Source organism: Zeugodacus cucurbitae, chromosome Y (genome assembly GCF_028554725.1).
Source record: "Zeugodacus cucurbitae isolate PBARC_wt_2022May chromosome Y, idZeuCucr1.2, whole genome shotgun sequence".
NCBI lineage: Eukaryota > Metazoa > Arthropoda > Insecta > Diptera > Tephritidae > Zeugodacus > Zeugodacus cucurbitae.
This window is the reverse complement of record NC_071673.1, coordinates 1,200,971-1,273,059: the sequence shown is the minus strand read 5'-3', so window position 1 is coordinate 1,273,059 and position 72,089 is coordinate 1,200,971. Positions and strand designations below refer to the sequence as shown.

Genomic DNA, 72,089 nt, shown 5'->3' with positions numbered 1-72,089 from the left:
GCATATTTACTTAAAATCATTTATTTTACATTTTCTCAAATTTATGTTTGAAGTTCACCTTCCTGTAAATTCCCTTCCGATACTATATAACTTATACATTCACAAATAGAACAACATAGCATAAGTACTCACAATAACTAATTATGCAGTTTCTCAGACTTATATTTATAATTATTGTTCACTTTCTTGTAGAACCATATATTCAACTTATTCTAAAATTAATAACTTTAGATTTGTATATATATTATGTTTAAGGTTCAATTTCTTGTAAATTATACATTGCCAAATAGAACAATAGCATATTTACTTAAAATCTTCAATTTCACATTTTCTCAGGTTTATGATTGAAGTTCACCTTTCTGTATATGCTCAATATCACTAATTATGCATTTTCTTAGATTTATGTATTAAGTTCAATTTTTTCACTTTCGATACTATTACTTATACATTCACAAATAGAACAACATAGCATACGTACTCACAATAACTAATTATGCAGTTTCTCAGATTTATATTTATGATTATTGTTCACTTTCTTGTAGAACCATATATTCAACTTATTCTAAAATTAACAACTTTAGATTTGTATACATATTATGTTTAAGGTTCATTTTCTTGTAAATTATACATTGCCAAATAGAACAATAGCATATTTATTTAAAATCTTCAATTTCACATTTTCTCAGGTTTATGATTGAAGTTCATCTTTCTGTATATGCTCAATATCACTAATTATGCATTTTCTTAGATTTATGTGTTAAGTTCACATTCTTGTCATCAAAATCATTAATTTTCCAGTTTATCAGATTTATGTATAAAGTTCACATTCCTGTTAAATAAATATCGACAAATAGAACCTTATATCATATCTATTGACATTGACAAATAGAACAATAGCATATTTACTTAAAATCATTTATTTTACATTTTCTCAAATTTATGTTTGAAGTTCACCTTCCTGTAAATTCACTTTCGATACTATATAACTTATACATTCACAAATAGAACAACATAGCATACGTACTCACAATAACTAATTATGCAGTTTCTCAAATTTATATTTATGATTATTGTTCACTTTCTTTTAGAACCATATATTCAATTTATTCTAAAATTAATAACTTTAGATTTATATATATATTAAGTTTAAGGTTCCCTTTCTTGTAAATTATACATTGTCAAATAGAACAATAGCATATTTAAATAAAATCTTCAATTTCACATTTACTCAGGTTTATGTTGGAAGTTCACCTTCCTGTCATCAATTAATTATGCATTTTCTTAGATTTATGTATTAAGTTCACATTCTTGTCATCAAAATCATTAATTTTTTAGTTTATCAGATTTATGTATAAAGTTCACAATCTGTTAAATAAATATCGACAAATAGAACCTTATATCACATCTATTGACATTGACAAATAGAACAATAGCATATTTACTTAAAATCATTTAGTTTACATTTTCTCAAATTTATGTTTGAAGTTCACCTTCCTGTAAATTCACTTTCGATACTATATAACTTATACATTCACAAATAGAAGAACATAGCATAAGTACTCACAATAACTAATTATGCAGTTTCTCAGACTTATATTTATAATTATTGTTCACTTTCTTGTAGAACCATATATTCAACTTATTCTAAAATTAATAACTTTAGATTTGTATATATATTATGTTTAAGGTTCACTTTCTTGTAAATTATACATTGCCAAACAGAACAATAGCATATTTACTTAAAATCTTCAATTTCACATTTTCTCAGGTTTATGATTGAAGTTCACCTTTCTGTATATGCTCAATATCACTAATTATGCATTTTCTTAGATTTATGTATTAAGTTCATTTTATTCACTTTCGATACTATAACTTATGCATTCACAAATAGAACAACATAGCATAAGTACTCACAATAACTAATTATGCAGTTTCTCAGACTTATATTTATAATTATTGTTCACTTTCTTGTAGAACCATATATTCAACTTATTCTAAAATTAATAACTTTAGATTTGTATATATATTATGTTTAAGGTTCACTTTCTTGTATATTATACATTGCCAAATAGAACAATAGCATATTTACTTAAAATCTTCAATACATACAGATATTAATATTATGTTTAAGATTCACTTTCTTGTAAATTATACATTGAGAAATAGAATAATAGCATATTTACCTAAAATCTTCAATTTCACATTTCTTCAAGTTCTCCTTCCTGTAAATTCATATTTAATGCAATATATATATTCAATTAACTTATACATTCACAAATAGCATACAAACTCACAACAACTAATTATGCAGTTTCTCAGATTTATATTTATGATTATTGTTCACTTTCTTGTAGAACCATATATAAAATTTCACTTCCTTGTAAATTATACAATGACAAATACAACAATATAGCAAAATTATTAATTTCATTAAGTATTTCTTGTAAAATGAATATTGACAAACAGAACCATCTATTAAAATTATATAAAATCAAACATTTTACATCTCTTGATGTTTATGTTAAAGTTCACTTTCTTCTAAATTATACATTGACTAATTAAACAATATAAGAAATTTACTTTAAATCATAAATTATATATATACTTAGATTTATATATAAAGTACACATTCTTGTAAAATAAATATCGACAAATATAACCATATATCAAATTTATTTAATATCAATAACATTGTACACATTCTTGTAAATTATACATTGCCAAATAGAACAATAGCATATTTACTTAAAATCTTCAATTTCAAATTTTCTCAGGTTTATGTTTGTTTATGTTTATGTAATTATTATTTTTCTCATATTGGAGTTAACCTTCTTGTATATAGGTATCATATTTATAAAAATCAATAGTTTTATATCTGCTCAGGTTTATATTTAAAAGACACTTTCTTGTATATTTTACATTGACAAATATAAAAATATAGCATATTTACTCATAATAATTATAATACAATAATAAAGCAAATGTATTATCAGATTTATATTTAGAGTTCAACTTCTTCAAAATATAGCATACTTACTCAAAATAACAAACATCAAAAACGTTATTTCATCGAAATCATTAATTTTCCAGTTTATCAGATTTATGTATAAAGTTCACATTCCTGTTAAATAAATATCGACAAATAGAACCTTATATCATATCTATTGACATTGACAAATAGAACAATAGCATATTTACTTAAAATCATTTATTTTACATTTTCTCAAATTTATGTTTGAAGTTCACCTTCCTGTAAATTCACTTTCGATACTATATAACTTATACATTCACAAATAGAACAACATAGCATACGTACTCACAATAACTAATTATGCAGTTTCTCAGATTTATATTTATGATTATTGTTCACTTTCTTTTAGAACCATATATTCAATTTATTCTAAAATTAATAACTTTAGATTTGTATATATATTAAGTTTAAGGTTCCCTTTCTTGTAAATTATACATTGTCAAATAGAACAATAGCATATTTAATTAAAATCTTCAATTTCACATTTACTCAGGTTTATGTTGGAAGTTCACCTTCCTGTCATCAATTAATTATGCATTTTCTTAGATTTATGTATTAAGTTCACATTCTTGTCATCAAAATCATTAATTTTTTAGTTTATCTGATTTATGTATAAAGTTCACATTCTGTTAAATAAATATCGATAAATAGAACCTTATATCACTTCTATTGACATTGACAAATAGAACAATAGCATATTTACTTAAAATCATTTATTTTACATTTTCTCAAATTTATGTTTGAAGTTCACCTTCCTATAAATTCCCTTCCGATACTATATAACTTATACATTCACAAATAGAACAACATAGCATAAGTACTCACAATAACTAATTATGCAGTTTCTCAGACTTATATTTATAATTATTGTTCACTTTCTTGTAGAACCATATATTCAACTTATTCTAAAATTAATAACTTTAGATTTGTATATATATTATGTTTAAGGTTCACTTTCTTGTAAATTATACATTGCCAAATAGAACAATAGCATATTTACTTAAAATCTTCAATTTCACATTTTCTCAGGTTTATGATTGAAGTTCACCTTTCTGTATATGCTCAATATCACTAATTACGCATTTTCTTAGATTTATGTATTAAGTTCAATTTATTCACTTTCGATACTATTACTTATACATTCACAAATAGAACAACATAGCATACGTACTCACAATAACTAATTATGCAGTTTCTCAGATTTATATTTATGATTATTGTTCACTTTCTTGTAGAACCATATATTCAACTTATTCTAAAATTAACAACTTTAGATTTGTATACATATTATGTTTAAGGTTCATTTTCTTGTAAATTATACATTGCCAAATAGAACAATAGCATATTTATTTCAAATCTTCAATTTCACATTTTCTCAGGTTTATGATTGAAGTTCACCTTTCTGTATATGCTCAATATCACTAATTATGCATTTTCTTAGATTTATGTGTTAAGTTCACATTCTTGTCATCAAAATCATTAATTTTCCAGTTTATCAGATTTATGTATAAAGTTCACATTCCTGTTAAATAAATATCGACAAATAGAACCTTATATCATATCTATTGACATTGACAAATAGAACAATAGCATATTTACTTAAAATCATTTATTTTACATTTTCTCAAATTTATGTTTGAAGTTCACCTTCCTGTAAATTCCCTTTCGATACTATATAACTTATACATTCACAAATAGAACAACATAGCATACGTACTCACAATAACTAATTATGCAGTTTCTCAGATTTATATTTATGATTATTGTTCACTTTCTTTTAGAACCATATATTCAATTTATTCTAAAATTAATAACTTTAGATTTATATATATATTAAGTTTAAGGTTCCCTTTCTTGTAAATTATACATTGCCAAATAGAACAATAGCATATTTATTTAAAATCTTCAATTTCACATTTTCTCAGGTTTATGATTGAAGTTCATCTTTCTGTATATGCTCAATATCACTAATTATGCATTTTCTTAGATTTATGTGTTAAGTTCACATTCTTGTCATCAAAATCATTAATTTTCCAGTTTATCAGATTTATGTATAAAGTTCACATTCCTGTTAAATAAATATCGACAAATAGAACCTTATATCATATCTATTGACATTGACAAATAGAACAATAGCATATTTACTTAAAATCATTTATTTTACATTTTCTCAAATTTATGTTTGAAGTTCACCTTCCTGTAAATTCACTTTCGATACTATATAACTTATACATTCACAAATAGAACAACATAGCATACGTACTCACAATAACTAATTATGCAGTTTCTCAAATTTATATTTATGATTATTGTTCACTTTCTTTTAGAACCATATATTCAATTTATTCTAAAATTAATAACTTTAGATTTATATATATATTAAGTTTAAGGTTCCCTTTCTTGTAAATTATACATTGTCAAATAGAACAATAGCATATTTAAATAAAATCTTCAATTTCACATTTACTCAGGTTTATGTTGGAAGTTCACCTTCCTGTCATCAATTAATTATGCATTTTCTTAGATTTATGTATTAAGTTCACATTCTTGTCATCAAAATCATTAATTTTTTAGTTTATCAGATTTATGTATAAAGTTCACATTCTGTTAAATAAATATCGACAAATAGAACCTTATATCACATCTATTGACATTGACAAATAGAACAATAGCATATTTACTTAAAATCATTTATTTTACATTTTCTCAAATTTATGTTTGAAGTTCACCTTCCTGTAAATTCCCTTTCGATACTATATAACTTATACATTCACAAATAGAACAACATAGCATACGTACTCACAATAACTAATTATGCAGTTTCTCAGATTTATATTTATGATTATTGTCCACTTTCTTTTAGAACCATATATTCAATTTATTCTAAAATTAATAACTTTAGATTTGTATATATATTAAGTTTAAGGTTCCCTTTCTTGTAAATTATACATTGCCAAATACAACAATAGCATATTTAATTAAAATCTTCAATTTCACATTTACTCAGGTTTATGTTGGAAGTTCACCTTCCTGTCATCAATTAATTATGCATTTTCTTAGATTTGTGTATTAAGTTCACATTCTTGTCATCAAAATCATTAATTTTTTAGTTTATCTGATTTATGTATAAAGTTCACATTCTGTTAAATAAATATCGACAAATAGAACCTTATATCACATCTATTGACATTGACAAATAGAACAATAGCATATTTACTTAAAATCATTTATTTTACATTTTCTCAAATTTATGTTGGAAGTTCACCTTCCTGTAAATTCACTTTCGATACTATATAACTTATACATTCACATATAGAACAACATAGCATAAGTACTCACAATAACTAATTATGCAGTTTCTCAGACTTATATTTATAATTATTGTTCACTTTCTTGTAGAACCATATATTCAACTTATTCTAAAATTAATAACTTTAGATTTGTATATATATTATGTTTAAGGTTCACTTTCTTGTAAATTATACATTGCCAAATAGAACAATAGCATATTTACTTAAAATCTTCAATTTCACATTTCCTCAGGTTTATGATTGAAGTTCACCTTTCTGTATATGCTCAATATCACTAATTATGCATTTTCTTAGATTTATGTATTAAGTTCAATTTATTCACTTTCGATACTATTACTTATACATTCACAAATAGAACAACATAGCATACGTACTCACAATAACTAATTATGCAGTTTCTCAGATTTATATTTATGATTATTGTTCACTTTCTTGTAGAACCATATATTCAACTTATTCTAAAATTAACAACTTTAGATTTGTATACATATTATGTTTAAGGTTCATTTTCTTGTAAATTATACATTGCCAAATAGAACAATAGCATATTTATTTAAAATCTTCAATTTCACATTTTCTCAGGTTTATGATTGAAGTTCACCTTTCTGTATATGCTCAATATCACTAATTATGCATTTTCTTAGATTTATGTGTTAAGTTCACATTCTTGTCATCAAAATCATTAATTTTCCAGTTTATCAGATTTATGTATAAAGTTCACATTCCTGTTAAATAAATATCGACAAATAGAACCTTATATCATATCTATTGACATTGACAAATAGAACAATAGCATATTTACTTAAAATCATTTATTTTACATTTTCTCAAATTTATGTTTGAAGTTCACCTTCCTGTAAATTCACTTTCGATACTATATAACTTATACATTCACAAATAGAACAACATAGCATACGTACTCACAATAACTAATTATGCAGTTTCTCAGATTTATATTTATGATTATTGTTCACTTTCTTTTAGAACCATATATTCAATTTATTCTAAAATTAATAACTTTAGATTTATATATATATTAAGTTTAAGGTTCCCTTTCTTGTAAATTATACATTGTCAAATAGAACAATACCATATTTAAATAAAATCTTTAATTTCACATTTACTCAGGTTTATGTTGGAAGTTCACCTTCCTGTCATCAATTAATTATGCATTTTCTTAGATTTATGTATTAAGTTCACATTCTTGTCATCAAAATCATTAATTTTTTAGTTTATCAGATTTATGTATAAAGTTCACAATCTGTTAAATAAATATCGACAAATAGAACCTTATATCACATCTATTGACATTGACAAATAGAACAATAGCATATTTACTTAAAATCATTTAGTTTACATTTTCTCAAATTTATGTTTGAAGTTCACCTTCCTGTAAATTCACTTTCGATACTATATAACTTATACATTCACAAATAGAAGAACATAGCATAAGTACTCACAATAACTAATTATGCAGTTTCTCAGACTTATATTTATAATTATTGTTCACTTTCTTGTAGAACCATATATTCAACTTATTCTAAAATTAATAACTTTAGATTTGTATATATATTATGTTTAAGGTTCACTTTCTTGTAAATTATACATTGCCAAACAGAACAATAGCATATTTACTTAAAATCTTCAATTTCACATTTTCTCAGGTTTATGATTGAAGTTCACCTTTCTGTATATGCTCAATATCACCAATTACGCATTTTCTTAGATTTATGTATTAAGTTCAATTTATTCACTTTCGATACTATTACTTATACATTCACAAATAGAACAACATAGCATACGTACTCACAATAACTAATTATGCAGTTTCTCAGATTTATATTTATGATTATTGTTCACTTTCTTGTAGAACCATATATTCAACTTATTCTAAAATTAACAACTTTAGATTTGTATACATATTATGTTTAAGGTTCATTTTCTTGTAAATTATACATTGCCAAATAGAACAATAGCATATTTATTTAAAATCTTCAATTTCACATTTTCTCAGGTTTATGATTGAAGTTCACCTTTCTGTATATGCTCAATATCACTAATTATGCATTTTCTTAGATTTATGTGTTAAGTTCACATTCTTGTCATCAAAATCATTAATTTTCCAGTTTATCAGATTTATGTATAAAGTTCACATTCCTGTTAAATAAATATCGACAAATAGAACCTTATATCATATCTATTGACATTGACAAATAGAACAATAGCATATTTACTTAAAATCATTTATTTTACATTTTCTCAAATTTATGTTTGAAGTTCACCTTCCTGTAAATTCCCTTTCGATACTATATAACTTATACATTCACAAATAGAACAACATAGCATACGTACTCACAATAACTAATTATGCAGTTTCTCAGATTTATATTTATGATTATTGTTCACTTTCTTTTAGAACCATATATTCAATTTATTCTAAAATTAATAACTTTAGATTTGTATATATATTAAGTTTAAGGTTCCCTTTCTTGTAAATTATACATTGCCAAATACAACAATAGCATATTTAATTAAAATCTTCAATTTCACATTTACTCAGGTTTATGTTGGAAGTTCACCTTCCTGTCATCAATTAATTATGCATTTTCTTAGATTTATGTATTAAGTTCACATTCTTGTCATCAAAATCATTAATTTTTTAGTTTATCAGATTTATGTATAAAGTTCACATTCTGTTAAATAAATATCGACAAATAGAACCTTATATCACATCTATTGACATTGACAAATAGAACAATAGCATATTTACTTAAAATCATTTATTTTACATTTTCTCAAATTTATGTTTGAAGTCCACCTTCCTGTAAATTCCCTTCCGATACTATATAACTTATACATTCACAAATAGAACAACATAGCATAAGTACTCACAATAACTAATTATGCAGTTTCTCAGACTTATATTTATAATTATTGTTCACTTTCTTGTAGAACCATATATTCAACTTATTCTAAAATTAATAACTTTAGATTTGTATATATATTATGTTTAAGGTTCACTTTCTTGTATATTATACATTGCCAAATAGAACAATAGCATATTTACTTAAAATCTTCAATACATACATGTTTAAGATTCACTTTCTTGTAAATTATACATTGAGAAATAGAATAATAGCATATTTACCTAAAATCTTCAATTTCACATTTCTTCAAGTTCTCCTTCCTGTAAATTCATATTTAATGCAATATATATATATTAAGTTAACTTATACATTCACAAATAGCATACAAACTCACAACAACTAATTATGCAGTTTCTCAGATTTATATTTATAATTATTGTTCACTTTCTTGTAGAACCATATATTCAACTTATTCTAAAATTAATAACTTTAGATTTGTATATATATTATGTTTAAGGTTCACTTTCTTGTATATTATACATTGCCAAATTGAACAATAGCATATTTACTTAAAATCTTCAATACATACAGATATTAATATTATGTTTAAGATTCACTTTCTTGTAAATTATACATTGGGAAATAGAATAATAGCATATTTACCTAAAATCTTCAATTTCACATTTCTTCAAGTTCTCCTTCCTGTAAATTCATATTTAATGCAATATATATATATTCAATTAACTTATACATTCACAAATAGCATACAAACTCACAACAACTAATTATGCAGTTTCTCAGATTTATATTTATGATTATTGTTCACTTTCTTGTAGAACCATATATAAAATTTCACTTCCTTGTAAATTATACAATGACAAATACAACAATATAGCAAAATTATTAATTTCATTAAGTATTTCTTGTAAAATGAATATTGACAAACAGAACCATCTATTAAAATTATATAAAATCAAACATTTTACATCTCTTGATGTTTATGTTAAAGTTCACTTTCTTCTAAATTATACATTGACAAATTAAACAATATAAGAAATTTACTTTAAATCATAAATTATATATATACTTAGATTTATATATAAAGTACACATTCTTGTAAAATAAATATCGACAAATATAACCATATATCAAATTTATTTAATATCAATAACATTGTACACATTCTTGTAAATTATACATTGCCAAATAGAACAATAGCATATTTACTTAAAATCTTCAATTTCAAATTTTCTCAGGTTTATGTTTGTTTATGTTTATGTAATTATTATTTTTCTCATATTGGAGTTAACCTTCTTGTATATAGGTATCATATTTATAAAAATCAATAATTTTATATCTGCTCAGGTTTATATTTAAAAGACACTTTCTTGTATATTTTACATTGACAAATATAAAAATATAGCATATTTACTCAAAATAATTATAATAGAATAATAAAGCAAATGTATTATCAGATTTATATTTAGAGTTCAACTTCTTCAAAATATAGCATACTTACTCAAAATAACAAACATCAAAAACGTTATTTCATCGAAATCATTAATTTTCCAGTTTATCAGATTTATGTATAAAGTTCACATTCCTGTTAAATAAATATCGACAAATAGAACCTTATATCATATCTATTGACATTGACAAATAGAACAATAGCATATTTACTTAAAATCATTTATTTTACATTTTCTCAAATTTATGTTTGAAGTTCACCTTCCTGTAAATTCACTTTCGATACTATATAACTTATACATTCACAAATAGAACAACATAGAATACGTACTCACAATAACTAATTATGCAGTTTCTCAGATTTATATTTATGATTATTGTTCACTTTCTTTTAGAACCATATATTCAATTTATTCTAAAATTAATAACTTTAGATTTGTATATATATTAAGTTTAAGGTTCCCTTTCTTGTAAATTATACATTGTCAAATAGAACAATAGCATATTTAATTAAAATCTTCAATTTCACATTTACTCAGGTTTATGTTGGAAGTTCACCTTCCTGTCATCAATTAATTATGCATTTTCTTAGATTTATGTATTAAGTTCACATTCTTGTCATCAAAATCATTAATTTTTTAGTTTATCTGATTTATGTATAAAGTTCACATTCTGTTAAATAAATATCGACAAATAGAACCTTATATCACATCTATTGACATTGACAAATAGAACAATAGCATATTTACTTAAAATCATTTATTTTACATTTTCTCAAATTTATGTTTGAAGTTCACCTTCCTGTAAATTCCCTTCCGATACTATATAACTTATACATTCACAAATAGAACAACATAGCATACGTACTCACAATAACTAATTATGCAGTTTCTCAGATTTATATTTATGATTATTGTTCACTTTCTTGTAGAACCATATATTCAACTTATTCTAAAATTAACAACTTTAGATTTGTATACATATTATGTTTAAGGTTCATTTTCTTGTAAATTATACATTGCCAAATAGAACAATAGCATATTTATTTAAAATCTTCAATTTCACATTTTCTCAGGTTTATGATTGAAGTTCACCTTTCTGTATATGCTCAATATCACTAATTATGCATTTTCTTAGATTTATGTGTTAAGTTCACATTCTTGTCATCAAAATCATTAATTTTCCAGTTTATCAGATTTATGTATAAAGTTCACATTCCTGTTAAATAAATATCGACAAATAGAACCTTATATCATATCTATTGACATTGACAAATAGAACAATAGCATATTTACTTAAAATCATTTATTTTACATTTTCTCAAATTTATGTTTGAAGTTCACCTTCCTGTAAATTCCCTTTCGATACTATATAACTTATACATTCACAAATAGAACAACATAGCATACGTACTCACAATAACTAATTATGCAGTTTCTCAGATTTATATTTATGATTATTGTTCACTTTCTTTTAGAACCATATATTCAATTTATTCTAAAATTAATAACTTTAGATTTGTATATATATTAAGTTTAAGGTTCCCTTTCTTGTAAATTATACATTGCCAAATAGAACAATAGCATATTTAATTAAAATCTTCAATTTCACATTTACTCAGGTTTATGTTGGAAGTTCACCTTCCTGTCATCAATTAATTATGCATTTTCTTAGATTTATGTATTAAGTTCACATTCTTGTCATCAAAATCATTAATTTTTTAGTTTATCTGATTTATGTATAAAGTTCACATTCTGTTAAATAAATATCGACAAATAGAACCTTATATCACATCTATTGACATTGACAAATAGAACAATAGCATATTTACTTAAAATCATTTATTTTACATTTTCTCAAATTTATGTTTGAAGTTCACCTTCCTGTAAATTCCCTTCCGATACTATATAACTTATACATTCACAAATAGAAAACATAGCATACGTACTCACAATAACTAATTATGCAGTTTCTCAGATTTATATTTATGATTATTGTTCACTTTCTTGTAGAACCATATATTCAACTTATTCTAAAATTAACAACTTTAGATTTGTATACATATTATGTTTAAGGTTCATTTTCTTGTAAATTATACATTGCCAAATAGAACAATAGCATATTTATTTAAAATCTTCAATTTCACATTTTCTCAGGTTTATGATTGAAGTTCACCTTTCTGTATATGCTCAATATCACTAATTATGCATTTTCTTAGATTTATGTGTTAAGTTCACATTCTTGTCATCAAAATCATTAATTTTCCAGTTTATCAGATTTATGTATAAAGTTCACATTCCTGTTAAATAAATATCGACAAATAGAACCTTATATCATATCTATTGACATTGACAAATAGAACAATAGCATATTTACTTAAAATCATTTATTTTACATTTTCTCAAATTTATGTTTGAAGTTCACCTTCCTGTAAATTCCCTTTCGATACTATATAACTTATACATTCACAAATAGAACAACATAGCATACGTACTCACAATAACTAATTATGCAGTTTCTCAGATTTATATTTATGATTATTGTTCACTTTCTTTTAGAACCATATATTCAATTTATTCTAAAATTAATAACTTTAGATTTGTATATATATTAAGTTTAAGGTTCCCTTTCTTGTAAATTATACATTGCCAAATAGAACAATAGCATATTTAATTAAAATCTTCAATTTCACATTTACTCAGGTTTATGTTGGAAGTTCACCTTCCTGTCATCAATTAATTATGCATTTTCTTAGATTTATGTATTAAGTTCACATTCTTGTCATCAAAATCATTAATTTTTTAGTTTATCAGATTTATGTATAAAGTTCACATTCTGTTAAATAAATATCGACAAATAGAACCTTATATCACATCTATTGACATTGACAAATAGAACAATAGCATATTTACTTAAAATCATTTATTTTACATTTTCTCAAATTTATGTTTGAAGTTCACCTTCCTGTAAATTCCCTTCCGATACTATATAACTTATACATTCACAAATAGAACAACATAGCATACGTACTCACAATAACTAATTATGCAGTTTCTCAGATTTATATTTATGATTATTGTTCACTTTCTTGTAGAACCATATATTCAACTTATTCTAAAATTAACAACTTTAGATTTGTATACATATTATGTTTAAGGTTCATTTTCTTGTAAATTATACATTGCCAAATAGAACAATAGCATATTTATTTAAAATCTTCAATTTCACATTTTCTCAGGTTTATGATTGAAGTTCACCTTTCTGTATATGCTCAATATCACTAATTATGCATTTTCTTAGATTTATGTGTTAAGTTCACATTCTTGTCATCAAAATCATTAATTTTCCAGTTTATCAGATTTATGTATAAAGTTCACATTCCTGTTAAATAAATATCGACAAATAGAACCTTATATCATATCTATTGACATTGACAAATAGAACAATAGCATATTTACTTAAAATCATTTATTTTACATTTTCTCAAATTTATGTTTGAAGTTCACCTTCCTGTAAATTCCCTTTCGATACTATATAACTTATACATTCACAAATAGAACAACATAGCATACGTACTCACAATAACTAATTATGCAGTTTCTCAGATTTATATTTATGATTATTGTTCACTTTCTTTTAGAACCATATATTCAATTTATTCTAAAATTAATAACTTTAGATTTGTATATATATTAAGTTTAAGGTTCCCTTTCTTGTAAATTATACATTGCCAAATACAACAATAGCATATTTAATTAAAATCTTCAATTTCACATTTACTCAGGTTTATGTTGGAAGTTCACCTTCCTGTCATCAATTAATTATGCATTTTCTTAGATTTATGTATTAAGTTCACATTCTTGTCATCAAAATCATTAATTTTTTAGTTTATCAGATTTATGTATAAAGTTCACATTCTGTTAAATAAATATCGACAAATAGAACCTTATATCACATCTATTGACATTGACAAATAGAACAATAGCATATTTACTTAAAATCATTTATTTTACATTTTCTCAAATTTATGTTTGAAGTCCACCTTCCTGTAAATTCCCTTCCGATACTATATAACTTATACATTCACAAATAGAACAACATAGCATAAGTACTCACAATAACTAATTATGCAGTTTCTCAGACTTATATTTATAATTATTGTTCACTTTCTTGTAGAACCATATATTCAACTTATTCTAAAATTAATAACTTTAGATTTGTATATATATTATGTTTAAGGTTCACTTTCTTGTATATTATACATTGCCAAATAGAACAATAGCATATTTACTTAAAATCTTCAATACATACATGTTTAAGATTCACTTTCTTGTAAATTATACATTGAGAAATAGAATAATAGCATATTTACCTAAAATCTTCAATTTCACATTTCTTCAAGTTCTCCTTCCTGTAAATTCATATTTAATGCAATATATATATATTAAGTTAACTTATACATTCACAAATAGCATACAAACTCACAACAACTAATTATGCAGTTTCTCAGATTTATATTTATAATTATTGTTCACTTTCTTGTAGAACCATATATTCAACTTATTCTAAAATTAATAACTTTAGATTTGTATATATATTATGTTTAAGGTTCACTTTCTTGTATATTATACATTGCCAAATTGAACAATAGCATATTTACTTAAAATCTTCAATACATACAGATATTAATATTATGTTTAAGCTTCACTTTCTTGTAAATTATACATTGGGAAATAGAATAATAGCATATTTACCTAAAATCTTCAATTTCACATTTCTTCAAGTTCTCCTTCCTGTAAATTCATATTTAATGCAATATATATATATTCAATTAACTTATACATTCACAAATAGCATACAAACTCACAACAACTAATTATGCAGTTTCTCAGATTTATATTTATGATTATTGTTCACTTTCTTGTAGAACCATATATAAAATTTCACTTCCTTGTAAATTATACAATGACAAATACAACAATATAGCAAAATTATTAATTTCATTAAGTATTTCTTGTAAAATGAATATTGACAAACAGAACCATCTATTAAAATTATATAAAATCAAACATTTTACATCTCTTGATGTTTATGTTAAAGTTCACTTTCTTCTAAATTATACATTGACAAATTAAACAATATAAGAAATTTACTTTAAATCATAAATTATATATATACTTAGATTTATATATAAAGTACACATTCTTGTAAAATAAATATCGACTAATATAACCATATATCAAATTTATTTAATATCAATAACATTGTACACATTCTTGTAAATTATACATTGCCAAATAGAACAATAGCATATTTACTTAAAATCTTCAATTTCAAATTTTCTCAGGTTTATGTTTGTTTATGTTTATGTAATTATTATTTTTCTCATATTGGAGTTAACCTTCTTGTATATAGGTATCATATTTATAAAAATCAATAATTTTATATCTGCTCAGGTTTATATTTAAAAGACACTTTCTTGTATATTTTACATTGACAAATATAAAAATATAGCATATTTACTCAAAATAATTATAATAGAATAATAAAGCAAATGTATTATCAGATTTATATTTAGAGTTCAACTTCTTCAAAATATAGCATACTTACTCAAAATAACAAACATCAAAAACGTTATTTCATCGAAATCATTAATTTTCCAGTTTATCAGATTTATGTATAAAGTTCACATTCCTGTTAAATAAATATCGACAAATAGAACCTTATATCATATCTATTGACATTGACAAATAGAACAATAGCATATTTACTTAAAATCATTTATTTTACATTTTCTCAAATTTATGTTTGAAGTTCACCTTCCTGTAAATTCACTTTCGATACTATATAACTTATACATTCACAAATAGAACAACATAGAATACGTACTCACAATAACTAATTATGCAGTTTCTCAGATTTATATTTATGATTATTGTTCACTTTCTTTTAGAACCATATATTCAACTTATTCTAAAATTAACAACTTTAGATTTGTATACATATTATGTTTAAGGTTCATTTTCTTGTAAATTATACATTGCCAAATAGAACAATAGCATATTTATTTAAAATCTTCAATTTCACATTTTCTCAGGTTTATGATTGAAGTTCACCTTTCTGTATATGCTCAATATCACTAATTATGCATTTTCTTAGATTTATGTGTTAAGTTCACATTCTTGTCATCAAAATCATTAATTTTCCAGTTTATCAGATTTATGTATAAAGTTCACATTCCTGTTAAATAAATATCGACAAATAGAACCTTATATCATATCTATTGACATTGACAAATAGAACAATAGCATATTTACTTAAAATCATTTATTTTACATTTTCTCAAATTTATGTTTGAAGTTCACCTTCCTGTAAATTCCCTTTCGATACTATATAACTTATACATTCACAAATAGAACAACATAGCATACGTACTCACAATAACTAATTATGCAGTTTCTCAGATTTATATTTATGATTATTGTTCACTTTCTTTTAGAACCATATATTCAATTTATTCTAAAATTAATAACTTTAGATTTGTATATATATTAAGTTTAAGGTTCCCTTTCTTGTAAATTATACATTGCCAAATAGAACAATAGCATATTTAATTAAAATCTTCAATTTCACATTTACTCAGGTTTATGTTGGAAGTTCACCTTCCTGTCATCAATTAATTATGCATTTTCTTAGATTTATGTATTAAGTTCACATTCTTGTCATCAAAATCATTAATTTTTTAGTTTATCAGATTTATGTATAAAGTTCACATTCTGTTAAATAAATATCGACAAATAGAACCTTATATCACATCTATTGACATTGACAAATAGAACAATAGCATATTTACTTAAAATCATTTATTTTACATTTTCTCAAATTTATGTTTGAAGTTCACCTTCCTGTAAATTCCCTTCCGATACTATATAACTTATACATTCACAAATAGAACAACATAGCATAAGTACTCACAATAACTAATTATGCAGTTGCTCAGACTTATATTTATAATTATTGTTCACTTTCTTGTAGAACCATATATTCAACTTATTCTAAAATTAATAACTTTAGATTTGTATATATATTATGTTTAAGGTTCACTTTCTTGTATATTATACATTGCCAAATAGAACAATAGCATATTTACTTAAAATCTTCAATACATACATGTTTAAGATTCACTTTCTTGTAAATTATACATTGAGAAATAGAATAATAGCATATTTACCTAAAATCTTCAATTTCACATTTCTTCAAGTTCTCCTTCCTGTAAATTCATATTTAATGCAATATATATATATTAAGTTAACTTATACATTCACAAATAGCATACAAACTCACAACAACTAATTATGCAGTTTCTCAGATTTATATTTATAATTATTGTTCACTTTCTTGTAGAACCATATATTCAACTTATTCTAAAATTAATAACTTTAGATTTGTATATATATTATGTTTAAGGTTCACTTTCTTGTATATTATACATTGCCAAATAGAACAATAGCATATTTACTTAAAATCTTCAATACATACAGATATTAATATTATGTTTAAGATTCACTTTCTTGTAAATTATACATTGGGAAATAGAATAATAGCATATTTACCTAAAATCTTCAATTTCACATTTCTTCAAGTTCTCCTTCCTGTAAATTCATATTTAATGCAATATATATATATTCAATTAACTTATACATTCACAAATAGCATACAAACTCACAACAACTAATTATGCAGTTTCTCAGATTTATATTTATGATTATTGTTCACTTTCTTGTAGAACCATATATAAAATTTCACTTCCTTGTAAATTATACAATGACAAATACAACAATATAGCAAAATTATTAATTTCATTAAGTATTTCTTGTAAAATGAATATTGACAAACAGAACCATCTATTAAAATTATATAAAATCAAACATTTTACATCTCTTGATGTTTATGTTAAAGTTCACTTTCTTCTAAATTATACATTGACAAATTAAACAATATAAGAAATTTACTTTAAATCATAAATTATATATATACTTAGATTTATATATAAAGTACACATTCTTGTAAAATAAATATCGACAAATATAACCATATATCAAATTTATTTAATATCAATAACATTGTACACATTCTTGTAAATTATACATTGCCAAATAGAACAATAGCATATTTACTTAAAATCTTCAATTTCAAATTTTCTCAGGTTTATGTTTGTTTATGTTTATGTAATTATTATTTTTCTCATATTGGAGTTAACCTTCTTGTATATAGGTATCATATTTATAAAAATCAATAATTTTATATCTGCTCAGGTTTATATTTAAAAGACACTTTCTTGTATATTTTACATTGACAAATATAAAAATATAGCATATTTACTCAAAATAATTATAATAGAATAATAAAGCAAATGTATTATCAGATTTATATTTAGAGTTCAACTTCTTCAAAATATAGCATACTTACTCAAAATAACAAACATCAAAAACGTTATTTCATCGAAATCATTAATTTTCCAGTTTATCAGATTTATGTATAAAGTTCACATTCCTGTTAAATAAATATCGACAAATAGAACCTTATATCATATCTATTGACATTGACAAATAGAACAATAGCATATTTACTTAAAATCATTTATTTTACATTTTCTCAAATTTATGTTTGAAGTTCACCTTCCTGTAAATTCACTTTCGATACTATATAACTTATACATTCACAAATAGAACAACATAGAATACGTACTCACAATAACTAATTATGCAGTTTCTCAGATTTATATTTATGATTATTGTTCACTTTCTTTTAGAACCATATATTCAATTTATTCTAAAATTAATACCTTTAGATTTGTATATATATTAAGTTTAAGGTTCCCTTTCTTGTAAATTATACATTGTCAAATAGAAAATAGCATATTTAATTAAAATCTTCAATTTCACATTTACTCAGGTTTATGTTGGAAGTTCACCTTCCTGTCATCAATTAATTATGCATTTTCTTAGATTTATGTATTAAGTTCACATTCTTGTCATCAAAATCATTAATTTTTTAGTTTATCTGATTTATGTATAAAGTTCACATTCTGTTAAATAAATATCGACAAATAGAACTTTATATCACATCTATTGACATTGACAAATAGAACAATAGCATATTTACTTAAAATCATTTATTTTACATTTTCTCAAATTTATGTTTGAAGTTCACCTTCCTGTAAATTCCCTTCCGATACTATATAACTTATACATTCACAAATAGAACAACATAGCATACGTACTCACAATAACTAATTATGCAGTTTCTCAGATTTATATTTATGATTATTGTTCACTTTCTTGTAGAACCATATATTCAACTTATTCTAAAATTAACAACTTTAGATTTGTATACATATTATGTTTAAGGTTCATTTTCTTGTAAATTATACATTGCCAAATAGAACAATAGCATATTTATTTAAAATCTTCAATTTCACATTTTCTCAGGTTTATGATTGAAGTTCACCTTTCTGTATATGCTCAATATCACTAATTATGCATTTTCTTAGATTTATGTGTTAAGTTCACATTCTTGTCATCAAAATCATTAATTTTCCAGTTTATCAGATTTATGTATAAAGTTCACATTCCTGTTAAATAAATATCGACAAATAGAACCTTATATCATATCTATTGACATTGACAAATAGAACAATAGCATATTTACTTAAAATCATTTATTTTACATTTTCTCATATATTCAACTTATTCTAAAATTAATAACTTTAGATTTGTATATATATTACGTTTAAGGTTCACTTTCTTGTATATTATACATTGCCAAATAGAACAATAGCATATTTACTTAAAATCTTCAATACATACAGATATTAATATTATTTTTAAGATTCACTTTCTTGTAAATTATACGTTGAGAAATAGAATAATAGCATATTTACCTAAAATCTTCAATTTCACATTTCTTCAAGTTCTCCTTCCTGTAAATTCATATTTAATGCAATATATATATATTAAGTTAACTTATACATTCACAAATAGCATACAAACTCACAACAACTAATTATGCAGTTTCTCAGATTTATATTTATAATTATTGTTCACTTTCTTGTAGAACCATATATTCAACTTATTCTAAAATTAATAACTTTAGATTTGTATATATATTATGTTTAAGGTTCACTTTCTTGTATATTATACATTGCCAAATAGAACAATAGCATATTTACTTAAAATCTTCAATACATACAGATATTAATATTATGTTTAAGATTCACTTTCTTGTAAATTATACATTGAGAAATAGAATAATAGCATATTTACCTAAAATCTTCAATTTCACATTTCTTCAAGTTCTCCTTCCTGTAAATTCATATTTAATGCAATATATATATATTCAATTAACTTATACATTCACAAATAGCATACAAACTCACAACAACTAATTATGCAGTTTCTCAGATTTATATTTATGATTATTGTTCACTTTCTTGTAGAACCATATATAAAATTTCACTTCATTGTAAATTATACAATGACAAATACAACAATATAGCAAAATTATTAATTTCATTAAGTATTTCTTGTAAAATGAATATTGACAAACAGAACCATCTATTAAAATTATATAAAATCAAACATTTTACATCTCTTGATGTTTATGTTAAAGTTCACTTTCTTCTAAATTATACATTGACAAATTAAACAATATAAGAAATTTACTTTAAATCATAAATTATATATATACTTAGATTTATATATAAAGTACACATTCTTGTAAAATAAATATCGACAAATATAACCATATATCAAATTTATTTAATATCAATAACATTGTACACATTCTTTTAAATTATACATTGCCAAATAGAACAATAGCATATTTACTTAAAATCTTCAATTTCAAATTTTCTCAGGTTTATGTTTGTTTATGTTTATGTAATTATTATTTTTCTCATATTGGAGTTAACCTTCTTGTATATAGGTATCATATTTATAAAAATCAATAATTTTATATCTGCTCAGGTTTATATTTAAAAGACACTTTCTTGTATATTTTACATTGACAAATATAAAAATATAGCATATATACTCAAAATAATTATAATACAATAATAAAGCAAATGTATTATCAGATTTATATTTAGAGTTCAACTTCTTCAAAATATAGCATACTTACTCAAAATAACAAACATCAAAAACGTTATTTATCGAAATCATTAATTTTCCAGTTTATCAGATTTATGTATAAAGTTCACATTCCTGTTAAATAAATATCGACAAATAGAACCTTATATCATATCTATTGACATTGACAAATTGAACAATAGCATATTTACTTAAAATCATTTATTTTACATTTTCTCAAATTTATGTTTGAAGTTCACCTTCCTGTAAATTCACTTTCGATACTATATAACTTATACATTCACAAATAGAACAACATAGCATACGTACTCACAATAACTAATTATGCAGTTTCTCAGATTTATATTTATGATTATTGTTCACTTTCTTTTAGAACCATATATTCAATTTATTCTAAAATTAATAACTTTAGATTTGTATATATATTAAGTTTAAGGTTCCCTTTCTTGTAAATTATACATTGTCAAATAGAACAATAGCATATTTAATTAAAATCTTCAATTTCACATTTACTCAGGTTTATGTTGGAAGTTCACCTTCCTGTCATCAATTAATTATGCATTTTCTTAGATTTATGTATTAAGTTCACATTCTTGTCATCAAAATCATTAATTTTTTAGTTTATCTGATTTATGTATAAAGTTCACATTCTGTTAAATAAATATCGACAAATAGAACCTTATATCACATCTATTGACATTGACAAATAGAACAATAGCATATTTACTTAAAATCATTTATTTTACATTTTCTCAAATTTATGTTTGAAGTTCACCTTCCTGTAAATTCCCTTCCGATACTATATAACTTATACATTCACATATAGAACAACATAGTATAAGTACTCACAATAACTAATTATGCAGTTTCTCAGACTTATATTTATAATTATTGTTCACTTTCTTGTAGAACCATATATTCAACTTATTCTAAAATTAATAACTTTAGATTTGTATATATATTATGTTTAAGGTTCACTTTCTTGTAAATTATACATTGCCAAATAGAACAATAGCATATTTACTTAAAATCTTCAATTTCACATTTTCTCAGGTTTATGATTGAAGTTCACCTTTCTGTATATGCTCAATATCACTAATTATGCATTTTCTTAGATTTATGTATTAAGTTCAATTTATTCACTTTCGATACTATTACTTATACATTCACAAATAGAACAACATAGCATACGTACTCACAATAACTAATTATGCAGTTTCTCAGATTTATATTTATGATTATTGTTCACTTTCTTGTAGAACCATATATTCAACTTATTCTAAAATTAACAACTTTAGATTTGTATACATATTATGTTTAAGGTTCATTTTCTTGTAAATTATACATTGCCAAATAGAACAATAGCATATTTATTTAAAATCTTCAATTTCACATTTTCTCAGGTTTATGATTGAAGTTCACCTTTCTGTATATGCTCAATATCACTAATTATGCATTTTCTTAGATTTATGTATTAAGTTCATATTCTTGTCATCAAAATCATTAATTTTTTAGTTTATCAGATTTATGTATAAAGTTCACATTCTGTTAAATAAATATCGACAAATAGAACCTTATATCACATCTATTGACATTGACAAATAGAACAATAGCATATTTACTTAAAATCATTTATTTTACATTTTCTCAAATTTATGTTTGAAGTTCACCTTCCTGTAAATTCCCTTCCGATACTATATAACTTATACATTCACAAATAGAACAACATAGCATAAGTACTCACAATAACTAATTATGCAGTTTCTCAGACTTATATTTATAATTATTGTTCACTTTCTTGTAGAACCATATATTCAACTTATTCTAAAATTAATAACTTTAGATTTGTATATATATTATGTTTAAGGTTCACTTTCTTGTATATTATACATTGCCAAATAGAACAATAGCATATTTACTTAAAATCTTCAATACATACAGATATTAATATTATTTTTAAGATTCACTTTCTTGTAAATTATACATTGAGAAATAGAATAATAGCATATTTACCTAAAATCTTCAATTTCACATTTCTTCAAGTTCTCCTTCCTGTAAATTCATATTTAATGCAATATATATATATTAAGTTAACTTATACATTCACAAATAGCATACAAACTCACAACAACTAATTATGCAGTTTCTCAGATTTATATTTATAATTATTGTTCACTTTCTTGTAGAACCATATATTCAACTTATTCTAAAATTAATAACTTTAGATTTGTATATATATTATGTTTAAGGTTCACTTTCTTGTATATTATACATTGCCAAATAGAACAATAGCATATTTACTTAAAATCTTCAATACATACAGATATTAATATTATGTTTAAGATTCACTTTCTTGTAAATTATACATTGAGAAATAAAATAATAGCATATTTACCTAAAATCTTCAATTTCACATTTCTTCAAGTTCTCCTTCCTGTAAATTCATATTTAATGCAATATATATATATTCAATTAACTTATACATTCACAAATAGCATACAAACTCACAACAACTAATTATGCAGTTTCTCAGATTTATATTTATGATTATTGTTCACTTTCTTGTAGAACCATATATAAAATTTCACTTCATTGTAAATTATACAATGACAAATACAACAATATAGCAAAATTATTAATTTCATTAAGTATTTCTTGTAAAATGAATATTGACAAACAGAACCATCTATTAAAATTATATAAAATCAAACATTTTACATCTCTTGATGTTTATGTTAAAGTTCACTTTCTTCTAAATTATACATTGACAAATTAAACAATATAAGAAATTTACTTTAAATCATAAATTATATATATACTTAGATTTATATATAAAGTACACATTCTTGTAAAATAAATATCGACAAATATAACCATATATCAAATTTATTTAATATCAATAACATTGTACACATTCTTGTAAATTATACATTGCCAAATAGAACAATAGCATATTTACTTAAAATCTTCAATTTCAAATTTTCTCAGGTTTATGTTTGTTTATGTTTATGTAATTATTATTTTTCTCATATTGGAGTTAACCTTCTTGTATATAGGTATCATATTTATAAAAATCAATAATTTTATATCTGCTCAGGTTTATATTTAAAAGACACTTTCTTGTATATTTTACATTGACAAATATAAAAATATAGCATATATACTCAAAATAATTATAATACAATAATAAAGCAAATGTATTATCAAATTTATATTTAGAGTTCAACTTCTTCAAAATATAGCATACTTACTCAAAATAACAAACATCAAAAACGTTATTTCATCGAAATCATTAATTTTCCAGTTTATCAGATTTATGTATAAAGTACACATTCCTGTTAAATAAATATCGACAAATAGAACCTTATATCATATCTATTGACATTGACAAATTGAACAATAGCATATTTACTTAAAATCATTTATTTTACATTTTCTCAAATTTATGTTTGAAGTTCACCTTCCTGTAAATTCACTTTCGATACTATATAACTTATACATTCACAAATAGAACAACATAGCATACGTACTCACAATAACTAATTATGCAGTTTCTCAGATTTATATTTATGATTATTGTTCACTTTCTTTTAGAACCATATATTCAATTTATTCTAAAATTAATAACTTTAGATTTGTATATATATTAAGTTTAAGGTTCCCTTTCTTGTAAATTATACATTGTCAAATAGAACAATAGCATATTTAATTAAAATCTTCAATTTCACATTTACTCAGGTTTATGTTGGAAGTTCACCTTCCTGTCATCAACTAATTATGCATTTTCTTAGATTTATGTATTAAGTTCACATTCTTGTCATCAAAATCATTAATTTTTTAGTTTATCTGATTTATGTATAAAGTTCACATTCTGTTAAATAAATATCGACAAATAGAACCTTATATCACATCTATTGACATTGACAAATAGAACAATAGCATATTTACTTAAAATCATTTATTTTACATTATCTCAAATTTATGTTTGAAGTTCACCTTCCTGTAAATTCCCTTCCGATACTATATAACTTATACATTCACATATAGAACAACATAGCATAAGTACTCACAATAACTAATTATGCAGTTTCTCAGACTTATATTTATAATTATTGTTCACTTTCTTGTAGAACCATATATTCAACTTATTCTAAAATTAATAACTTTAGATTTGTATATATATTATGTTTAAGGTTCACTTTCTTGTAAATTATACATTGCCAAATAGAACAATAGCATATTTACTTAAAATCTTCAATTTCACATTTTCTCAGGTTTATGATTGAAGTTCACCTTTCTGTATATGCTCAATATCACTAATTATGCATTTTCTTAGATTTATGTATTAAGTTCAATTTATTCACTTTCGATACTATTACTTATACATTCACAAATAGAACAACATAGCATACGTACTCACAATAACTAATTATGCAGTTTCTCAGATTTATATTTATGATTATTGTTCACTTTCTTGTAGAACCATATATTCAACTTATTCTAAAATTAACAACTTTAGATTTGTATACATATTATGTTTAAGGTTCATTTTCTTGTAAATTATACATTGCCAAATAGAACAATAGCATATTTATTTAAAATCTTCAATTTCACATTTTCTCAGGTTTATGATTGAAGTTCACCTTTCTGTATATGCTCAATATCACTAATTATGCATTTTCTTAGATTTATGTATTAAGTTCATATTCTTGTCATCAAAATCATTAATTTTTTAGTTTATCAGATTTATGTATAAAGTTCACATTCTGTTAAATAAATATCGACAAATAGAACCTTATATCACATCTATTGACATTGACAAATAGAACAATAGCATATTTACTTAAAATCATTTATTTTACATTTTCTCAAATTTATGTTTGAAGTTCACCTTCCTGTAAATTCCCTTCCGATACTATATAACTTATACATTCACAAATAGAACAACATAGCATAAGTACTCACAATAACTAATTATGCAGTTTCTCAGACTTATATTTATAATTATTGTTCACTTTCTTGTAGAACCATATATTCAACTTATTCTAAAATTAATAACTTTAGATTTGTATATATATTATGTTTAAGGTTCACTTTCTTGTATATTATACATTGCCAAATAGAACAATAGCATATTTACTTAAAATCTTCAATACATACAGATATTAATATTATGTTTAAGATTCACTTTCTTGTAAATTATACATTGAGAAATAGAATAATAGCATATTTACCTAAAATCTTCAATTTCACATTTCTTCAAGTTCTCCTTCCTGTAAATTCATATTTAATGCAATATATATATATTCAATTAAATTATACATTCACAAATAGCATACAAACTCACAACAACTAATTATGCAGTTTCTCAGATTTATATTTATGATTATTGTTCACTTTCTTGTAGAACCATATATAAAATTTCACTTCCTTGTAAATTATACAATGACAAATACATCAATATAGCAAAATTATTAATTTCATTAAGTATTTCTTGTAAAATGAATATTGACAAACAGAACCATCTATTAAAATTATATAAAATCAAACATTTTACATCTCTTGATGTTTATGTTAAAGTTCACTTTCTTCTAAATTATACATTGACAAATTAAACAATATAAGAAATTTACTTTAAATCATAAATTATATATATACTTAGATTTATATATAAAGTACACATTCTTGTAAAATAAATATCGACAAATATAACCATATATCAAATTTATTTAATATCAATAACATTGTACACATTCTTGTAAATTATACATTGCCAAATAGAACAATAGCATATTTACTTAAAATCTTCAATTTCAAATTTTCTCAGGTTTATGTTTGTTTATGTTTATGTAATTATTATTTTTCTCATATTTGAGTTAACCTTCTTGTATATAGGTATCATATTTATAAAAATCAATAATTTTATATCTGCTCAGGTTTTTATTTAAAAGACACTTTCTTGTATATTTTACATTGACAAATATAAAAATATAGCATATTTACTCAAAATAATTAAAATACAATAATAAAGCAAATTATTATCAGATTTATATTTAGAGTTCAACTTCTTCAAAATATAGCATACTTACTCAAAATAACAAACATCAAAAACGTTATTTCATCGAAATCATTAATTTTCCAGTTTATCAGATTTATGTATAAAGTTCACATTCCTGTTAAATAAATATCGACAAATAGAACCTTATATCATATCTATTGACATTGACAAATAGAACAATAGCATATTTACTTAAAATCATTTATTTTACATTTTCTCAAATTTATGTTTGAAGTTCACCTTCCTGTAAATTCCCTTCCGATACTATATAACTTATACATTCACAAATAGAACAACATAGCATAAGTACTCACAATAACTAATTATGCAGTTTCTCAGATTTATATTTATGATTATTGTTCACTTTCTTTTAGAACCATATATTCAATTTATTCTAAAATTAATAACTTTAGATTTGTATATATATTAAGTTTAAGGTTCCCTTTCTTGTAAATTATACATTGCCAAATAGAACAATAGCATATTTAATTAAAATCTTCAATTTCACATTTACTCAGGTTTATGTTGGAAGTTCACCTTCCTGTCATCAATTAATTATGCATTTTCTTAGATTTATGTATTAAGTTCACATTCTTGTCATCAAAATCATTAATTTTTTAGTTTATCAGATTTATGTATAAAGTTCACATTCTGTTAAATAAATATCGACAAATAGAACCTTATATCATATCTATTGACATTGACAAATAGAACAATAGCATATTTACTTAAAATCATTTATTTTACATTTTCTCAAATTTATGTTTGAAGTTCACCTTCCTGTAAATTCCCTTCCGATACTATATAACTTATACATTCACAAATAGAACAATATAGCATACATACTCACAATAACTAATTATGCAGTTTCTGTGATTTATATTTATGATTATTGTTCACTTTCTTATAGAACCATACATACAATTTATTCAAAAATTAATAACTTTACATCTGTATATATATTATGTTTAAGGTTCACTTTCTTGTAAATTTTACATTAACAAATAGAACAATGTCAAATTTAGTTAAAATCTTTAATATTACATTCTCTCAGGTAAGTTTTAAGTAGTCCTTCATGTAAATTCACTTTCAATACAATATATATATGTATTCATTTAATTTATGCATTCACAAATAGAAAAATATAGCATACATTCCCAGACGATGGAACGATGAGCTGTACGAGTTATACGACGACATTCACATAGTTCAGCGAATAAAAAGACAGCGGCTACGCTGGCTAGGTCATGTTGTCCGAATGGACGAAAACACTCCAGCCCTGAAAGTGTTCGATGCAGTACCCGCCGGAGGAAGCCGAGGAAGGGGAAGGCCTCCACTCCGTTGGAGGGACCAGGTGGAGAGCGACCTGGTTACACTTGGGATCTCCAACTGGCGCCGAACTGCGAAGGAGAGAGACAGGTGGCGCACTATCGTCGATTCGGCTATAACCGGCTAAACGGTTGCAACGCCAATCACATACATACATACCCATAATAACTAATTATGCAGTTTCTAATATTTAATTTATTATAATTAGTGCATTTAGATCTCTACATGTTTATGATTATTGTTTACTTTCTTGTAGAACCATATTTAAAATTTATCCAAAAATTAATTACTTTACATCCCATACATATTATGTTCACATTCCTGTTAAATAAATATCGACAAATAGAATCTTATATCATATCTATTCAAACTTATTACCTAATAATAACTAATTATGAATTTTCTTATATTTAATTAATTAAAATTAGTGCATTTAGATCTCTACATGTTTATGATTATTGTTTACTTTCTTGTAGAACCATATTTAAAATTTATCCAAAAATTAATTACTTTACATCTCCATACATATTATGTTCACATTCCTGTTAAATAAATATCGACAAATAGAATCTTATACCACATCTCTTCAAAATTATTACCAAATAAAAACTAATTATGCAATTTCTTATATTTAATTAATTAAAATTATTGCATTTAGATTTCTACATGTTTATGATTATTGTTTACTTTCTTGTAGAACCATATATAAAATTGATTCAAAAATTAATAAGTTTACATCTGTATATATATTATGTTCACTGTTAAATAAATATCGACAAATAGAAACTTATGTATAATCCATTGACATTGACAAATAGAGCAACATTATATTTACTTAAAATCTTTTATTTTACATTTTCTCAGATTTTTGTGTGAAGTTCACCTTCCTGTAAATTCACTTCCGATACTATATAGCTTATACATTCACAAATAGAACAACATACCATGAGTACTCACAATAACTAATTATGCAGTTTCTCAGACTTATATTTAAGATTATTGTTCACTTTCTTGTAGAACCATATATTCAACTTATTCTAAAATCAATAACTTTAGATTTGTATACATATTATGTTTAAGGTTCGTTTTCTTGTAAATTATACATTGCCAAATAGAACAATAGCATATTTATTTAAAATCTTCAATTTCACATTTTCTCAGGTTTATGTTTGAAGTTCACCTTCCTGTATATGCTCAATATCATTAATTATGCATGTTCTTAGATTTATGTATAAAGTTCACGTTCTTGTAAAATAAATATCGACAAACAGAACCATGTATTAGAATTAAATAAAATCAAACATTTTACTTAACTTATAAACTTATATTATGTCATCGAAATCATTAATTATCCAGTTTCTCAGATGTATGTATAGAGTCCACATTCCTGTTAAATAAATATCGACATATAGAAGCTTATATAACATATATTGACATTGACAATTAGAACAATAGCATATTTACTTAAAATCTTTTAATTTACATTTCCTCAGATTTATGTTTGATGTTCACTTTCCTGTAAATTCACTTTCGATACAATATATATATATATATTCAATTAACTTATACATTCACAAATAGAACAATATACCATATATCGTCGCACCCTAATGGTGTGTGGATATTGATATGCGTGTGAGTGTATCTGTACACAGTTTAGGGAATTTCATTAGAAGACTAAGTTCTTCAGTATTGCAACAGCCGTTAATTGTGCTGTGATTGGTTGCAGCATGTTGTCACTTCAAAAAGTACCGATTTAGCGGGGCGACAGCGTGGCGCGGCTATTATCGAGTGTGGTTGTCTGTATGTCGCTTCTTCAAGAAGTACCGTTTTAGCGGGGCGACAGCGTGGTGTCGCTATCGTCGAGCGTGGTTCGGTGGTAAGCACAAAAAGGAAGAAAACGACGTAGAGTGAGTCCTCTTGAGGACTTGGCATAGTAAATTTGTGTTAATAATTCATATTGTAAAGTGCTATTAAAATATTGTGAAGTGAAACTGAAATCCGCTGCGCTACAACGATGTCTAACAAAGACATTAATATTCCGACATCAGAAGTGGAATCTGCCCATCTGCCTCAAGCATTGGATGGACCATGGTGAACTATGATGGAGTTGCAGAATCAAAATTTAATTGAACTTGTGCGGGCCATAAGAACAAGACAAGACAAAAACCATCATCAATAGAGTGTCATTTTTGCGGAAAATTGGGTCATAAAATGTTTGAATGCAGATTAAGAAAACAACAGAATCACTTTGCGAGCCACAAAACACGACATGGCAAACACGATGGTCACCGTGAAAAATCAAATGGAACTTGCTACAAGTGCGGAGAATTGGGTCACATATCTACCCAATGTACAAAGAAGGAAGTTCGTAAGAACACCGGGAACCGGGAAAAGCGAGTGGAACAGTGCAGCCTTGCAATACCTAAAGCATACTTGAACCACAGAGACCAAATTTTTGAAATCAACTTTGATTCTTAATCGGAATGTTCGTTAATGAAAGAAAAGCTAAGTATAAAATTTTCTGGTAAAAGATTCAATAACATTGTATGCTAAAAGGTATAGGCAGTAATGGAATATGTAGTACTGTACAAATATTAAGTAACGTAAAAATTGACGATATTTGTTTTGAAATTTTGTTTTATGTAATAGGCGATGATAATATGCAAAATGACATTGTCATTGGCCGTGAAATACTTAATCAGGGTTTTAATATTGTTATTTCATAAAACCAATTTAAAATTTCAAGAACCAAAATGGTTAATTTATGTACTGGCAGTGGGCCAGCCGATATTAATACTGAGCTTGAGGGGAAGACAAAATAAAACTACATTCATTGTTAGCAAAGTACTCAAATTCATTTATAACTGGTATCCCAAGCACAAAAGTCAGAATTGGTGAAATGAAAATTAGATTAATTGATCCAACAAAAACTGTACAAAGAAGGCCATATCGTTTAAGACCATGTGAGCGAGATTTAGTTCGAGAAAAAATTAATGAATTACTAAAATGTAATATAATTAAGCCAGCTGTTCACCTTATGCTAGCCCTATACTATTGATTATGAAAAAAAAATGGTTCAGAAGGCCTTGTGTTGACTATAGAGAGCTAAATTCATATACAGTCGCTGATAAATACCCGTTACCACTTATACAAGATCAAATAAATAGACCTGGAGGAGCTAATTACTTTACATGTCTAGATATGGCCAGTGGATATTATCAAATTCCTTTACATTCAGGGTCTATTGAGTATACGGCGTTTGTAACGCCAGATGGCCAAAACGAATTTTTATCTTTGCCATTCGGGCTCAGAAACGCAAGGGGTATCGAGCAAATTCCTTTGTTCGTCCAAACCCACAGAAAATTGTAGCGTTGACTGCTCTTCCGCCTCCACAGTCAATCACTTCACTCAGACAATTTATAGGCTTAGCGTCTTACTTCCGACAGTTTATTAAGGGATTTTCACAATTAATGAAACCGTTATACTCCTTAACTGCAGACAAAAATAAATTTACTTGGAAAACGGAACATGAACAGATACGGAAAAAGGTCATTGCCATTCTTACTGAAAAACCAGTTCTTTTTATCTTTGACCCAATTTATGCAATCGAATTGCATACAGACGCAAGTTGTACTGGCTACGGTGCAATTTTATTACATAATTTTTAATAACAAACCTCAAGTAATAGAATATTATAGCAAAACTACTTAACCCGCAGAATCAAGATATCACTCGTATGAGTTGGAAACCTTAGCTGTTGTAAACTCCATAAAACATTTTCGACATTATTTGTTGGGCAGGAACTTTATTGTTTATACTGACTTCAACTCACTAAAAGCGTCAAAAAATAAACAAGATTTAACCCCCAGAGCACAACGATGGTGGGCTTATTTGCAATCATTCACATTCGATATTCAGTATAGAAAAGGAAAAAGAATGGCACATGTTGACTTTTTATTGAGAAATCCTCCTTTAACAAAGTCTACTTCGATCACAAAATGAGTCGATGAGAAGAGAGTAAATTTAGCTGAAATTTCAAGCAACTGGCTTATTGCCGAACAGCGTCGATATTCGAACTTTGTCGAAATTGTAACAAAATTAAAAGAGTTTTCTCTGCCTGAAGATATTGCGAAAACCTATGAATTGAGGGCGGGAGTTCTTCATCGAAAAATACAGAGAAATGGCAGAACACGTTGTTTACCACGGTGCCACGAGCTTTTAGATGGTCTGTTATAAACCAAGTTCATGAGTCAATAATGCATTTAGGTTTTGATAAGACATTGGAAAAAACTTACGACTTTTACTGGTGTGACAATATGTCAAAATATGTTAAAAACTTTGTTGACAACTGCATCACTTGGAAAATGTCAAATGTTTAGATCAGAAAATAAACTTGCATTTAATAGCCACTGGTGCATGAGCACGTTAAAAAATATGTTAACGGCGATTGAAACTTGAACTCAGTTTTGGCAGGATGTGTTAGGAGAGGTGCTATTGGCAATCAATTGTACAACCAACCGCATTGCGAAAGCAAGTCCTTTAAAAATGTTGTTGGGAAAGGTAGCACACCCATTAAGATTACTTCCCCCTAGTGAAATAGAAAATGTTGTTGATCTGCCAAACGTAAGAGCGCAAGCGGCAAAGAAAGTGTTAGCAACTGCAGTTTATGATAAAACACGATTTGATAAAATAAGGCAAAAGTAGTTAGACACAAAGTTGGGGATTTTGTGTTACTTAAAAGTGAAGAAAGACATCAGGCCAAGTTAAGTCCGAAATTCAAGGGGCCTTTTGAAATAAGAGAGATTCTAGAAGGTGACAGGTACATTTTGAAATCTTTAACCAATGAAAGGAATTATAAATATGCACACGAAGATTTAAGAAAGTTACCAGAGGCGCAAGTGCCTGAGGATGTTGTTGCAAGTAGAGAATCCGTTGCGAACGGAGAAGAGAGTGAAAATGAAAATATTGAAAGTATTGAGGGTGTTGAAGTTACTGAAGAAAATGAGAATGAAGATGTTGAGAATGTTGAAATGACTAAAGAGAGTGAAGTAAACGAATAACAAAATAATGACAAAATATAAGAAAGCCTGGCACATGTGCAAAACATACTAATGGTTGTTTTGATTATGGCGTGTGGTGCATTGGATATTATAATGTAAAACCTGTCTGTTTAATGATAATGTAAAAATGAGCTGTACTAAAGAAAAAGATTTTGTATTAGTTAAGAAGGAAACAGAAACATGAAGATGTAATTTGTCAATGGCAATTTGAATAAATTTTTGTAAGTTGATTGAATAATAACTTAGCATTTTTGTTAAAATTGCACGAGGTCGTGTAATGGTCAGGATGGCCGTGTCGGCGCACCCTAATGGTGTGTGGATATTGATATGCGTGTGAGTGTATCTGTACACAGTTTAGGGAATTTCATTAGAAGACTAAGTTCTTCAGTATTGCAACAGCCGTTAATTGTGCTATGATTGGTTGCAGCATGTTGTCACTTCAAGAAGTACCGATTTAGCAGGGCGACAGCGTGGCGCCGCTATCATCGAGTGTGGTTGTCTGTATGTCGCTTCTTCAAAAAGTACCGTTTTAGCGGGGCGACAGCGTGGTGTCGCTATCGTCGAGCGTGGTTCGGTGGTAAGCAGAAAACCGAAGAAAACGACGTAGAGTGAGTGGTCTTGAGGACGTGGCATAGTGAAGTTGTGTTAATAATTAATATTTTAAAATGCTATTAAAATATTGTAAAGTGTGAAGTGATTCCGAAACCCGCTGCGCTACAACGATGTCTAACATTAATATTCCGACACATACATACTCACAATAACTAATTATGCAGTTTCTCAGATTTATATATATAATTATTGTTCACTTTCTTGTAGAACCATATATAAAATTTATTCAAAAATTAATAACTTTACATCTGTATATATATTATGTTTAAGATTCACTTTCTTGTAAATTATACATTGACAAATAAAACAATAGCTTACTTAAAATCTTCAATTTTACATTTCCTCAAGTTCACCTTCCTGTAAGTTCATATTTAATACAATATATATATATTCAATTAACTTATACATTCACAAATAGCATACAACAACTAATTATGCAGTTTCTCAGATTTATATTTATGATTATTGTTCACCATATATAAAATTTCACTTTCTTGTAAATTATACAATGACAAATACAACAATATAGCAAATTTATTAATTTCATTAAGTATTTCTTGTAAAATGAATATTGACAAACAGAACCATCTATTAAAATTATATAAAATCAAACATTTTACATCTCTTGATGTTTATGTTAAAGTTCACTTTCTTCTAAATTATACATTGACAAATTAAACAATATAGCACATTTACTTTAAATCATAAATTATATATATCCTTAGATTTAGATATAAAGTACACATTCTTGTAAAATACATATCGACAAATATAACCATATATCAAATTTATTTAATATCAATAACATTGTACACATTCTTGTAAATTATACATTGCCAAATAGAACAATAGCATATTTAATTAAAATCTTCAATTTCACATTTACTCAGGTTTATGTTGGAAGTTCACCTTCCTGTCATCAATTAATTATGAATTTTCTTAGATTTATGTATTAAGTTCACAATCTTGTCATCAAAATCATTAATTTTTTAGTTTATCAGATTTATGTATAAAGTTCACATTCCTGTTAAATAAATATCGACAAATAGAACCTTATATCACATCTATTGACATTGACAAATAGAACAATAGCATATTTACTTAAAATCATTTAGTTTACATTTTCTCAAATTTATGTTTGAAGTTCACCTTCCTGTAGATTCACTTTCGATACTATATAAATTATACATTCACAAATAGAACAACATAGCGTACGTACTCACAATAACTAATTATGCAGTTTCTCAGATTTATATTTAAGATTATTGTTCACTTTCTTTTAGAACCATATATTCAATTTAATCTAAAATTAATAACTTTAGATTTGTATATATATTAAGCTTAAGGTTCACTTTCTTGTAAATTATACATTGCCAAATAAAACAATAGCATATTTAATTAAAATCTTCAATTTCACATTTACTCAGGTTTATGTTGGAAGTTCACCTTCCTGTTATCATTTAATTGTGCATTTTCTTAGATTTATGTATTAAGTTCACATTCTTGTCATCAAAATCATTAATTTTTTAGTTTATGAGATTTATGTATAAAGTTCACATTCCTGTTAAATAAATATCGACAAATAGAACCTTATATCACATCTATTGACATTGACAAATAGAACAATAGCATATTTACTTAAAATCATGTATTTTACATTTTTTCAAATTTATGTTTGAAGTTCACCTTCCTGTAAATTCACTTCCGATACTATATAACTTATACATTCACAAATAGAACAACATAGCATAAGTACTCACAATAACTAATTATGCAGTTTCTCAGACTAATATTTATAATTATTGTTTACTTTCTTGTAGAACCATATATTCAACTTATTCTAAAATTAATAACTTTAGATTTGTATATATATTATGTTTAAGGTTCACTTTCTTGTAAATTATACATTGCCAAATAGAACAATAGCATATTTACTTAAAATCTTCAATACATACAGATATTAATATTATGTTTAAGATTCACTTTCTTGTAAATTATACATTGAGAAATAGAATAATAGCATCTTTACCTAAAATCTTCAATTTCACATTTCTTCAATATTCAGTAGATTCATATTTAATGCAATATATATATATATTCAATTAACTTATACATTCACAAATAGCATACAAACTCACAACAACTAATTATGCAGTTTCTCAGATTTATATTTATGATTATTGTTCACTTTCTTGTAGAACCATATATAAAATTTCACTTCCTTGTAAATTATACAATGACAAATACAACAATATAGCAAAATTATTAATTTCATTAAGTATTTCTTGTAAAATGAATATTGACAAACAGAACCATCTATTAAAATTATATAAAATCAAACATTTTACATCTCTTGATGTTTATGTTAAAGTTCACTTTCTTCTAAATTATACATTGACAAATTAAACAATATAAGAAATTTACTTTAAATCATAAATTATAGATATACTTAGATTTATATTTAAAGTAAACATTCTTGTAAAATAAATATCGACAAATATAACCATATATCAAATTTATTTAATATCAATAACATTGTACACATTCTTGTAAATTATACATTGCCAAATAGAACAATAGCATATTTACTTAAAATCTTCAATTTCAAATTTTCTCAGGTTTATGTTTGTTTATGTTTATGTAATTATTATTTTTCTCATATTTAAGTTTAGCTTCTTTTATATAGGTATCATATTTATAAAAATCAATAATTTTATATCTGCTCAGGTTTATATTTAAAAGACACTTTCTTGTATATTTTACATTGACAAATATAAAAATATAGCATATTTACTCAAAATAATTAAAATACAATAATAAAGCAAATGTATTATCAGATTTATATTTAGAGTTCAAATTCTACAAAATATAGCATATATATATATATATATATATTTGGCGTAGGAACCGCTTTAAGCGATTATAGCCGAATCCACCAGAGCGCGCCACTCATTCCTCCTTTTTGCTTTTTGGCGCCAACTGGAAACACCAAGTGAAGCCAGGTCACTTTGCACTTGGTCTTACCACCGGAGTGGAGGTCGTCCTCTTCCGCGGCTTCCTCCAGCGGGTACTGCATCAAATACTTTCAGAGCTGGAGTGTTTTCTTCCATCCGTACAACATGACCTAGTCAGCGTAGCCGCTGTCTTTTTATTCGCTGAACTATGTCAATGTCGTCGTATAAATCGTACAGCTCATCGTTCCATCGTCTGCGATATTCGCCGTTGCCAATGTTTAGAGGACCATAAATCTTGCGCAAAACCTTTCTCTCGAAAACCCCAAGAGTCGTCTCATCGGATGTTGTCATCGTCCACGCTTCAGCGCCATACATCAGGACGGGAATAATGAGCGACTTATAGAGTTTGATTTTGGTTCGTCGAGAGAGGACTTTACTTTTCAATTGCCTACTCAGTCCAAAGTAGCACCTGTTGGCAAGAGTGATTCTGCGTTGGATTTCAAGGCTGACATTGTTGGTGTCGTTAATGCTGGTTCCCAGATAAACGAAATTATCTACAACTTCAAAGTTATGACTGTCAACAGTGACGTGGGAGCCAAGACGCGAGTGCGCTGACTGTTTGTTTGATGACAGGAGATATTTCGTCTTGTCCTCATTCACCACCAGACCCATACGCTTCGCTTCTTTATCTAGTCTGGAAAACGCAGAACAAACGGCGCGGTTGTTGCTTCCGATGATATCAATATCATCGGCATACGCCAGGAGCTGTACACTCTTGTAGAAGATTGTACCCTCTCTATTTAGTTCTGCAGCTCGTATTATTTTTTCCAGCAATAGATTGAAGAAGTCGCACGATAGTGAGTCACCCTGTCTGAAGCCTCGTTTGGTATCGAACGGCTCGGAGAGGTCCTTCCCGATCCTGACGGAGCTTTTGGTGTTGCTCAACGTCAGCTTACATAGCCGTATTAGTTTTGCAGGGATACCAAATTCAGACATCGCGGCATAAAGGCAGCTCCTTTTCGTGCTATCGAAGGCAGCTTTAAAATCGATAAAAAAATGGTGGGTATCGATTCTTCTCTCTCGGGTCTTTTCCAAGATTTGGCGCATGGTGAATATCTGGTCCATTGTAGATTTTCCAAGTCTAAAGCCACACTGATAAGGTCCAATCAGTTCGTTGACGGTGGGCTTTAGTCTTTCACACAATACGCTCGACAAAACCTTATATGCGATATTGAGGAGACTTATACCACGGTAGTTGGCGCAGATTGTGGGGTCTCCCTTCTTATGGATTGGGCAGAGCACACTAAGATTCCAATCGTCAGGCATGCTTTCTTCCGACCATATTCTACAAAGAAGCTGATGCATGCACCTTATCAGTTCTTCGCCGCCGTATTTGAATAGCTCGGCCGGTAATCCATCGGCCCCCGCCGCTTTGTTGTTCTTCAAGCGGGTAATTGCTATTTGAATTTCTTCATGGTCGGGTAATGGAACATCTATTCCATCGTCATCGATTGGGGAATCGGGTTCGGTGTTGTGCTTTCACTGCCATTGAGCAGGTCGGAGAAGTGTTCCCTCCATAATCCCAGTGTGCTCTGGACATCCGTTACCAGATTACCTTCTCGGTCCCTACATGATAATGCTCCGGTCTTGAAACCTTCTGTTAATCGCCTCATCTTTTCATAAAATTTTCGAGCATTACCCATGTCGGCCAGCTTTTCAAGCTTTTCATACTCACGCATTTCGGCCTCTTTCTTTTTACGTCTGCAAATGCGTCTCGCTTCCCTCTTCAGTTCTCGATATCTATCCCACCCCGAACGTGTTGTGGTCGATCGCAACGTTGCGTGGTAGGCAGTCTGTTTTCTCTCCACTGCGGAACGACAATTCTCATCGTACCAACTGGTTTTTTGGCGTTGCCGGAGACCAATTGTTTCGGCTGCAGCGGTATGCAATGAGTTTGACATGCCGTTCCACAGCTCCCTTATATCGAGATGCTGATGAGTGCTCTCAGAGAGCAGGAGTGCAAGTCGAGTAGAAAATCGTTCGGCTGTCGGTTGTGATTGCAGCTTTTCGACGTCGAACCTTCCTTGTGTTTGTTGACGGGCGTTCTTTGCTGCACAGAGGCGAGTGCGTATCTTTGCTGCTACTAGATAATGGTCCGAGTCAATGTTTGGTCCTCGGAGCGTACGCACGTCTAAAACACTGGAGACATGTCTTCCGTCTATCACAACGTGATCGATTTGATTGCGCGTGTTTCGATCAGGGGACAGCCACGTTGCTTGATGAATTTTTTTATGCTGGAATCTGGTACTACAGACAACCATATTTCGGGCCCCAGCGAAGTCGATCAGCCTCAGGCCGTTTGGCGATGTTTCGTCATGGAGGCTGAATTATCCGACTGTTGTGCCAAAGACACCTTCTTTACCCACCCTGGCGTTAAAATCGCCAAGCACGATTTTGACATCGTGGCGGGGGCAGCGCTCATAGCTGCGTTATAGGCGCTCATAGAAAGCATCTTTGGTCGCATCGTCCTTCTCTTCCGTTGGGGCGTGGGCGCAAATCAGCGATATGTTGAAGAACCTCGCTTTGATGCGGATTGTGGCAAGACGTTCATCCACCGGGGTGAATGCCAGGACTCGGCGACGTAGTCTCTCTCCCACCACAAATCCAACACCGAATTTGCGCTCCTTTATATGGCCGCTGTAGTAGATGTCACAAGGACCCACCTTCTTCCGTCCTTGTCCCGTCCATCGCACTTCTTGGACGGCGGTGATGTCAGCCTTTAGTTGTATGAGGACATCAACCAGCTGGGCAGAGGCACCTTCCCAATTAAGAGTCCGGACATTCCAGGTGCATGCCCTCAAATCATAGTCCTTTATACGTTTGCAGTGGTCGTCATCAAAAGGGGGGTTTCTCATCCGAGGCCTGTGTTTCTTATTCACTGGTTATTCGTTTTTATGTGGTGGGTCCCAAGCCCTACGCACAACCGCACAAGCGGGCTTCGCCTTCTCACTTTAGCTCGCCTCCAAACGGATGTCTGTTAGCTACCCAGGGGATACTTGGTCTAAAACCGGAAGTCGAGAGCTGCTTGAGTCATATGCAAAAGAATCGTTCCTGGCCACTCCCAAGTGAATGGCAATCAGAAACTTTCCTCACTTGCGTGAACTTCTACATATGACCCCATCCCCCAGTGCAAAATATAGCATACTTACTTAAAATAACAAACATTAAAAACGTTATTTCATCGAAATCATTAATTATCCAGTTTATCAGATGTATGTATAAACTTCACATTCCTGTTAAATAAATATCGACAAATAGAACCTTATATCACATCTATTGACAAATAGCACAATAGCATATTTACTTAAAATCATTTATTTTACATATTCTCAAACTTATGTTTGAAGTTCACCTTCCTGTATATGCTCAATATCATTAATTATGCATTTTCTTAGATTTATGTATAAAGTTCACGTTCTTGTAAAATAAATATCGACAAACAGAACCATGTATTAGAATTAAATTAAATCAAACATTTTACTTAACTTATAAACTTATATTTAAAGAACACTTTCTTGTAGATTTTACATTGACAAATAGAAAAATATAGCATATTTACTCAAAATAATTAAAATAAAATAATAAATGTAAAACGAAAATGTATTCTCAGATTTATATTTAGTTTTCAACTTCTATATCAAAAATATAGCATACTTACTCAAAATAACTAACATCAGAAACGTTATGTCATCGAAATCATTAATTATCCAGTTTCTTTGATTTATGTATAAAGTTCACATTCCTGTTAAATAAATATCGACATAGGAATTTCATTAGAAGACTAAGTTCTTCAGTATTGCAACAACCGTTAATTGTGCTGTGATTGGTTGCTGCATGTTGTCACTTCAAGAAGTACCGATTTAGCGGGGCGACAGCGTGGCGCCGCTATCATCGAGTGTGGTTGTATGTGTCTCGCTTCTTCAAGAAGTACCGTTTTAGGGGGCGACAGCGTGGTGTCGCTATCGTCGAGCGTGGTTCAGTGGTAAGCACAAAGAGGAAGAAAACGACGTAGAGTCAGTCGTCTTGAGGACTTGGCATAGTGAAGTTGTGTTAATAATTCATATTGTAAAGTGCTATTAAAATATTGTGAAGTGAAACCGAAACCAGCTGCGCTACAACGATGTCTAACAAAGACATTAATATTCCGACATCAGAAGTGGAATCTGCCCATCTGCCTCAAGCATTGGATGGACCATGGTGAACTATGATGGAGTTGCAGAATCAAAATTTAATTGAACTTGTGCGGGCCATAAGAACAATGGTACCTGATGTGGGGCAGAGCAAATCAGTGCAACTGCCCAAATTCAATCCAGACAATGGAGGCGCCAACGCTTCATCGTGGTGTAATACGGCTGAAATAATCCTACAAGAAAATGTGTTAAAAGGCAGTGCGTTGGTTGTGGCTTTAAGTTCAGCAATGGAGGGAAGCGCTTCGCAATGGCTTTCGCATGTGTGCTACGCTGATATCACCTGGCTTGAGTTTAAAGAATTGTTTATACAACGCTTCAACACTATAGAAACACCAGCCGCCATGTTTCTTAATATGCTATCAAATCGACCGATAGCGAAAATCTGGCAATCCATGCGAGTCGCATGGTTACGGAACTAACAACGAAGTGGCGTCAATTGGAAACTGAAGAGATTGCTATGTCTGTGACCTTTGCGTTGTTGTCAAGCTTCGATAGCCGATTGCAGCGTTTTTTGTTTCACATCAAATATTCGAACCAGAGGCGATTTACAGTCTGAATTAATAGCGTTCAAAAGGAAAAGTGGTGTTATGGAGCAAAAGCCCGAAATTAATGCAAAACGACAAAAACCATCATCAATAGAGTGTCATTTTTGCGGAAAATTGGGTCATAAAATGTTTGAATGCAGATTAAGAAAACAACAGAATCACTTTGCGAGCGACAAAACACGACATGGCAAACACGATGGTCACCGTGAAAAATCAAATGTAACTTGCTACAAGTGCGGAGAATTGGGTCACATATCTACCCAATGTACAAAGAAGGAAGTTCGTAAGAACACCGGGAACCGGGAAAAGCGAGTGGAACAGTGCAGCGTTGCAATACCTAAAGGATACTTGAACCAAAGAGACCAAATTTTTGAAATCACCTTTGATTCTGGATCGGAAAGTTCGTTAATGAAAGAAAAGCTAAGTATAAAATTTTCTGGTAAAACATTCAATAACATTGTATGCTAAAAGGTATAGGCAGTAATGGAATATGCAGTACTGTACAAATATTAAGTAACGTAAAAATTGACGATAATTGTATTGAAATTTTGTTTTATGTAATAGGCGATGATAATATGCAAAATGACATTGTCATTGGCCGTGAAATACTTAATCAGGGTTTTAATATTGTTATTTCATAAAACCAATTTAAAATTTCAAGAACCAAAATGGTTAATTTATGTACTGGCAGTGGGCCAGCCGATATTAATACTGAGCTTCAGGGGAAGACAAAATAAAACTACATTCATTGTTAGCAAAGTACTCAAATTCATTTATAACTGGTATCCCAAGCACAAAAGTCAGAATTGGTAAAAGAAGGCCATATCGTTTAAGTCCATGTGAGCGAGATTTAGTTCGAGAAAAAATTAATGAATTACTAAAATGTAATATAATTAGGCCAGCTGTTCACCTTATGCTAGCCCTATACTATTGATTATGAAAAAGAAATGGTTCAGAAGGCCTTGTGTTGACTATAGAGAGCTAAATTCATATACAGTCGCTGATAAATACCCGTTACCACTTATACAAGATCAAATAAATAGACCTGGAGGAGCTAATTACTTTACATGTCTAGATATGGCCAGTGGATATTATCAAATTCCTTTACATTCAGGGTCTATTGAGTATACGGCGTTTGTAACGCCAGATGGCCAAAACGAATTTTTATCTTTGCCATTCGGGCTCAGAAACGCAAGGGGTATCGAGCAAATTCCTTTGTTCGTCCAAACCCACAGAAAATTGTACCGTTGACTGCTCTTCCGCCTCCACAGTCAATCACTTCACTCAATTACTCACAATTTATAGTGTTAGCGTCTTACTTCCGACAGTTTATTAAGGGATTTTCACAATTAATGAAACCGTTATACTTCTTAACTGCAGACAAAAATAAATTTATTTGGAAAACGGAACATGAACAGATACGGAAAAAGGTCATTGCCATTCTTACTGAAAAACCAGTTCTTTTTATCTTTGACCCAATTTATGCAATCGAATTGCATACAGACGCAAGTTGTACTGGCTACGGTGCAATTTTATTACACAATTTTTAATAACAAACCTCAAGTAATAGAATATTATAGCAAAACTACTTCACCCGCAGAATCAAGATATCACTCGTATGAGTTGGAAACCTTAGCTGTTGTAAACTCCATAAAACATTTTCGACATTATTTGTTGGGCAGGAACTTTATTGTTTATACTGACTTCAACTCACTAAAAGCGTCAAAAAATAAACAAGATTTAACCCCCAGAGCACAACGATGGTGGGCTTATTTGCAATCATTCACATTCGATATTCAGTATAGAAAAGGAAAAAGAATGGCACATGTTGACTTTTTATTGAGAAATCCTCCTTTAACAAAGTCTACTTCGATCACAAAATGAGTCGATGAGAAGAGAGTAAATTTAGCTGAAATTTCAAGCAACTGGCTTATTGCCGAACAGCGTCGATATTCGAACTTTGTCGAAATTGTAACAAAATTAAAAGAGTTTTCTCTGCCTGAAGATATTGCGAAAACCTATGAATTGAGGGCGGGAGTTCTTCATCGAAAAATACAGAGAAATGGCAGAACACGTTGTTTACCACGGTGCCACGAGCTTTTAGATGGTCTGTTATAAACCAAGTTCATGAGTCAATAATGCATTTAGGTTTTGATAAGACATTGGAAAAAACTTACGACTTTTACTGGTGTGACAATATGTCAAAATATGTTAAAAACTTTGTTGACAACTGCATCACTGGGAAAATGTCAAATGTTTAGATCAGAAAATAAACTTGCATTTAATAGCCACTGGTGCATGAGCACGTTAAAAAATATGTTAACGGCGATTGAAACTTGAACTCAGTTTTGGCAGGATGTGTTAGGAGAGGTGCTATTGGCAATCAATTGTAACGGGTGATTTTTTTGAGGTTAGGATTTTCATGCATTAGTATTTGACAGATCACGTGGGATTTCAGACATGGTGACAAAGAGAAAGATGCTCAGTATGCTTTGACATTTCATCATGAATAGACTTACTAACGAGCAACGCTTGCAAATCATTGAATTTTATTACCAAAATCAGTGTTCGGTTCGAAATGTGAAATCCGCTTTTTTATCGACAAATTTTGTTCAGCGATGAGGCTCATTTCTGGTTGAATGGCTACGTAAATAAGCAAAATTGCCGCATTTGGGGTGAAGAGCAACCAGAAGCCGTTCAAGAACTGCCCATGCATCCCGAAAAATGCACTGTTTGGTGTGGTTTGTACGCTGGTGGAATCATTGGACCGTATTTTTTCAAAGATGCTGTTGGACGCAACGTTACGGTGAATGGCGATCGCTATCGTTCGATGCTAACAAACTTTTTGTTGCCAAAAATGGAAGAACTGAACTTGGTTGACATGTGGTTTCAACAAGATGGCGCTACATGCCACACAGCTCGCGATTCTATGGCCATTTTGAGGGAAAACTTCGGAGAACAATTCATCTCAAGAAATGGACCCGTAAGTTGGCCACCAAGATCATGCGATTTAACGCCTTTAGACTATTTTTTGTGGGGCTACGTCAAGTCTAAAGTCTACAGAAATAAGCCAGCAACTATTCCAGCTTTGGAAGACAACATTTCCGAAGAAATTCGGGCTATTCCGGCCGAAATGCTCGAAAAAGTTGCCCAAAATTGGACTTTCCGAATGGACCACCTAAGACGCAGCCGCGGTCAACATTTAAATGAAATTATCTTCAAAAAGTAAATGTCATGAACCAATCTAACCTTTCAAATAAAGAACCGATGAGATTTTGCAAATTTTATGCGTTTTTTTTTTTTTAAAGTTATCAAGCTCTTAAAAAATCACCCTTTACAACCAACCGCATTGCGAAAGCAAGTCCTTTAAAAATGTTGTTGGGAAAGGTAGCACACCCATTAAGATTACTTCCCCCTAGTGAAATAGAAAATGTTGTTGATCTGCCAAAGGTAAGAGCGCAAGCGGCAAAGAAAGTGTTAGCAACTGCAGTTTATGATAAAACACGATTTGATAAAATAAGGCAAAAGTAGTTAGACACAAAGTTGGGGATTTTGTGTTACTTAAAAGTGTGTTGTATGTGTCTCGCTTCTTCAAGAAGTACCGTTTTAGGGGGCGACAGCGTGGTGTCGCTATCGTCGAGCGTGGTTCAGTGGTAAGCACAAAAAGGAAGAAAACGACGTAGAGTCAGTCGTCTTGAGGACTTGGCATAGTGAAGTTGTGTTAATAATTCATATTGTAAAGTGCTATTAAAATATTGTGAAGTGAAACCGAAACCAGCTGCGCTACAACGATGTCTAACAAAGACATTAATATTCCGACATCAGAAGTGGAATCTGCCCATCTGCCTCAAGCATTGGATGGACCATGGTGAACTATGATGGAGTTGCAGAATCAAAATTTAATTGAACTTGTGCGGGCCATAAGAACAATGGTACCTGATGTGGGGCAGAGCAAATCAGTGCAACTGCCCAAATTCAATCCAGACAATGGAGGCGCCAACGCTTCATCGTGGTGTAATACGGCTGAAATAATCCTACAAGAAAATGTGTTAAAAGGCAGTGCGTTGGTTGTGGCTTTAAGTTCAGCAATGGAGGGAAGCGCTTCGCAATGGCTTTCGCATGTGTGCTACGCTGATATCACCTGGCTTGAGTTTAAAGAATTGTTTATACAACGCTTCAACACTATAGAAACACCAGCCGCCATGTTTCTTAATATGCTATCAAATCGACCGATAGCGAAAATCTGGCAATCCATGCGAGTCGCATGGTTACGGAACTAACAACGAAGTGGCGTCAATTGGAAACTGAAGAGATTGCTATGTCTGTGACCTTTGCGTTGTTGTCAAGCTTCGATAGCCGATTGCAGCGTTTTTTGTTTCACATCAAATATTCGAACCAGAGGCGATTTACAGTCTGAATTAATAGCGTTCAAAAGGAAAAGTGGTGTTATGGAGCAAAAGCCCGAAATTAATGCAAAACGACAAAAACCATCATCAATAGAGTGTCATTTTTGCGGAAAATTGGGTCATAAAATGTTTGAATGCAGATTAAGAAAACAACAGAATCACTTTGCGAGCGACAAAACACGACATGGCAAACACGATGGTCACCGTGAAAAATCAAATGTAACTTGCTACAAGTGCGGAGAATTGGGTCACATATCTACCCAATGTACAAAGAAGGAAGTTCGTAAGAACACCGGGAACCGGGAAAAGCGAGTGGAACAGTGCAGCGTTGCAATACCTAAAGGATACTTGAACCAAAGAGACCAAATTTTTGAAATCACCTTTGATTCTGGATCGGAAAGTTCGTTAATGAAAGAAAAGCTAAGTATAAAATTTTCTGGTAAAACATTCAATAACATTGTATGCTAAAAGGTATAGGCAGTAATGGAATATGCAGTACTGTACAAATATTAAGTAACGTAAAAATTGACGATAATTGTATTGAAATTTTGTTTTATGTAATAGGCGATGATAATATGCAAAATGACATTGTCATTGGCCGTGAAATACTTAATCAGGGTTTTAATATTGTTATTTCATAAAACCAATTTAAAATTTCAAGAACCAAAATGGTTAATTTATGTACTGGCAGTGGGCCAGCCGATATTAATACTGAGCTTCAGGGGAAGACAAAATAAAACTACATTCATTGTTAGCAAAGTACTCAAATTCATTTATAACTGGTATCCCAAGCACAAAAGTCAGAATTGGTAAAAGAAGGCCATATCGTTTAAGTCCATGTGAGCGAGATTTAGTTCGAGAAAAAATTAATGAATTACTAAAATGTAATATAATTAGGCCAGCTGTTCACCTTATGCTAGCCCTATATTATTGATTATGAAAAAAAAAAAATGGTTCAGAAGGCTTTGTGTTGACTATAGAGAGCTAAATTCATATACAGTCGCTGATAAATACCCGTTACCACTTATACAAGATCAAATAAATAGACCTGGAGGAGCTAATTACTTTACATGTCTAGATATGGCCAGTGGATATTATCAAATTCCTTTACATTCAGGGTCTATTGAGTATACGGTGTTTGTAACGCCAGATGGCCAACACGAATTTTTATCTATGCCATTCGGGCTCAGAAACGCAAGGGGTATCGAGCAAATTCTTTTGTTCGTCCAAACCCACAGAAAATTGTACCGTTGACTGCTCTTCCGCCTCCACAGTCAATCACTTCACTCAGACAATTTATAGTGTTAGCGTCTTACTTCCGACAGTTTATTAAGGGATTTTCACAATTAATGAAACCGTTATACTTCTTAACTGCAGACAAAAATAAATTTATTTGGAAAACGGAACATGAACAGATAAGGAAAAAGGTCATTGCCATTCTTACTGAAAAACCAGTTCTTTTTATCTTTGACCCAATTTATGCAATCGAATTGCATACAGACGCAAGTTGTACTGGCTACGGTGCAATTTTATTACATAATTTTTAATAACAAACCTCAAGTAATAGAATATTATAGCAAAACTACTTCACCCGCAGAATCAAGATATCACTCGTATGAGTTGGAAACCTTAGCTGTTGTAAACTCCATAAAACATTTTCGACATTATTTGTTGGGCAGGAACTTTATTGTTTATACTGACTTCAACTCACTAAAAGCGTCAAAAAATAAACAAGATTTAACCCCCAGAGCACAACGATGGTGGGCTTATTTGCAATCATTCACATTCGATATTCAGTATAGAAAAGGAAAAAGAATGGCACATGTTGACTTTTTATTGAGAAATCCTCCTTTAACAAAGTCTACTTCGATCACAAAATGAGTCGATGAGAAGAGAGTAAATTTAGCTGAAATTTCAAGCAACTGGCTTATTGCCGAACAGCATCGATATTCGAACTTTGTCGAAATTGTAACAAAATTAAAAGAGTTTTCTCTGCCTGAAGATATTGCGAAAACCTATGAATTGAGGGCGGGAGTTCTTCATCGAAAAATACAGAGAAATGGCAGAACACGTTGTTTACCACGGTGCCACGAGCTTTTAGATGGTCTGTTATAAACCAAGTTCATGAGTCAATAATGCATTTAGGTTTTGATAAGACATTGGAAAAAACTTACGACTTTTACTGGTGTGACAATATGTCAAAATATGTTAAAAACTTTGTTGACAACTGCATCACTTGGAAAATGTCAAATGTTTAGATCAGAAAATAAACTTGCATTTAATAGCCACTGGTGCATGAGCACGTTAAAAAATATGTTAACGGCGATTGAAACTTGAACTCAGTTTTGGCAGGATGTGTTAGGAGAGGTGCTATTGGCAATCAATTGTACAACCAACCGCATTGCGAAAGCAAGTCCTTTAAAAATGTTGTTGGGAAAGGTAGCACACCCATTAAGATTACTTCCCCCTAGTGAAATAGAAAATGTTGTTGATCTGCCAAACGTAAGAGCGCAAGCGGCAAAGAAAGTGTTAGCAACTGCAGTTTATGATAAAACACGATTTGATAAAATAAGGCAAAAGTAGTTAGACACAAAGTTGGGGATTTTGTGTTACTTAAAAGTGAAGAAAGACATCAGGCCAAGTTAAGTCCGAAATTCAAGGGGCCTTTTGAAATAAGAGAGATTCTAGAAGGTGACAGGTACATTTTGAAATCTTTAACCAATAAAAGGAATTATAAATATGCACACGAAGATTTAAGAAAGTTACCAGAGGCGCAAGTGCCTGAGGATGTTGTTGCAAGTAGAGAATCCGTTGCGAACGGAGAAGAGAGTGAAAATGAAAATATTGAAAGTATTGAGGGTGTTGAAGTTACTGAAGAAAATGAGAATGAAGATGTTGAGAATGTTGAAATGACTAAAGAGAGTGAAGTAAACGAATAACAAAATAATGACAAAATATAAGAAAGCCTGGCACATGTGCAAAACATACTAATGGTTGTTTTGATCATGGCGTGTGGCGCATTGGATATTATAATGTAAAACCTGTCTGTTTAATGATAATGTAAAAATGAGCTGTACTAAAGAAAAAGATTTTGTATTAGTTAAGAAGGAAACAGAAACATGAAGATGTAATTTGTCAATGGCAATTTGAATAAATTTTTGTAAGTTGATTGAATAATAACTTAGCAATTTTGTTAAAATTGCACGAGGTCGTGTAATGGTCAGGATGGCCTTGTCGGCGCACCCTAATGGTGTGTGGATATTGATATTTTTTTTTTTTTTTTTTTTTATTTCGAAGGGGGAATCTTCCAAAGATACCGTCATTTTTACGGACAGTATGCACGATTCATAATGCTTGCTAGGGTACACCTCATTCGGGTCCACGCCCATTCGGACTTGCAGAGCACTACGCCTACGTACTAAACCCTTAACTTCGTCGCATTGCTTGAATAGACCCACGGAACTGCCGTTAGGCATTGCATCATGGGTCCAAGCTTAGCCATTTGGCTCGTCAAAAATATTCTTTTTTTGGTCTACTCTTCGTTCCGTCGCCGGTTTTCGCTGCGTTGCCACTCTTTTCTTCTCAGCTCTTGTAGAGCTGACGCAGACCACATTTTCATCCTATCCCAAACCGGTTTTGATTGGATCATGTATTGTACAATGTTATCAGGAGTCACACTATCCGTTGTCAGTTTTTCTATGTCAGCTCTCTCCTTTTCGTATCTGGGGCAGTGAAAGAAGATGCGCAACGCATTCTCTTCATAGTTGTCGCAGAACGAACAGCTAGTCCCGTCGTCGTGTCCATATTTATGGAGATACTCTCTAAAGCAGCCATGACCCGTTAGTAATTGTGTCAGATAGAAATCGGTTTCCCCATGCTTCCTCTCTACCCACTCTTGCACACTTTTAATAAGCCTATGGGTCCACCTCCCACTTGCTGCCGCATCCCAACGTCTCTGCCATTCGATAAGACTCTTTTGTCTTTCGTTTTTCCGCTCATTGTCTGTAAGTCCTATAATTTTCGATCTGTCTAATACTCTTTTGAGTTCCATCGCCATTATATCTGGTGGGATGATACCCGCTACTACACAAGCCGCCTCGTGTGATACCGTACGAAACGCGCAAGAAACTCTGATAGCGCTAAGACGGATTACCGATTTCGCTTTCTTCGCTTATGTTTTGTGCTGCAGGGCTAGTGCCCAGGATATTGATATGCGTGTGAGTGTATCTGTACACAGTTTAGGGAATTTCATTAGAAGACTAAGTTCTTCAGTATTGCAACAGCCGTTAATTGTGCTGTGATTGGTTGCAGCATGTTGTCACTTCAAAAAGTACCGATTTAGCGGGGCGACAGCGTGGCGCCGCTATCATCTAGTGTGGTTGTCTGTATGTCGCTTCTTCAAGAAGTACCGTTTTAGCGGGGCGACAGCGTGGTGTCGCTATCGTCGAGCGTGGTTCGGTGGTAAGCACAAAAACGAAGAAAACGACGTAGAGTGAGTCCTCTTGAGGACTTGGCATAGTGAAGTTGTGTTAATAATTAATATTTTAAAGTGCTTTTAAAATATTGTAAAGTGTGAAGTGATTCCGAAACCCGCTGCGCTACAACGATGTCTAACATTAATATTCCGACATATACATACTCACAATAACTAATTATGCAGTTTCTCAGATTTATATATATGATTATTGTTCACTTTCTTGTAGAACCATATATAAAATTTATTCAAAAATTAATAACTTTACATCTGTATATATATTATGTTTAAGATTCACTTTCTTGTAAATTATACATTGACATTGATGTTTATGATTATTGTTTACTTTCTTGTATAACCATATTTAAAATTTATCCAAAAATTAATTACTTTACATCTCCATACATATTATGTTCACATTCCTGTTAAATAAATATCGACAAATAGAACCTTATATCACATATATTCAAACTTATTACCTAATAATAACTAATTATGAAGTTTCTTATATTTAATTAATTAAAATTAGTGCATTTAGATCTCTAACTAATTTTACCGAAACAGTATTATGATATCATAAAATCATATTTGTCAGATCGCTACTTCCGTGTTAAACAAGGAGAAGAGTATTATAGTCTTAAGAAAATAAAAGCAGGAGTTCCACATTGTAGTGTGTTGGGCCCTCTTCTTTATATTTTGTTCACGCATGACCTGCCAGTAGACTACAATTACACAACAGCCACATTTGCAGATGATACCGCGTTGCTTGCTGTTGGTAGCAGTGAACATGAGTCAACTAATAATCTCCAAGAAGCTGTAAATAAAGTCCTACATTGGGCAAAGAAATGGCAGATAAAACTCAATGAAGCTAAGTCTGTACACATTGTTTTCACATACAACAAAATACAGTACTTGCCAATTTTCATAGACGGTGTACGAATACCATACTACAACTCCGCTAAATACTTGGGAATGACACTTGACTCTAAGCTACGGTGGAAAATTCATGTAAAAAACAAACGGAAAGAACTAGACATGCGACTCAAGAATATTAATTGGCTAATTGTTAACAAATCAGTGTTATCCATCGAAAATAAGTTACTTATCTATAAACAAGTACTCAGACCGATATGGAGCTATGGTGCACAACTCTGGGGATGAACTAACGCAAATAATAAGAAAGTCATCCAACAATTCCAAAACAAAATACTAAGAGTTATTGTCAAAGCGCCTTGGTATTGTAGATGTGCTGACATAGAGCGTGATCTAAACGTAAACTCAGTTAACGCTGAAATATTAAAAATTGCAGCAACACATGAAGCCAGGTTGCTAATGCATTGTAACGAAGAAGTAGTCATGTTAACTTCTAGAGATGGACCACCAAGACGATTCAAACGCATAAAACCCAGCGATCTTTTAAACTAGCCAATACTCTCAGAGTATTTTTGTAATTTTGTAATATTTTATATCATACTCAAGTTGCTTGTTAGTCTTTCTTTTGTAAATATTTTAGAACTAGTTGCAATGTAAAATAAACAAAAAAAAAAATTTAGATCTCTACATGTTTATCATTATTGTTTACTTTCTTGTTGAACCATATTTAAAATTTATCCAAAAATTAATTAATTTACATCTCCATACATATTATGTTCACATTCCTGTTAAATAAATATCGACAAATAGAACCTTATATCACATCTATTCAAACTTATTACCTAATAATAACTAATTATGCAATTTCTTATATTTAATTAATTAAAATTATTGCATTTAGATTTCTACATGTTTATGATTATTGTTTACTTTCTTGTAGAACCATATATAAAATTGATTCAAAAATTAATAATTTTACATCTGTATATATATTATGTTCACTGTTAAATAAATATCGACAAATAGAAACTTATATAAAATCCATTGACATTGACAAATAGAGCAACATCATATTTACTTAAAATCTTTTATTTTACATTTTCTCAGATTTTTGTTTGAAGTTCACCTTCATGTAAATTCACTTTCGATACGATATACATATTCAATTAACTTATACATTTGCAAAAAAACAATATAGCATACATACTCACAATAACTAATTATGCAGTTTCTCAGATTTATATTTATGATTATTGTTCACTTTCTTGTAGTTAGAACCATATATTCAACTTATTCTAAAATTAATAACTTTAGATTTGTATATATATTATGTTTAATGTTCACTTTCTTGTAAATTATACATTGCCAAATAGAACAATAGCATATTTACTTAAAATCTTCAATTTCACATTTTCTCAGGTTTATGATTGAAGTTCACCTTTCTGTATATGCTCAATATCACTAATTATGCATTTTCTTAGATTTATGTATTAAGTTCAATTTATTCACTTTCGATACTATAACTTATACATTCATAAATAGAACAACATAGCATACGTACTCACAATAACTAATTATGCAGTTTCTCAGATTTATATTTATGATTATTGTTCACTTTCTTGTAGAACCATATATTCAACTTATTCTAAAATTAACAGCTTTAGATTTGTATATATATTATGTTTAAGGTTCATTTTCTTGTAAATTATACATTGCCAAATAGAACAATAGCATATTTACTTAAAATCTTCAATTTCACATTTTCTCAGGTTTATGATTGAAGTTCACCTTTCTGTATATGCTCAATATCACTAATTATGCATTTTCTTAGATTTATGTGTTAAGTTCACATTCTTGTCATCAAAATCATTAATTTTCCAGTTTATCAGATTTATGTATAAAGTTCACATTCCTGTTAAATAAATATCGACAAATAGAAAACCTTATATCATATCTATTGACATTGACAAATAGAACAATAGCATATTTACTTAAAATCATTTATTTTACATTTTCTCAAATTTATGTTTGAAGTTCACCTTCCTGTAAATTCCCTTCCGATACTATATAACTTATACATTCCAAAGATACCGTCATTTTTACGGACAGTATGCACGATTCATAATGCTTGCTAGGGTACACCTCATTCGGGTCCACGCCCATTCGGACTTGCAGAGCACTACGCCTACGTACTAAACCCTTAACTTCGTCGCATTGCTTGAATAGACCCACGGAACTGCCGTTAGGCATTGCATCATGGGTCCAAGCTTAGCCATTTGGCTCGTCAAAAATATTCTTTTTTTGGTCTACTCTTCGTTCCGTCGCCGGTTTTCGCTGCGTTGCCACTCTTTTCTTCTCAGCTCTTGTAGAGCTGACGCAGACCACATTTTCATCCTATCCCAAACCGGTTTTGATTGGATCATGTATTGTACAATGTTATCAGGAGTCACACTATCCGTTGTCAGTTTTTCTATGTCAGCTCTCTCCTTTTCGTATCTGGGGCAGTGAAAGAAGATGCGCAACGCATTCTCTTCATAGTTGTCGCAGAACGAACAGCTAGTCCCGTCGTCGTGTCCATATTTATGGAGATACTCTCTAAAGCAGCCATGACCCGTTAGTAATTGTGTCAGATAGAAATCGGTTTCCCCATGCTTCCTCTCTACCCACTCTTGCACACTTTTAATAAGCCTATGGGTCCACCTCCCACTTGCTGCCGCATCCCAACGTCTCTGCCATTCGATAAGACTCTTTTGTCTTTCGTTTTTCCGCTCATTGTCTGTAAGTCCTATAATTTTCGATCTGTCTAATACTCTTTTGAGTTCCATCGCCATTATATCTGGTGGGATGATACCCGCTACTACACAAGCCGCCTCGTGTGATACCGTACGAAACGCGCAAGAAACTCTGATAGCGCTAAGACGGATTACCGATTTCGCTTTCTTCGCTTATGTTTTGTGCTGCAGGGCTAGTGCCCAGGATATTGATATGCGTGTGAGTGTATCTGTACACAGTTTAGGGAATTTCATTAGAAGACTAAGTTCTTCAGTATTGCAACAGCCGTTAATTGTGCTGTGATTGGTTGCAGCATGTTGTCACTTCAAAAAGTACCGATTTAGCGGGGCGACAGCGTGGCGCCGCTATCATCTAGTGTGGTTGTCTGTATGTCGCTTCTTCAAGAAGTACCGTTTTAGCGGGGCGACAGCGTGGTGTCGCTATCGTCGAGCGTGGTTCGGTGGTAAGCACAAAAACGAAGAAAACGACGTAGAGTGAGTCCTCTTGAGGACTTGGCATAGTGAAGTTGTGTTAATAATTAATATTTTAAAGTGCTTTTAAAATATTGTAAAGTGTGAAGTGATTCCGAAACCCGCTGCGCTACAACGATGTCTAACATTAATATTCCGACATATACATACTCACAATAACTAATTATGCAGTTTCTCAGATTTATATATATGATTATTGTTCACTTTCTTGTAGAACCATATATAAAATTTATTCAAAAATTAATAACTTTACATCTGTATATATATTATGTTTAAGATTCACTTTCTTGTAAATTATACATTGACATTGATGTTTATGATTATTGTTTACTTTCTTGTATAACCATATTTAAAATTTATCCAAAAATTAATTACTTTACATCTCCATACATATTATGTTCACATTCCTGTTAAATAAATATCGACAAATAGAACCTTATATCACATATATTCAAACTTATTACCTAATAATAACTAATTATGAAGTTTCTTATATTTAATTAATTAAAATTAGTGCATTTAGATCTCTAACTAATTTTACCGAAACAGTATTATGATATCATAAAATCATATTTGTCAGATCGCTACTTCCGTGTTAAACAAGGAGAAGAGTATTATAGTCTTAAGAAAATAAAAGCAGGAGTTCCACATTGTAGTGTGTTGGGCCCTCTTCTTTATATTTTGTTCACGCATGACCTGCCAGTAGACTACAATTACACAACAGCCACATTTGCAGATGATACCGCGTTGCTTGCTGTTGGTAGCAGTGAACATGAGTCAACTAATAATCTCCAAGAAGCTGTAAATAAAGTCCTACATTGGGCAAAGAAATGGCAGATAAAACTCAATGAAGCTAAGTCTGTACACATTGTTTTCACATACAACAAAATACAGTACTTGCCAATTTTTATAGACGGTGTACGAATACCATACTACAACTCCGCTAAATACTTGGGAATGACACTTGACTCTAAGCTACGGTGGAAAATTCATGTAAAAAACAAACGGAAAGAACTAGACATGCGACTCAAGAATATTAATTGGCTAATTGTTAACAAATCAGTGTTATCCATCGAAAATAAGTTACTTATCTATAAACAAGTACTCAGACCGATATGGAGCTATGGTGCACAACTCTGGGGATGAACTAACGCAAATAATAAGAAAGTCATCCAACAATTCCAAAACAAAATACTAAGAGTTATTGTCAAAGCGCCTTGGTATTGTAGAGCAGCAACACATGAAGCCAGGTTGCTAATGCATTGTAACGAAGAAGTAGTCATGTTAACTTCTAGAGATGGACCACCAAGACGATTCAAACGCATAAAACCCAGCGATCTTTTAAACTAGCCAATACTCTCAGAGTATTTTTGTAATTTTGTAATATTTTATATCATACTCAAGTTGCTTGTTAGTCTTTCTTTTGTAAATATTTTAGAACTAGTTGCAATGTAAAATAAACAAAAAAAAAATTTAGATCTCTACATGTTTATCATTATTGTTTACTTTCTTGTTGAACCATATTTAAAATTTATCCAAAAATTAATTAATTTACATCTCCATACATATTATGTTCACATTCCTGTTAAATAAATATCGACAAATAGAACCTTATATCACATCTATTCAAACTTATTACCTAATAATAACTAATTATGCAATTTCTTATATTTAATTAATTAAAATTATTGCATTTAGATTTCTACATGTTTATGATTATTGTTTACTTTCTTGTAGAACCATATATAAAATTGATTCAAAAATTAATAATTTTACATCTGTATATATATTATGTTCACTGTTAAATAAATATCGACAAATAGAAACTTATATAAAATCCATTGACATTGACAAATAGAGCAACATCATATTTACTTAAAATCTTTTATTTTACATTTTCTCAGATTTTTGTTTGAAGTTCACCTTCATGTAAATTCACTTTCGATACGATATACATATTCAATTAACTTATACATTTGCAAAAAGAACAATATAGCATACATACTCACAATAACTAATTATGCAGTTTCTCAGATTTATATTTATGATTATTGTTCACTTTCTTGTAGTTAGAACCATATATTCAACTTATTCTAAAATTAATAACTTTAGATTTGTATATATATTATGTTTAATGTTCACTTTCTTGTAAATTATACATTGCCAAATAGAACAATAGCATATTTACTTAAAATCTTCAATTTCACATTTTCTCAGGTTTATGATTGAAGTTCACCTTTCTGTATATGCTCAATATCACTAATTATGCATTTTCTTAGATTTATGTATTAAGTTCAATTTATTCACTTTCGATACTATAACTTATACATTCATAAATAGAACAACAGAGCATACGTGCTCACAATAACTAATTATGCAGTTTCTCAGATTTATATTTATGATTATTGTTCACTTTCTTGTAGAACCATATATTCAACTTATTCTAAAATTAACAGCTTTAGATTTGTATATATATTATGTTTAAGGTTCATTTTCTTGTAAATTATACATTGCCAAATAGAACAATAGCATATTTACTTAAAATCTTCAATTTCACATTTTCTCAGGTTTATGATTGAAGTTCACCTTTCTGTATATGCTCAATATCACTAATTATGCATTTTCTTAGATTTATGTGTTAAGTTCACATTCTTGTCATCAAAATCATTAATTTTCCAGTTTATCAGATTTATGTATAAAGTTCACATTCCTGTTAAATAAATATCGACAAATAGAAAACCTTATATCATATCTATTGACATTGACAAATAGAACAATAGCATATTTACTTAAAATCATTTATTTTACATTTTCTCAAATTTATGTTTGAAGTTCACCTTCCTGTAAATTCCCTTCCGATACTATATAACTTATACATTCACAAATAGAACAACATAGCATAAGTACTCACAATAACTAATTATGCCGATTCTCAGACTTATATTTATAATTATTGTTCACTTTCTTGTAGAACCATATATTCAACTTATTCTAAAATTAATAACTTTAGATTTGTATATATATTATGTTTAAGGTTCACTTTCTTGTAAATTATACATTGCCAAATAGAACAATAGCATATTTAATTAAAATCTTCAATTTCACATTTACTCAGGTTTATGTTGGAAGTTCACCTTCCTGTAATCAATTAATTATGCATTGTCTTAGATTTATGTATTAAGTTCACATTCTTGTCATCAAAATCATTAATTTTTTAGTTTATCAGATTTATGTATAAAGTTCACATTCTGTTAAATAAATATCGACAAATAGAACCTTATATCACATCTATTGACATTGACAAATAGAACAATAGCATATTTACTTAAAATCATTTATTTTACATTTTCTCAAATTTATGTTTGAAGTTCACCTTCCTGTAAATTCCCTTCCGATACTATATAACTTATACATTCACAAATAGAACAACATAGCATAAGTACTCACAATAACTAATTATGCAGTTTCTCAGACTTATATTTATAATTATTGTTCACTTTCTTGTAGAACCATATATTCAACTTATTCTAAAATTAATAACTTTAGATTTGTATATATATTATGTTTAAGGTTCACTTTCTTGTATATTATACATTGCCAAATAGAACAATAGCATATTTACTTAAAATCTTCAATACATAGAGATATTAATATTATGTTTAAGATTCACTTTCTTGTAAATTATACATTGAGAAATAGAATAATAGCATATTTACCTAAAATCTTCAATTTCACATTTCTTCAAGTTCTCCTTCCTGTAAATTCATATTTAATGCAATATATATATATTCAATTAACTTATACATTCACAAATAGCATACAAACTCACAACAACCAAGTATGCAGTTTCTCAGATTTATATTTATGATTATTGTTCACTTTCTTGTAGAACCATATATAAAATTTCACTTCCTTGTAAATTATACAATGACAAATACAACAATATAGCAAAATTATTAATTTCATTAAGTATTTCTTGTAAAATGAATATTGACAAACAGAACCATCTATTAAAATTATATAAAATCAAACATTTTACATCTCTTGATGTTTATGTTAAAGTTCACTTTCTTCTAAATTATACATTGACAAATTAAACAATATAAGAAATTTACTTTAAATCATAAATTATATATATACTTAGATTTATATATAAAGTACACATTCTTGTAAAATAAATATCGACAAATATAACCATATATCAAATTTATTTAATATCAATAACATTGTACACATTCTTGTAAATTATACATTGCCAAATAGAACAATAGCATATTTACTTAATATCTTCAATTTCAAATTTTCTCAGGTTTATGTTTGTTTATGTTTATGTAATTATTATTTTTTTCATATTGGAGTTAACCTTCTTGTATATAGGTATCATATTTATAAAAATCAATAATTTTATATCTGCTCAGGTTTATATTTAAAAGACACTTTCTTGTATATTTTACATTGACAAATATAAAAATATAGCATATTTACTCAAAATAATTAAAATACAATAATAAAGCAAATGTATTATCAGATTTATATTTAGAGTTCAATTTCTTCAAAATATAACATACTTACTCAAAATAACAAACATCAAAAACGTTATTTCATCGAAATCATTAATTTTCCAGTTTATCAGATTTATGTATAAAGTTCACATTCCTGTTAAATAAATATCGACAAATAGAACCTTATATCATATCTTTTGACATTGACAAATAGAACAATAGCATATTTACTTAAAATCATTTATTTTACATTTTCTCAAATTTATGTTTGAAGTTCACCTTCCTGTAAATTCACTTTCGATACTATATAACTTATACATTCACAAATAGAACAACATAGCATACGTACTCACAATAACTAATTATCCAGTTTCTCAGATTTATATTTATGATTTTTGTTCACTTTCTTTTAGAACCATATATTCAATTTATTCTAAAATTACTAACTTTAGATTTATATATATATTAAGTTTAAGGTTCCCTTTCTTGTAAATTATACATTGTCAAATAGAACAATAGCATATTTAAATAAAATCTTCAATTTCACATTTACTCAGGTTTATGTTGGAAGTTCACCTTCCTGTCATCAATTAATTATGCATTTTCTTAGATTTATGTATTAAGTTCACATTCTTGTCATCAAAATCATTAATTTTTTAGTTTATCAGATTTATGTATAAAGTTCACATTCTGTTAAATAAATATCGGCAAATAGAACCTTATATCACATCTATTGACATTGACAAATAGAACAATAGCATATTTACTTAAAATCATTTAGTTTACATTTTCTCAAATTTATGTTTGAAGTTCACCTTCATGTAAATTCCCTTCCGATACTATATAACTTATACATTCACAAATAGAAGAACATAGCATAAGTACTCACAATAACTAATTATGCAGTTTCTCAGACTTATATTTATAATTATTGTTCACTTTCTTGTAGAACCATATATTCAACTTATTCTAAAATTAATAACTTTAGATTTGTATATATATTATGTTTAAGGTTCACTTTCTTGTAAATTATACATTGCCAAATAGAACAATAGCATATTTACTTAAAATCTTCAATTTCACATTTTCTCAGGTTTATGATTGAAGTTCACATTTCTGTATATGCTCAATATCACTTCACTTCACTTTCTTGTAGAACCATATATTCAACTTATTCTAAAATTAACAACTTTAGATTTGTATACATATTATGTTTAAGGTTCATTTTCTTGTAAATTATACATTGCCAAATAGAACAATAGCATATTTATTTAAAATCTTCAATTTCACATTTTCTCAGGTTTATGATTGAAGTTCACCTTTCTGTATATGCTCAATATCACTAATTATGCATTTTCTTAGATTTATGTGTTAAGTTCACATTCTTGTCATCAAAATCATTAATTTTCCAGTTTATCAGAGTTATGTATAAAGTTCACATTCCTGTTAAATAAATATCGACAAATAGAACCTTATATCATATCTATTGACATTGACAAATAGAACAATAGCATATTTACTTAAAATCATTTATTTTACATTTTCTCAAATTTATGTTTGAAGTTCACCTTCCTGTAAATTCCCTTTCGATACTATATAACTTATACATTCACAAATAGAACAACATAGCATACGTACTCACAATAACTAATTATGCAGTTTCTCAGATTTATATTTATGATTATTGTTCACTTTCTTTTAGAACCATATATTCAATTTATTCTAAAATTAATAACTTTAGATTTGTATATATATTAAGTTTAAGGTTCCCTTTCTTGTAAATTATACATTGCCAAATAGAACAATAGCATATTTAATTAAAATCTTCAATTTCACATTTACTCAGGTTTATGTTGGAAGTTCACCTTCCTGTCATCAATTAATTATGCATTTTCTTAGATTTATGTATTAAGTTCACATTCTTGTCATCAAAATCATTAATTTTTTAGTTTAATAGATTTATGTATAAAGTTCACATTCTGTGAAATAAATATCGACAAATAGAACCTTATATCACATCTATTGACATTGACAAATAGAACAATAGCATATTTACTTAAAATCATTTATTTTACATTTTCTCAAATTTATGTTTGAAGTTCACCTTCCTGTAAATTCCCTTCCGATACTATATAACTTATACATTCACAAATAGAACAACATAGCATAAGTACTCACAATAACTAATTATGCAGTTTCTCAGACTTATATTTATAATTATTGTTCACTTTCTTGTAGAACCATATATTCAACTTATTCTAAAATTAATAACTTTAGATTTGTATATATATTATGTTTAAGGTTCACTTTCTTGTATATTATACATTGCCAAATATAACAATAGCATATTTACTTAAAATCTTCAATACATACAGATATTAATATTATGTTTAAGATTCACTTTCTTGTAAATTATACATTGAGAAATAGAATAATAGCATATTTACCTAAAATCTTCAATTTCACATTTCTTCAAGTTCTCCTTCCTGTAAATTCATATTTAATGCAATATATATATATTAAATTAACTTATACATTCACAAATAGCATACAAACTCACAACAACTAATTATGCAGTTTCTCAGATTTATATTTATGATTATTGTTCACTTTCTTGTAGAACCATATATAAAATTTCACTTCCTTGTAAATTATACAATGACAAATACAACAATATAGCAAAATTATTGATTTTATTAAGTATTTCTTGTAAAATGAATATTGACAAACAGAACCATCTATTAAAATTATATAAAATCAAACATTTTACATCTCTTGATGTTTATGTTAAAGTTCACTTTCTTCTAAATTATACATTGACAAATTAAACAATATAAGAAATTCACTTTAAATCATAAATTATATATATACTTAGATTTATATATAAAGTACACATTCTTGTAAAATAAATATCGACAAATATAACCATATATCAAATTTATTTAATATCAATAACATTGTACACATTCTTGTAAATTATACATTGTCAAATAGAACAATAGCATGTTTACATAAAATCTTCAATTTCAAATTTTCTCAGGTTTATGTTTGTTTATGTTTATGTAATTATTATTTTTCTCATATTTGAGTTAACCTTCTTGTATATAGGTATCATATTTATAAAAATCAATAATTATATCTGCTCAGGTTTATATTTAAAAGACACTTTCTTGTATATTTTACATTGACAAATATAAAAATATAGCATATTTACTCAAAATAATTAAAATACAATAATAAAGCAAATGTATTATCAGATTTATATTTAGAGTTCAACTTCTTCAAAATATAGCATACTTACTCAAAATAACAAACATCAAAAACGTTATTTCATCGAAATCATTAATTTTCCAGTTTATCAGATTTATGTATAAAGTTCACATTCCTGTTAAATAAATATCGACAAATAGAACCTTATATCATATCTATTGACATTGACAAATAGAACAATAGCATATTTACTTAAAATCATTTATTTTACATTTTCTCAAATTTATGTTTGAAGTTCACCTTCCTGTAAATTCACTTTCGATACTATATAACTTATACATTCACAAATATAACAACATAGCATACGTATTCACAATAACTAATTATGCAGTTTCTCAGATTTATATTTATGATTATTGTTCACTTTCTTTTAGAACCATATATTCAATATATTCTAAAATTAATAACTTTAGATTTGTTAATATATTAAGTTTAAGGTTCCCTTTCTTGTAAATTATACATTGCCAAATAGAACAATAGCATATTTAATTAAAATCTTCAATTTCACATTTACTCAGGTTTATGTTGGAAGTTCACCTTCCTGTCATCAATTAATTATGCATTTTCTTAGATTTATGTATTAAGTTCACATTCTTGTCATCAAAATCATTAATTTTTTAGTTTATCAGATTTATGTATAAAGTTCACATTCTGTTAAATAAACATCGACAAATAGAACCTTATATCACATCTATTGACATTGACAAATAGAACAATAGCATATTTACTTAAAATCATTTATTTTACATTTTCTCAAATTTATGTTTGAAGTTCACCTTCCTGTAAATTCCCTTCCGATACTATATAACTTATACATTCACAAATAGAACAACATAGCATAAGTACTCACAATAACTAATTATGCAGTTTCTCAGACTTATATTTATAATTATTGTTCACTTTCTTGTAGAACCATATATTCAACTTATTCTAAAATTAATAACTTTAGATTTGTATATATATTATGTTAAAGGTTCACTTTCTTGTATATTATACATTGCCAAAGAAATTTACTTTAAATCATAAATTATATATATACTTAGATTTATATATAAAGTACACATTCTTGTATATTTTACATTGACAAATATAAAAATATAGCATATTTACTCAAAATAATTAAAATACAATAATAAAGCAAATGTATTATCAGATTTATATTTAGAGTTCAACTTCTTCAAAATATAGCATACTTACTCAAAATAACAAACATCAAAAACGTTATTTCATCGAAATCATTAATTATACAGTTTCTCAGATATATGTATAAAGTTCACATTCCTGTTAAATAAATATCGACAAATAGAACATTATATCACATATAGTGACATATAGAACAATAGCATGTTTACATTTACTCAGATTTATGTTAGATGTTCACCTTTCTGTAAATTCACTTTCGATACAATATATATGTATTCAATTAATTTATACATTCACAAATAGAACAATATAGCATACATACTCACAATAACTAATTATGCAGTTTCTGTGATTTATATTTATGATTATTGTTCACTTTCTTATAGAACCATACATACAATTTATTCAAAAATTAATAACTTTACATCTGTATATATATTATGTTTAAGGTTCACTTTCTTGTAAATTTTACATTAACAAATAGAACAATGTCAAATTTAGTTAAAATCTTTAATATTACATTCTCTCAGGTAAGTTTTAAGTAGTCCTTCATGTAAATTCACTTTCAATACAATATATATATGTATTCATTTAATTTATGCATTCACAAATAGAAAAATATAGCATACATACCCATAATAACTAATTATGCAGTTTCTAATATTTAATTTATTATAATTAGTGCATTTAGATCTCTACATGTTTATGATTATTGTTTACTTTCTTGTAGAACCATATTTAAAATTTATCCAAAAATTAATTACTTTACATCCCATACATATTATGTTCACATTCCTGTTAAATAAATATCGACAAATAGAACCTTATATCATATCTATTCAAACTTATTACCTAATAATAACTTATTATGCAATTTCTTATATTTAATTAATTAAAATTAGTGCATTTAGATCTCTACATGTTTATGATTATTGTTTACTTTCTTGTAGAACCATATTTAAAATTTATCCAAAAATTAATTACTTTACATCTCCATACATATTATGTTCACATTCCTGTTAAATAAATATCGACAAATAGAATCTTATACCACATCTCTTCAAAATTATTACCAAATAAAAACTAATTATGCAATTTCTTATATTTAATTAATTAAAATTATTGCATTTAGATTTCTACATGTTTATGATTATTGTTTACTTTCTTGTAGAACCATATATAAAATTGATTCAAAAATTAATAAGTTTACATCTGTATATATATTATGTTCACTGTTAAATAAATATCGACAAATAGAAACTTATGTATAATCCATTGACATTGACAAATAGAGCAACATTATATTTACTTAAAATCTTTTATTTTACATTTTCTCAGATTTTTGTGTGAAGTTCACCTTCCTGTAAATTCACTTCCGATACTATATAACTTATACATTCACAAATAGAACAACATACCATGAGTACTCACAATAACTAATTATGCAGTTTCTCAGACTTATATTTAAGATTATTGTTCACTTTCTTGTAGAACCATATATTCAACTTATTCTAAAATCAATAACTTTAGATTTGTATACATATTAAGGTTCATTTTCTTGTAAATTATACATTGCCAAATAGAACAATAGCATATTTATTTAAAATCTTCAATTTCACATTTTCTCAGGTTTATGTTTGAAGTTCACCTTCCTGTATATGCTCAATATCATTAATTATGCATGTTCTTAGATTTATGTATAAAGTTCACGTTCTTGTAAAATAAATATCGACAAACAGAACCATGTATTAGAATTAAATAAAATCAAACATTTTACTTAACTTATAAACTTATATTATGTCATCGAAATCATTAATTATCCAGTTTCTCAGATGTATGTATAGAGTCCACATTCCTGTTAAATAAATATCGACATATAGAAGCTTATATAACATATATTGACATTGACAATTAGAACAATAGCATATTTACTTAAAATCTTTTAATTTACATTTCCTCAGATTTATGTTTGATGTTCACTTTCCTGTAAATTCACTTTCGATACAATATATATATATATATATTCAATTAACTTATACATTCACAAATAGAACAATATACCATATATCGTCGCACCCTAATGGTGTGTGGATATTGATATGCGTGTGAGTGAATGTGTACACAGTTTAGGGAATTTCATTAGAAGACTAAGTTCTTCAGTATTGCAACAACCGTTAATTGTGCTGTGATTGGTTGCTGCATGTTGTCACTTCAAGAAGTACCGATTTAGCGGGGCGACAGCGTGGCGCCGCTATTATCGAGTGTGGTTTTCTGTGTGTCGCTTCTTCAAGAAGTACCGTTTTAGGGGGCGACAGCGTGGTGTCGCTATCGTCGAGCGTGGTTCGGTGGTAAGCACAAAAAGGAAGAAAACGACGTAGAGTGAGTCCTCTTGAGGACTTGGCATAGTGAAATTGTGTTAATAATTCATATTGTAAAGTGCTATTAAAATATTGTGAAGTGAAACTGAAACCCGCTGCGCTACAACGATGTCTAACAAAGACATTAATATTCCGACATCAGAAGTGGAATCTGCCCATCTGCCTCAAGCATTAGATGGACCATGGTGAACTATGATGGAGTTGCAGAATCAAAATTTAATTGAACTTGTGCGGGCCATAAGAACAATGGTACCTGATGTGGGGCAGAGCAAATCAGTGCAACTGCCCAAATTCAATCCAGACAATGCAGGCGCCAACGCTTCATCGTGGTGTAATACGGCTGAAATAATCCTACAAGAAAATGTGTTAAAAGGCAGTGCGTTGGTTGTGGCTTTAAGTTCAGCAATGGAGGGAAGCGCTTCGCAATGGCTTTCGCATGTGTGCTACGCTGATATCACCTGGCTTGAGTTTAAAGAATTGTTTATACAACGCTTCAACACTATAGAAACACCAGCCGCCATGTTTCTTAATATGCTATCAAATCGACCGATAGCGAAAATCTGGCAATCCATGCAAGTCGCATGGTTACGGAACTAACAACGAAGTGGCGTCAATTGGAAACTGAAGAGATTGCTATGTCTGTGACCTTTGCGTTGTTGTCAAGCTTCGATAACCGATTGCAGCGTTTAAGTTTCACATCAAATATTCGAACCAGAGGCGATTTACAGTCTAAATTAATAGCGTTCAAAAGGAAAAGTGGTGTTATGGAGCAAAAGCCCGAAATTTATGCAAACGACAAAAACCATCATCAATAGAGTGTCATTTTTGCGGAAAATTGGGTCATAAAATGTTTGAATGCAGATTAAGAAAACAACAGAATCACTTTGCGAGCGACAAAACACGACATGGCAAACACGATGGTCACCGTGAAAAATCAAATGGAACTTGCTACAAGTGCGGTGAATTGGGTCACATATCTACCCAATGTACAAAGAAGGAAGTTCGTAAGAACACCGGGAACCGGGAAAAGCGAGTGGAACAGTGCAGCCTTGCAATACCTAAAGCATACTTGAACCACAGAGACCAAATTTTTTAAATCACCTTTGATTCTGGATCGGAATGTTCGTTAATGAAAGAAAAGCTAAGTATAAAATTTTCTGGTAAAAGATTCAATAACATTGTATGCTAAAAGGTATAGGCAGTAATGGAATATGTAGTACTGTACAAATATTAAGTAACGTAAAAATTGACGATATTTGTTTTGAAATTTTGTTTTATGTAATAGGCGATGATAATATGCAAAATGACATTGTCATTGGCCGTGAAATACTTAATCAGGGTTTTAATATTGTTATTTCATAAAACCAATTTAAAATTTCAAGAACCAAAATGGTTAATTTATGTACTGGCAGTGGGCCAGCCGATATTAATACTGAGCTTCAGGGGAAGACAAAATAAAACTACATTCATTGTTAGCAAAGTACTCAAATTCATTTATAACTGGTATCCCAAGCACAAAAGTCAGAATTGGTGAAATGAAAATTAGATTAATTGATCCAACAAAAACTGTACAAAGAAGGCCATATCGTTTAAGACCATGTGAGCGAGATTTAGTTCAAGAAAAAATTAATGAATTACTAAAATGTAATATAATTAAGCCAGCTGTTCACCTTATGCTAGCCCTATACTATTGATTATGAAAAAGAAATGGTTCAGAAGGCCTTGTGTTGACTATAGAGAGCTAAATTCATATACAGTCGCTGATAAATACCCGTTACCACTTATACAAGATCAAATAAATAGACCTGGAGGAGCTAATTACTTTACATGTCTAGATATGGCCAGTGGATATTATCAAATTCCTTTACATTCAGGGTCTATTGAGTAACGGCGTTTGTAACGCCAGATGGCCAATACGAATTTTTATCTATGCCATTCGGGCTCAGAAACGCAAGGGGTATCGAGCAAATTCCTTTGTTCGTCCAAACCCACAGAAAATTGTAGCGTTGACTGCTCTTCCGCCTCCACAGTCAATCACTTCACTCAGACAATTTATAGGCTTAGCGTCTTACTTCCGACAGTTTATTAAGGGATTTTCACAATTAATGAAACCGTTATACTTCTTAACTGCAGACAAAAATAAATTTACTTGGAAAACGGAACATGAACATATACGGAAAAAGGTCATTGCCATTCTTACTGAAAAACCAGTTCTTGTTATATTTGACCCAATTTATGCAATCGAATTGCATACAGACGCAAGTTGTACTGGCTACGGTGCAATTTTATTACATAATTTTTAATAACAAACCTCAAGTAATAGAATATTATAGCAAAACTACTTCACCCGCAGAATCAAGATATCACTCGTATGAGTTGGAAACCTTAGCTGTTGTAAACTCCATAAAACATTTTCGACATTATTTGTTGGGCAGGAACTTTATTGTTTATACTGACTTCACTCACTAAAAGCGTCAAAAAATAAACAAGATTTAACCCCCAGAGCACAACGATGGTGGGCTTATTTGCAATCATTCACATTCGATATTCAGTATAGAAAAGGAAAAAGAATGGCACATGTTGACTTTTTATCGAGAAATCCTCCTTTAACAAAGTCTACTTCGGTCACAAAATGAGTCGATGAGAAGAGAGTAAATTTAGCTGAAATTTCAAGCAACTGGCTTATTGCCGAACAGCGTCGAGATTCGGACTTTGTCGAAATTGTAACAAAATTAAAAGAGCCTCTGCCTGAAGATATTGCGAAAACCTATGAATTGAGGGCGGGAGTTCTTCATCGAAAAATACAGAGAAATGGCAGAACACGTTATTTACCAGTGGTGCCACGAGCTTTTAGATGGTCTGTTATAAACCAAGTTCATGAGTCAATAATGCATTTAGGTTTTGATAAGACATTGGATAAAACTTACGACTTTTACTGGTTTGACAATATGTTAAAAACTTTGTTGACAACTGTATCACTTGGAAAATGTCAAATGTTCAGATCAGAAAATAAACTTGCATTTAATAGCCACTGGTGCAAGTCGAGCTAATGGTCAAGTGGAGCGAACCATGAGCACGTTAAAAAATATGTTAACGGCGATTGAAACTTGAACTCAGTTTTGGCATGATGTGTTAGGAGAGGTGCTATTGGCAATCAATTGTAAAACCAACCGCATTACGAAAGCATCCTTTAGAAATGTTGTTGGGAAAGGTAGCACGCCCATTAAGATTACTTCCCCCTAGTGACATAGAAAATGTTGTTGATCTGCCAAACGTAAGAGCGCAAGCTACAAAGAAAGTGTTAGCCACTGCATTTTATGATAAAAAACGATTTGATAAAAATAAGGCAAAAGTAGTTAGACACAAAGTTGGGGATTTTGTGTTACTTAAAAGTGAAGAAAGACATCGGCCAAGTTAAGTCCGAAATTTAAGGGGCCTTTTGAAATAGGAGAGATTCTAGAAGGTGACAGGTACATTTTGAAATCTTTAACCAATAAAAGGAATTATAAATATGCACGCATATGCATATGAAGATTTAAGAAAGTTACCAGAGGCGCAAGTGTCTGAGGATGTTGTTGCAAGTAGAGAATCCGTTGCGAACGGAGAATAGAGTGAAAATGAAAATATTGAAAGTATTGAGGGTGTTGAAGTTACTGAAGAAAATGAGAATGAAGATGTTGAGAATGTTGAAATGACTAAAGAGAGTGAAGTAAACGAATAACAAAATAATGACAAAATATAAGAAAGCCTGGCACATGTGCAAAACATACTAATGGTTGTTTTGATCATGGCGTGTGGCGCATTGGATATTATAATGTAAAACCTGTCTGTTTAATGATAATGTAAAAATGAGCTGTACTAAAGAAAAAGATTTTGTATTAGTTAAGAAGGAAACAGAAACATGAAGATGTAATTTGTCAATGGCAATTTGAATAAATTTTTGTAAGTTGATTGAATAATAACTTAGCATTTTTGTTAAAATTGCACGAGGTCGTGTAATGGTCAGGATGGCCGTGTCCGCGCACCCTAATGGTGTGTGGATATTGATATTTTTTTTTTTTTTTTTTTTTGATTTCGAAGGGGGAATCTTCCAAAGATACCGTCATTTTTACGGACAGTATGCACGATTCATAATGCTTGCTAGGGTACACCTCATTCGGGTCCACGCCCATTCGGACTTGCAGAGCACTACGCCTACGTACTAAACCCTTAACTTCGTCGCATTGCTTGAATAGACCCACGGAACTGCCGTTAGGCATTGCATCATGGGTCCAAGCTTAGCCATTTGGCTCGTCAAACATATTCTTTTTTTGGTCTACTCTTCGTTCCGTCGCCGGTTTTCGCTGCGTTGCCACTCTTTTCTTCTCAGCTCTTGTAGAGCTGACGCAGACCACATTTTCATCCTATCCCAAACCGGTTTTGATTGGATCATGTATTGTACAATGTTATCAGGAGTCACACTATCCGTTGTCAGTTTTTCTATGTCAGCTCTCTCCTTTTCGTATCTGGGGCAGTGAAAGAAGATGCGCAACGCATTCTCTTCATAGTTGTCGCAGAACGAACAGCTAGTCCCGTCGTCAGATAGAAATCGGTTTCCCCATGCTTCCTCTCTACCCACTCTTGCACACTTTTAATAAGCCTATGGGTCCACCTCCCACTTGCTGCCGCATCCCAACGTCTCTGCCATTCGATAAGACTCTTTTGTCTTTCGTTTTTCCGCTCATTGTCTGTAAGTCGTCTGCCTATAATTTTCGATCTGTCTAATACTCTTTTGAGTTCCATCGCCATTATATCTGGTGGGATGATAACCGCTACTACACAAGCCGCCTCGTGTGATACCGTACGAAACGCGCAAGAAACTCTGATAGCGCTAAGACGGATTACCGATTTCGCTTTCTTCGCATATGTTTTGTGCTGTAGGGCTAGTGCCCAGGTGTGCTGGGGGCTTATTTGCAATCATTCACATTCGATATTCAGTATAGAAAAGGAAAAAGAATGGCACATGTTGACTTTTTATCGAGAAATCCTCCTTTAACAAAGTCTACTTCGGTCACAAAATGAGTCGATGAGAAGAGAGTAAATTTAGCTGAAATTTCAAGCAACTGGCTTATTGCCGAACAGCGTCGAGATTCGGACTTTGTCG

General features: G+C 29.2%; 3 pseudogenes; all 3 read left to right on the top strand.

The window, feature by feature from the left end:
* The first annotated feature begins 42,106 nt into the window (after positions 1 to 42,106).
* On the top strand, positions 42,107 to 44,898 carry LOC128923469 (uncharacterized; annotated as a pseudogene).
* Positions 44,899 to 46,512: 1,614 nt separating this feature from the next.
* LOC128923468 (uncharacterized) lies at positions 46,513 to 49,982 on the top strand (annotated as a pseudogene).
* A 17,156-nt stretch (positions 49,983 to 67,138) lies between these two features.
* LOC128923467 (uncharacterized) lies at positions 67,139 to 69,959 on the top strand (annotated as a pseudogene).
* Positions 69,960 to 72,089: the final 2,130 nt, after the last annotated feature.